Below are 71,902 nucleotides of genomic sequence, written 5' to 3' on the forward strand. Positions count from 1 at the left end.
AAATATATGGTTTTAAAACTATAATAATTTATACATGTTCAATTGTATATCTACATTATAAGGATTCTGGTATTAATTACCAGGTTTTATCAAGATAATATTATAAATTACTAGTAATATACATATATACTTTCTTGATGTATGGTATCAAGTTGACTACAATACCTGTATGTTTGATACGGGAGGAGAAATCGATGTTATTAATAATATGGACTTTTTGAAAGTTTTTGACAAAATTCCCCATAGTTGTCTAATACACCAGCTTTATAAATACGGAATCGGCACGAAAACTTTTAAAGATGCTCCCCACCGCCGACAGAGCATAAAGGACACCCGTTATTTGAACCATAACTGATGGTTAATTGTATGTATAGGTGTCAAATTAAATACAAAAATGCATATGAAATAATGTATTTTGCTCTTTGAGCATGCGCACTCAGTACTTCATTCCATATAGGACATAGTGTCATCGTATTTTTTCGGGATGCAATTAATTATTTTTAATATTTTCATCATGGAGTAAAATAAGAAGTTCAAAATTTTCTTCAATGGTGGTAATGGTGTAAAGTTAGTAACTTCGTCTGCTGCTATTTTTGATAGAGAAAACATACTATTCGTCAGCGATGGAGAATCTTAAAATCGATTGAAAACTTTTTGAGTGTTAGACATCAAAAGTGGTAAATAAAATCAATATCTACGTCAAAATCGCAGAATGTTTTAAGTGGAATTCCCCAAGTAGCGTTTTAGGACCATACTTTTTGTTATTTATATCGCCGTGTCCTCTATTCGCCAACGATACGAAATTATACCGCAAGATCAATAACGATGAGGATATGAAAATTTTGCAAACAGATTTGAATAATCTCCAAATGATTGGCGTCTGAAGTTTCATCCGAATAAATACAAGGATCTGCAGCAGGGGGCCGAAGTGTCTTGGTATGCGAAGGTGTAATTTGGTATGCGAAGCAAATATGGCGTTGAAAGCTCCGCATTGAGGTCAACAGTGACTGGAAATCACTCATGCCTCTTCTATGCTTCATGCAACACTCTTATAGATGTTGCGTTTCGGTGACAAAATGATTGCAGTTTCTAACAAGAGGCCCAAAGGGCCTTAACGGTCATCTGACTACCTTGGCAATAGTAAAATTAATTATATATGGTGTCACTTTGTCAGGACCATGTCAGGATCATTTGCAATTTCTTTCAAAAATTTTTATTTCAAACAAGAGGCCCAACGAAGAAGTTCAAAATGTATTTTCAAGATGGCGGCTGTGGCGGCCATCTTGGATTTCAGATCTACATGAAAACTTTGTCGGGACCATGTCAGGATCATTTCATGCAAGTTTCAGCCTAATCGCACCGATATAACTTGAGAAGAAGTTCAAAATGTGTTTTCAAGATGGCAGCTGTGGCGGCCATCTTGGATTTCGCATCGATCCAAAAAATAATAACACTTTTTCGGGACCATGTCAGGATCATTTCATGCAAGTTTCAGCCAAATTGCACCGGTAGAACTTGAGAAGAAGTTCAAAATGTGTTTTCAAGATGGCAGCTGTGGCGGCCATCTTGGATTTCGGACTGACCCGAAAAAATATCAACACTTGGTCAGGACCATCTCAGGATCATTTCAGATAAGTTTCAGCTCAATCCCACAGGTCAAACTTGAGAAGAAGATTGAAATGTGAAAAGTTTACGGACGGCGGCGACGGCGCACGATGACGAACGAAGCATGATGGCTATAGGTCATCCTGACCCTTCGGGTCAGATGACCTAAAAATGCAACATATGATTACTATCCTCACTTAAAAAAAAATCTATTGAAAAAAAACACGCGATTTTCACGCTAAAAACAGCACCTGGACATGTTTAGCTGCATAAGAAATTGTAGTTCGTTAGAACAGCCGTATGATAGACAGAATCCTGTAAAATAACATACATGTATCAAAAATTAATTACCCTGTTTCCACTGTGAAAAATGGCTGAATTTACAGTACCGATCATTTTATTTCGGTGTACGTAACCATTGGTATGCGTAGTCGTTGACACCACCATTTTTGGTATGATGAACTTTAACTGAATATCTTGTGGTTGTCTATGTTGTGGAAATGTAGAACTCCAACACAGATTGTGTGGATGGTACGATACGTTTATTGGAGTCTTAGGAGTCGACTCCGTATAGAGATTACAGGCGAGTTAATAGCAGTACACCGGGATAACAAATGCCAATATTTGGGTATGATACCCCATACCTGGAACATTTGATACCAATAAAATGTAGCTGCTGTATAACATAGGAACATGGTTACTCATTAGAACTTATCCTGAGAGATTGCTTTTACACCTAAGATTTTGCACAGACGTTTCGGAAGAGCTACTCTTTGAGGTAGTGTAACATAAACTTTATCCGATACTCGGAATTGATATAATCAACAATGTTTGTGTCATCCTCTTGTATGCCATTGTTTACATATTGAACTTTGAACCTATTGAACTGTTATTCGTACCTGTGTTGGACTGGGTGGCCAAAAAATCGTCACGCATCAAATGGTTTTATTCACCTGTAGAAATATCGCACGGAGGGGAACCTGTACTGTGGTAAAACAGTTGATACTGATTGCGATTGTCAGATACTTTTGTCATTGTTCATTTGTCTTACATCAAGCATGACAAGGAGTTCAAGGAAGCGTAAGAAGGGATCTACAAATGACAGCTCGGATGTTAGTACCCAGTCGACGGGCCTACTCAGTTCTATTTTATCTGCTGCCAACGGGGTGTTGTACAGCAGTCCAACGAAATCTGACAACCCGGGACCGTCCTCATCCTCAACTCCCAAGCCACCAAAATAACAGAAATAAACAGAAAGCTTGACTCCATTCTGGAAAAACTATAACAATTAGACAAGATTGAGGAGAAATTGGGCAATCTCATCGCAAAGGTGGAAGGGTTAGAAAGTAGAGTTGGAAAGTGGAAAAGAAAGCAGAAGATTTTGAAAGATATATCAATTTCGTATCATACAAACTAGAAGATGTGGAAAAGAGGAATCCTGGAAGTAATCTGTTAACGCAGAGAATAGATAAACAGTAGCAAGTAATAAACAATCTGTGTGATAAAGTGGATCAGGTTCACAAAGACAAGTCTGCATTGGAGGATACAGTGGTCGACCTTCAATGCCGATCAATGAAAAATAATCTAGTTTTCACTGGTCTAGGAGGAGAAGTTAGAAACGAGGACACGGAATCACTGTTGCGCGATTTTATCTACACGGAACACAGTTTAGATAACAGATTAGAATTTGAAAATGTCCATAGGTTCGGACGCCGTCAGCGAGGGAAAAACCGTCCAATTGTGGCTAGATTCTTATATCACCATGATTTACAGTTGGTCAAAAGCAACTCTTACAAACTAAGAGGCTCCGAGTTCGGAATACATGAACAATATCCCGCGCCAGTAGAAGACCGTAGAAGAAGGCTCTAACCTGTGATGAGGCATCATAAACAGATCGGCAGTAATGCTAGATTGGTAAGAGACAGACTATATATCAACGGTCAATTGTATGACGAAACCAAGGAAACTGATAGTCATCGGCGGTCAACGCAGGATCACGCAGGTCACAGAGAGTCAATCAACAGACGAGACGGACAGCAGCATAGCTACAGAAATGATGGCGACACGACGTCTGCTAGCCGCGATCGACGTCGGTATACAGCTTCTAATGCGTCGCAGGGAGTATTTCAGCGACCCAACTCACCTAGGAATACTGCACGCTACCATGATAACGCATAGGACATTGTGGAGAGTGAACTGTCTGTTCTTTCCTGGAACGTGTGTAGAGGTCTTCTAGACAAACTTGAAGACAACGAATTCTGTAACATTATCTCCAAATTTGATATTTCGTGTTTTTCAGAATGCTGGGTTAAGCAACATGATGTGTTAAATCTTGATGGTTTTGATTACTTTCTTGTTCATAGATCAGCATGTAAAGGTGGTGGTATCGTTAATTATTTTCTATAAATCTGAATTACGTAACAAAATAAGCATAATTGAAAATATCCATGACAGTATTGTTTGGGTTAAAGTTGAATTATTACATAGTTCCGCTAAGCCTATACTTTTTGCATTTTGCTACATCCCCCCTGAAAATAGTGTTTATTATGACCATTATGATACTGACCTTTTTCAGTGTTTAGAAGAATCAATCTCTAAATATAAGAATAAAGGAGATGTATACGTTGTTGGTGATTTAAACGCAAGGACGGGAAATAGACAGGATTATATAGAAAATGATCGATTGCATGATAGTGTACAAAATATGAATAGTATGTTTAGTTACAATAATGAAACAGAAAAAAAACAAGCGTAAAAGTAGGGATAATGAGGTTAATACATTCGGTAGAAGGTTGTTAGAAATATGCAAATCATCAGGCTTACGTATAGTTAACGGTCGACATCAAGATGACGATCACGGCTCTTATACGTTTTACAACACAAATGGAAAAAGCTTGATAGATTATTTGCTAACTGAATGTTCACATATTGAGAAGATAACCAAATTTGATTCTGGTAATTTGAAAACATACTCGGATCATAGTCCCGTCTCAATTACCATTACTTATAGTAAACTCATTTCCTCAAATGAAGAGTATATAGTTACAGAGAGTGATTTTTCAAGCAGAGGAAAAAGTACATCAGTAAAGTGGAATGATGAAAATATACCTTTAATCCTGAATAAATTGCATGAGTCTATAGGGAGAATAAATGAAGAAATGGATGTTGATTTCGATAGTCAAGATGCAGTTGATAGATGTGTTAATAATATAAGTCAAATACTCAATGAGTGTACTCTGCCATATCGTGTATGTAGAGATAACTCTGTTCGGAACCCTGTCAATGATAGACGTCAGGTTAAAACTACAAAGGACAAACCATGGATAACCCAACAATGCAAAAACCTATTTAGAGAATATAAACAATCATTAAAACAGTTTAATAGGGACAAGTCTGAACAAAATCATCCGATATTAGTTACTGCCAAACGTGATTATAAAAAATTAGAGTATAAATTGAAAAGGCAGTATAAACGACATGAAGGAAATATGTTGGATTTCTTGAAAAGATCAAACCCTCGGCAATTCTATAAGTTAATAAAAAAGAAGACACCGAACAGAGTTACATCTACCCTATGTATTGATGAGTTTTATTCACACTTTAAAGAGTTAATGAATGACAATCACGAAGGAGCCACAAATATGCCAGATGTTAATTTAAATCCAGTTTACGAGGAGCTTGATAATTATATTACTACATATGAGATAGAAAAAGCTATTAGAAATTTGAAATGTAATAAAAGTTGTAGTGAAGATTTGATTATTAATGAAATGTTTATACGTGGAAAAGGAAATTCTGCTGCCATATTTAGAAAAACTGTTTAATGCTATGTTTAGATCTGGGTTTTTCCCAGAAATCTGGTCTCAATCTTGCATAGTGCCTATTTTTTAAAAAGGTTGTGTTAATGATACAAATAATTATCGACGGATATCGCTACTCAGTTGTTTTGGTAAACTGTTCACTAGTGTTTTGAACAACAGAATTAATGAATGGGAAAAGGAAAACTCTATTTTGACCGATGCTCAATTCGGCTTTAGAAGAGGAAGGTCAACGACCGACGCCATATTTGTCTTACAGACCCTTATTAACAGAAAATCAAAAAAATAGAGGTAGACTTAATTGTTGTTTCGTAGATTTCAGGAAAGCTTTTGATTATATTGATAGAAGCAAATTGTGGACTAAATTGATAAATTGTGGAATTAATGGAACTTTTTTAAGAATTATATTCTCTTTGTATAAAAACGTAAAATCATGTGTAAAATACAACGGTCATTTGAGTAATCATTTACCAACTAAATTCGGATTCTTTCAAGGCGAAATATTGTCACCTGTTCTCTTTTCCCTATATGTAAATGATTTCGAAACCAATTCCATTAATGATAATTGTCCTAGTATAGAGTTACAAATGTTAAATCTTTTCTTATTGATGTACGCTGATGACATGGTTTTGTTTGCAAACACCCCAGAAGGATTACAAAATATACTTGATTCTTTACAGGAATACAGTAGAACGTGGAATCTAGAGGTTAATGTTGATAAAACTAAAATTGTTGTTAGAAACGGGGGCATTTTACGTAATAACGAGTCATGGACTTATAATGACCACGTGGTAGAAATTGTTGATAGTTTTAAATACTTGAGCATGTTGTTTAATTATAATGAAAAATTCTATAAAACGCAGAAACATATAGCAGAACAGGGAAGAAAAGCTTTATTTTCATTATTTTCATCTTTAAGAAATCATTTTCTGAATACAGAAACTTTTTGCTCTGTATTTGATTCGCATGTTTTACAGTATACTAAGTTATGCGTCTGAAATATGGGGGTTCCATAAAGCCCTGGATGTAGAAAGTGTCCATATAAAATTTTGTAAACAAATATTAAAGGTAAGGAAAACTACCTGTAATTATCTAATATACTGTGAGTTAGGACGGTTACTTCTAATTGTATGTAGAAAATTAAAAGTGTTTAGATATTGGCTGAAATTAAAGCAAACGGATAATGTGATACTGAAAACATGCTATGATGAATGTGTGAGTCAAGATGATGTTTGGATAAGAAATGTAAAAAACGAGTTAGCAGTCATAGGACTTAATTACATGTTTAAATATAGATGATGAGTTTCACTTTATTTTGATTTGTCCTTTTTATATTGATCTCAGGCGCCGATTAATTAAACAATATTATTACAGGAAACCATCGATATTTAAACTGATACAATTGCTTAGTATAGGAAATGTCAGGGAGTTATCAAATTTAGGGAAATACTTGTATCTAGCTTTTAAGAGACGATGATCGAAAATATATGTAAAATTGATATTACGTTTACATTTTATTGTGTAGTGAATTTGTATGTGATCTCATTCTCCACTGTCTAACTACATTGTAAATGTATCTACAAATGTAATTATACAAATGTATACATGTTTTGTACCTATAAGTCTAAGGGCTTTTGGTTAATAAAAGATTGATCATAATTAACAACATGGCTATGTAATTAGTAGTTATACAATGACCCTAACAGGAATTGGTTTCCAATAGACTTTACACGTACGTACATATGCTATTTTAACACGTGTGCTTGACCTACACAATGTAACATACAATATAATGTATACTTGAAAGCCGCACATGTAAATGTAGATAATTATATATTAGTCCAAGTTTCAAACTCTAAAATTCTTATCATTGATATTTTATACCACATTCGTCACCATGTTAAAAATTATATCAAATTAGATATAATTTGATATAATAGATTATAAAATTTCTACTTTTTTGATTACTAAACTCGTATTTTCTATTATTTTACTAACATGTTATTTACCAAGAACTTAATGCTGTTATTACAACAGATGGGTAAGATAGTTTTGGTCCAACAAACAATGAACTAGCTGTAGCAGATACTTAGTATGTTCCAGTTTTGGTCCAACAAACAATGAACCTAGCTGTACTGTGAATTCAGTCATTTCTCACAGTGGAAAAACAGGCTGCTTACAGGATTCTGTCCATCATACGGCTTGTCTAACGAACTTCAATTTCACATTCCACCAAACAAAGTCCTATACCATGCCAAGGTGCTGTTTTTAGCGTGAAAATCGCGTTGTTTTTCTTCAATAGGTTTTTGTTTAAGTGAGGACAGCAATTATATGTTGCAGTTTTAGAAAAAATTATGCAACCCTGTTCGATCTGAACATACCGGCTTCCCACCCATTGTTAAATTAACCTATCGGCATAATAATTGTTAAAATTAATAATGAATTCATTGTCTTGCTAAGAACATATAAACAAGTAAATCTTTTAAGAGACATTTTTAGAAATAGTAAAATCCCTTGATGGATATTTTTAATCTAGTTCATGTGTATTGACTTTTTATTGTTAAAGGTTTGAACATTACGTGTATCCGTATCTGTATCAGTATGTATACATTGGGTTATACATATTATTTTCGTTTTTAAAGTCTTTATAATATTAATTATTACCCGTAGTATCAAAATAAACATATACGTTTCTGGTAATAGATCTTATTTAATTCTACCGTCAATGGAAGGATTTCATCTTATATACACAGTTTTGAGAACTGTCATCACACATTTTTCAATCTATTTGTTTTCATGACAAAACATTCACCTATAATGCACGATTTGTTCATATTTGCATTCAGGTGCATACCTTAGTGTTTTTACTTACGAGACAAAGGTGAAAAAGAGACTGAAGATGTCGATGTCTACAAAATTATGTAAATCAAATTTCCATTATATACAAATGTATGCAGTGGTAAACTGCCACATCTTAGCTTAGCCAAGACACTACGGTGTGGTCGTGGTAACGAACAGGTTACATACGGTTCCGGCTGTAGATCTTTTTTGAACTTCCTATAAGTTCTCAACTTGTTACCGTTCACAAGACCTCGGTCATTCCACAACTTATGAAACCATTTTTGTTCCTCACGTATGAATACTTTGCGTTTGATTTCGCCGAGTATATTTCTTGATGCACTCGTAGCCCGATCGATCAATTCGTTGACTTCATAATCTCGGGCTATCTTATGGGTTCTTTTGTACCATGACTTTCCTATCCTAGATGACCATTTGGTGACCTTATGTAATATTCTGTCATGTGACACTGATTGAAGCCGACAGTAAAAACGGAACACTTCAATGTGTTGTTTTCCTACGCAGAAGATCCAACCCATGTCACCAGCCTTTGCTATATTAGAGGTATTTCTTGTTACATTGTACTCCCAGGAATATACGTGCTGCACGGTTTTGAATGTTATTTATTGCTCGATGCTCGGCAATCCCCCATATCGCAGAGCTATAAAACAGAATAGGTTCTACTAGATTTTCATAAAGTTTTGTAAACACAGCATAAGACAAACAAATTTAGTAGTATGAACACCTAAGGCTCCACCAGCTGATTTTGCGAGTTCCTTCACTGCAAGTCCATATATTCGTCAAGTCATAACCCGAGGTACTTGTAGGTACTTGATATTTCCAATCGCTGCGATCCACACATAAAAACAAATTCAGTACGATTGCTTTTTGAAGTTAGAAAATGAACGACTTTATTCTTAGAAATGTTAACAGAGAGCCTCCAATCGGAACACCACTTTTTTACGATATTAAGCAATTGCTGTAACGATTCCTCAGTAGATGCGATGAGAACTATATCATTCGCTTAAAACAGCGAACACAATGTTATATCATCGATATGAATTCCTAATTCAGATTCATTACACATTGTGCACATGGTGTGAACTACGAATGGACACGGAGTGCACGAGGTTCAGACTACAAGTAGACACGGAGTGCTACGTGTGAACACGGTGTCCCCTACAGGTGGACATCGTGTCCAGGTAATATGTCCACTACATTAAGACCACAGACAGACTACAGTTGGTAGTAGACTAAAGGTTACACATTGTGCATACGGTGTGAACTACGAGTGGACACGGAGTGCACGAGGTTTAGACTACAGGTAGACACGGAGTACACGAGGTTTAGACTACAGGTAGACACGGAGTGCACAAGATGTGCAATACTTTGTAGAAACTCCATTTAAACATCGTGTAGCTCACTTACTTTAACCGTCACCGCCATGTTCATTTGTTCTTCGGAACGCTTCTCGATTTTACCGACAAGCACAACACTACATAATTTGCATAATGTAGTCACGAAATGTAAAATCGAGAAGCATTCCGAGAGAAAACTGACCATGGCGGTGATAGTTAAAGTAATTGAGCTACACGATGTTTAAATGGAGTTTCTACAAACTACGGGTCATGACACCTCTAAAGGAGATTGTGGATGAGCACAGTTATGGGTACTGTTTAACACCACAAGCGTATATTTTGTGATTTTGACTTGGTTTTTGAGGTACCCATTAGAGCCGAGACGACATTTCGACCGGACAGGGAAATGTCTACCTAGCATATTTTTTGTGAATTTCCCGATTCATCAAGCTATAACTTCGTCAATACTTGGCCAATTTTGTTCATCAAGCACTCAATGGAAAGATAAATTATTTCGCTTTAAGGTAAGATATACGTCAATGTTGTATAGAACCAATTTATTAAAATAATCACAGTTAAAAAAAAATAGGTCCGTTTTTCTCGACGGCCGAGTTCATACCCTAGATACTATAATATATATATATATATATGTCTGTTAGTTAAATTTTGTTGTGCCAGGTCCCTGTGCCGTAGCCCCTGTAATAAACTATGGCGCGGCGATATGGGGCATAAGGCAATATTCCTGTATAACAGCAGTGCAGAAGCGAGCATGCTGGTATTTCCTCGGGGTAGGCCGGTGTAACGTTGAAAATGTACCCCCGTTGAAAACTGACCTCGGGTCATTTTTCAACGTTGAAAAATGACCCCGAAAACCGTTGAAAACTGAACTTTAAGCGCACTTTTTACACCGACCCGTTGAAAATAGACCCCGTTGAAAAGTGACCCCATAAGAACTCGTTTTTACACAACAACACAACACGACACTATAACACCAAGAAACCACACAACATCACACAGCACATCAACACACCAACAACACAACGCCACAAAACAACACATCACACAATCCAACAAAACACAACAAAAAATAACACAACATCAAACAAAATAACATCACACAACACAACAACGCATCACACTAAACGGCACAATATCACAACAAAACATCACACAACAAAACAACACAACCACACCACAACACACAACCACGCAGCAACAATAAAACATCCAACAACAACACAACATAACACAACAGCACATCACACAACATAACACAACAGCACATCACAACATAACACAAGAACACATCACACAAACACGCAACAACAACACAACACCACCTAACAACAACACACAACACCACAACACGCCTCACAACACAACATAAAAACAAAACATCACACAACACATAACACAACACACAACGCAACCACAACACACAACCACGCAGCAACAATACAACACCACCCAAAAACAACACAACACAATAATACACAACAACACAACACACGACAACATCACACAACATAACACAACACAAAATCACACAACAAAACATCACACAACAACACATCACACAACAACACATCACACAACACAACAACACACAACACAACCACACCACAACACAACAACACTACAACACCACCTAACAACCACAACACCCGACAACAACACAACATAACGCAACAACAAATCACAAAAACATCACACAACAACACATTACACAAACACGGAACAATAAAACAACACAACACAAACACGGCCACACAGCGTACAACAACACACAACACACCAATATCACACAACACAATAACATAACAAAGCCACACATAACAACCCAACACACAACAACACAATAACACACAACATAACAACACAACATCACACAACAACACACAACTACAACACACTACAAACAACACACAACCACAGCACGACACAACCATACGCAGAACACAACATAACTGATCCATACGCAGATATATAATACATGTATTCTTGTATTGCAGGGAATAAATATATATTTACAATTACTGAATACCTGACAAACGTAAAATCGTCGAAAATATAATCATAAAAAAAATCATAAAGAAACAAAGGAATAATATCACATAATTATAGTTTTGTAACACTATCCAGTGGTACTCGGAAGTGAACACCACATAGTACAATCTTTTCAAAAGACCATCCGCTGATAGTTTGCCAAGGTCATTTTTCAACAGTCATTTTTCAACAGACCTGCCGTTGAGAATTGACCCTAGACACTGTCAATTTTTCAACGGCATTCGGGGTCCGTTTTCAACGTTGAAAACTGACCCGAGGTCACTTTTCAACGGAGGTCCATTTTCAACGTTACAGATGTATACACCCAATACCGCGGTAGCAGCCTAGCAGGTGAGACGGGATGGACACCAGTTTTCCTTCGTCAATGGTCAGAAGTGTTTAGACATTATAGTCGTCTCTGTAATATCACGAACACCAGACTTAATAGTAAAAATTTTCTATGGTCCAAAAACAAAGGCTCAAATAGACACAAGAACTGGTATTATTTTATGGAAAAAAGATTAAAAACCCTGCATATCGACATTTATATAGATTGTGAAAACATAGACAGTAAAACTCTTATATCTGAAAGTCTCCATATTGGTCTCCAATTGTACATTGAAAGTTGGAGAGGGGATATTAATCGAGTTGGTAGTAAGACAAGCAATGGTGGTAATAAACTGCTCACATATAGTATTTTTAAATCTGTTTTTGAAAAAGAAAAATATTTTTATATAAATATGGCAAGAACTCATAGAGGTGCACTAACCAAATTCAGGTGTGGAGTGGCACCAATTAAACTGGAAACTGGTCGATATAAACGCCTACCAGAGCATGAACGAACTTGTTTTAATTGTTTGGAAAATGTAGAATCAGAAACTCATGTGCTTATTGAATGTGTTGTATACAATGATATCAGAAGTGAACTATTTCAAAAAGCTAGGGAGATCATGCAAAACTTTGATAATATGTCTACTTTGGATAAACTTACTGTGGTTCTAGCTGATAACAGACTTTTTAAATTAACAGCTAAAACCTGCTCTCAGATTTTGAAAAAACGCCGTGAATGTATATATAAAAATAGCATCGCCTTCATATTATGGGGTGCTGAACGCCAGATAAAAGGTGAAAACTATATTTAGAAAAATGAAATTCAGGTGATATACTAATCAATGATGTATAACACTTTATGATTCTATGCAGCCAACGTTTGGAAAATACGATATAAAATTTTGTTAATCTCACTTATTTAGCACATCAAAAACACCCGAACAGGAAGGTGATAAAGCCGCATAATCCGTATCTTTCAGGGTCCGTAAAACAAACAATGACAAGATATGGTTGATTGGCTAACGATTGCCTCGTACCCCTTCCTCCCCCTCCTTGGTGGATATATATACATAATAATGCGAAGCACTTCAAAGGTAACACATGCATGAAAATACAAGAAAAGACTATATATTCAAAATTCAATCCTACACACTGACAGCTTCAGTTTGCGGCCGCCATTATTTTACCCACTGTAAAAAAATCCCATCAGCGTGAATGCGATGCTTTGAAGTGAGCTCATTATATAATCAAGCGTTTCAAACGCTTTTATGATCCGACGGACGTAACTTCATCCGGCAGAAGCTCCGTGCTATTGCAATTTGCAAGAGTTCAAGTGATAGACCACCTTCCAATAAAATCAGCTGACCAAAAACGGAATATCTGTTACGTAAATAATTTTTTTCCTTCTGTTATGTGGATTTCCTTCTTAAATGGGTTTTTTGGAACAAGAATAGAGTGAATATATTGAAACGAATTTCGTCCTCGTCTCTACTTGAGGGTTTCTCACTCAAGTCTAAAATACTGGGTTGTGATCACAGATCATCTGATTAGCCAATTATTGGAAAGAATAACTCAACGCCTCAATACAAGTTCATACATATAATTCTGGTTCTGCAGATACAGAGTCACAATGTGTAATCACACTCTCTATCACTCTAATTACTGTACAATTAGAGATTGTGCCAGAATATAGAAGTTATAAATGGTAGCGAGTACAAATGTACAATTATCTAAATTGATAGTTAAACTCCCTCTTATAATATATGACTTGTCTTTTTATAAAGAAACAACAAAGTGATAACTAAGATGCAATAGCAACAATCGTGACAACAGAATTAAGATAGTATTAACTCTGTATATTTAGTTAGTAGTTTATAGAAATTGATCAAGTAATAATCAATTTCTCTATTACAAGATTTCAACCCAAATATCTTGTAATAGATATACAAGAGAACTCTAGTCTCTTGTATTAACACATGTAATTATCTACAATATAATTTATGGAAATTGAGCAATGCATCAATTTCCCTATCACAAGATTCACAATTCCAAATATCTTGTAATAGAAATACTAGAGGCATTTAAACCACTATGTTTGTAATAAACACAACTATTTATAGAAATTGATCAAGTAATAATCAATTTCACTATTACAAGATTAACTATACCTTGTAATAGAAATACAAGAGTACGCTAGACCCTTGTATTATCCTATACAAATATTATAGAATTTAAGAAAAATTAATAGAAATTGATCAAGTAATAATCAATTTCACTATTACAAGATTAACTATATCTTGTAATAGAAATACAAGAGTACACTAGACTCTTGTATTATCTTAAGTACAATTTATAGAATTTAAGAATAATTTATAGAAATTGATCAAGTAATAATCAATTTCACTATTACAAGATTAACTAGTATCTTGTAATAGAGATACAAGAGTAAACTAGACCCTTGTATTATCCTAAGTACAAATTATTTATGGAAATTGATCAAGTTATCAATTCCTCTATTACAAGATTCATCTCTAAATATCATGTAATAATCCCTATTGAACAATAGACGATCAGTATTATAAGTTATGCCAACTTTCCTATAATCGATATAAGGGAGATAACTCCTGTATGCCTATCTACTAACGTGTCATGATGAGAACCAAAATGACGCAAGAATACGTATCCGATGCCGGGACCACTGTAGTGCAACTAGTACGGCAACGATGTTTTGACCCGTTTCCGGTATCGCTTCGGCGACATGAAGACCACGGTACTGTGCTTTGTATCACTAATTTGCTGGTGTTGCGGATGATACCCTGATGCATGGTATGTAGTGATCGCTGAAGAGTATGATAAGTTTCAACCAAACCAAAAAATGTATTATTATCTGTTTTCTTATATTTCAAAAAATGCATTTGAATATCACACATGACAGAAAACACAGCAAAATTTTTCGTTCAGCTTCGATTTGCCGACTTATATTGAGGTATAGTTTTACTGTGATTCAATATTGGAAATCTTTAGACTTTCCCGTTTCCATTGGTATATAATTTGTTTACAATAATGTTGAATATACTTATGAAATTCAACAATTTGTGTTCGATATCAGACTAGTGTCGCAACGGTTTTGAATTTCAATAGTGTACGGTTGAGACACAAGTTAAAAACAAAAGTAAGTGTACGGTTTGGATTTCTTTCTTTCAGATAATGACATGAAAATAGACCAATTTGTGTACTATTATTAGAATTAAATTCATCAGACATAATATTTAACGTGTACGCGGTTAGACGACTTAGGAAAGCTTCAAGTAAAGTAAGTAATGTTTTCTTAATTTTGTAGTAGACTAGAAATGGGTATTATCCCGTAATGCGCTTGATATAAAGTAACCTTGTTCATGTCATATTTTTGCATACATTGGCTATTGTAATTAAAAAACCCCGTATCAAATAGCACGCACAATGACTCAAATATACTTATAAATACTTGGTGCGATAATAGAAATATATATATCATATGACTGTGTTTTAACTTATCCGCGCCATGATAGATATGCGAAAACAACCAGTTTATGTCACACACCAATGCATGTCAAAATATGACAACGAATGCTTAATTACACTAATGATACATGCAAAAATATTACACGGGCAAAATCACTAGTCGTTCCAGTTATAAAGAAAAAATCTGACGTAATTTCAATAACGATGAAGGGACATCAAGAAACCAAGATGTTACGCCCACAAGAGTCTGATAATTAGATAAAGTTGTATCAATGTACACCCAACACATTGCCCATGGACCATTTTATACGATTTTAAAAGGAAAAGGTATCGCTATTTCCAACGTTAGTAATCTGTTTCTTTAGACTTCCTAGAAATATGATTTTTGGCCGCTAAAGCGCAGGTGTGGTAGATTTTTTTTTTTGTGTGTGTGTGTCGGGGAGCTTTCCACCTTTCGCAATATATACGTATACTTAGTAGAATGTGATTTAACCGATTTTTTATCTAGACCCCTTAAACGTGTAAACATGGTCTATGGGTTCTTTGGTTGGTCCATATTGAAATGAACTGTAGCTTATTCAATTATCCTTGTGGTTACGCTAGGAATTGAGGACGGCGGTACAAGATGTCCGACTCTATGGCAAATTCTCCCAAAATAGTTTTTGTTGGTATGCAATAAAAAAATTCATAAATTCAAAAGTTTTCAAGAGTAAAAACTCTTTAATTCCACATCAAAGGATTGGAGAGACCTATAGGCATTGTAATTATGGGCATAAAAACAGTATACGAAATCATGTACATATCAGATGCAGGTACACACATCTCATTCGTATAATAAAAATGTACCTAATTAGTATAATAGTATATATGCATTGGTCAGTGTGACCGAGTGGACAGCTGCAAACTATTGTTTTAAAGGTGAACTGGACAAATGTAATTAATGCCACAGCTAGGGATCTGATAATTATTTACAGTTCATAGATTTATGCACATTAATTATGATGTAATCGTGGACCCACAAGAGTACCCAAAGACCATTTTAGACGTTTAAAGGGTCTATATCCTATTCTACATTGTACTCTGTGTGTTTAATGTAGAATAGGATTTTTACTGGGTTTTTTTAATTTACGTCCCTAAAACATCTAAAAATAGTCTATGGGCATTCTGATGGGGCCATAATTATAGAAACTGTAACTAATTCTCAGATCCCTGTGCTTAATACGTTACGGTTTGATTCTATTACGCATGGAGATGCCATCATATAAATACCAAACCGTTGCAATCTCAAACTCCAAACCGTACACTTTTTCGCAATATCATCGATCAAAACCGTTGCGCAAAGACTGACACAACGATGTAAACAATGGGTCAAACACTCTTTATTCTTCATCAAATTTAGCAAAGTGCATATCAGATTGATGCATATGATCCTAATAATTTGTTTCTCAGTCAAATCTTGTGAATATCTTGGATAATAAGCAAGATTCAGATGAAAACTTGAAGTTTTTGCTAGGAACTCGCATCAAGCTGTATGTAAGTGTCACAATTGTATGATAAATAGGAGTACTTTGCGTGAAATCACGATCTTAATACAAGGTAGGATATCTAATTAACACTTGAGCTAAATATCGGTCTGCAACACCATGCGCAATGTATTTAAACTCTTCAAGTTGGAACCTACCTGCTCGGTACTCGTATATCGAAGCGATACCGGAAACGGATCAAAACATCGTTGCCGTACTAGTTACACTACAGTGATGCCGGGAGGAGACGTTAAAAATCACAGCGAAGTGAAGAGTTTTACGTACCGTGACGCTATATAAAAAAATCACAGCATGAATGAAGAGTTTTACGTACCGTGACGCTAAATATAACGTTTCGGGGCACGAGAAAAGATAGGAAATGGAGTAGGAAGAGCAGAGTATATAGAGAAAGCATAGAGTGAGGAGTCGTCTGCTATACCTATATATCTATTAATTTGGAAGACGACTCCTAGATTCTAAAATGTCCTACCATGGCATCGTCTAGCAGTAACTAGCCCTACCCATCAAGAGCAGAGGGAAAGGAAGGAACCTAATCTATCAATTTGGTATATAGATTCTATAATTTTGAAGCCCTTCTAATTTATCTATGTGAAAATATCTAAGCTATGACCTGTACCTATACCTAACCTCTGGGCCGGCGTTATCACACCTACTCTTCATCGAAAGACCGCAGAGGGGTTTTTATCGTGCAAGGCTGGGCATCCTCACACGGGAAATGACAATGAAAAATCACAGTAATCGCTCCGCCTTATATACCCCTCGGGCGTCCACATTTCCTTATATGGGAAAAAGTGAAGGCAAAGTGGAGGACCTCCAGACTGTTTACAACAATAACAGTCGCACATTGCCGACGTCACAATATAGTGCCAAAAATGAAAGCACAAAGAAAAGGTTATACATAACATAAAACAACTGTTTATCAACTGAAAAATGCTCTGTACATACTCAAAATATAGTTACATATCTCTGATTCCGTTTCCAAGTCGTAATTAAAAATGTACACAAAAACCAGCCGGACCGTCAGCGTCAACAGTTTCACCGTGAAAGCAGTACAACTGCTCGGACCGAATATGTTAAACCTGTGACAGTGAGTTTTTATCCGCAAACACGACGCAATGACCAAGTGAAGTGTAATTGTCGTTGTTTGCACTTAAATATGAAGCATAACATATCCAATAGCATTTATTAATTACTAGATTAATACCAGATTGTTGTCCGCCATGTTGGATTTTGCGTACTGGACCGTGAGTGTACCATTTAACGAACCCGTTCCAAGTTGGCACATCCGGAACGTTCCGCTAAATGGAACACGCGGCAGCTGATCGTCAGTCAGCTGATCTCAAATGAACATTCGTTACATTATGAATAAAAAATTAATCAAAGAATTCAGGTCCGTTATTTCCATAAATTGAACCTTTGTAACAGTGCATAATTAATGGTTACTGAATCATCTGGCTGCGCCCTTTAAAGCCACACTATATGTCACTATCAACAAAAATTCAAGTTAAATTCTACTCCGATATTGTGAGTATTTGTAGATGTAGTTGAAATTAAGATATATTAAATAATATTTGTAATGTTTTTTAATAACTTTAGTACAGCAGTTGTTGAAAGTCGATACATGAACAGAAGTCGGAAAGTTCATGACCCCTTTTCGGAAGAGTTCGGACAGACGTGCGCGTTACGTACAATAGTTACGGTCACATGACGTTCTCGGCAACAACGTTACAATGTCTGCTAACTTCGGCTTGTTTGACTAAGCGGGGACCACCTAGCGATGTTTAATATTTATTTGATTTTTATCAAAGTATTCCGAATCATAATCGCTCATCTTGACTTCGATTTAGTCCTGTCTCTGCATGATTTACAACAGGATCTCTTTTTCAACATTCTTCAAAATCATGAAAAAAATAAGAGAGATGCGGATATTGGGCCTTTAATGCCTTGCCTTCAGTCAAATTAATATGTTTGTAATATGGCACCTGTTAATATATTGGAATAAAAATCAATTATCGGACTACAAGTCGGACTAATTCTAACTCTTCTGAGGCTTTGTCTAAATTCGTAATATTATTTTTGAGACAATCCCCAGTGGCTCATATTACGTTTTGAGATAATCACAATGGGTTGACATTTTTGTTACCGGAAGAATAAGTAGCGCCACCTGGAATCTACTTCCGTGAAAACAACACTGCAGATTGTGAGGACAAGGTGTCTACACTGTGTTTACATTTAAAAATGCTGCTTGCGAAGGATGATTGAGTTCAACAAGTACGATCTTTACATCAAGCCGCTATGATATCTCAACATATACGTATTGGGTTTTATTTTGTGTTAATGATAGATCTGTAACTACATCGATATCGGGCACTGGTCACAACGTTCTGTCAAAGATAGAAACACTCCGGTACCCTCTTATAGCATATATAAGGGATATTTCTATATGTAATAATATTCATGGACAGAACTTCAAAATGTAGGCCGAATAACCAAGTCCTGTCTCCATTTCGTTTCCGACAGTGCTAGACAGGATACATAATTAACAGGAAACAATTCTGGTCATGGTACTGTACTAAGATATTGGGAAAACCATTTCACAATTTTAAGAAGCTTGAGATACTGTTGAAATACCATATCTTATAGCTATATGATTAGGCGGTTACAATATGTACGCTATACCCGAGCCAGTGTCACATAAGTAAACCACAATGGCACTGTCAACTGAGGATTTAATAAAATAGTTTTATGAGTGATTTGAGTATTTCTAGATACGAAGTTGATTTACCCCACTGGTGCAGGCCAAAGTTCTGCATGTACATGTAAGACATTATTGTGTAATGCCAAAAGCGAGCCAGTTTGAACATTTCACATGCTAGTGACATAGTGGGAGCTTCCAGCATGATACCAACTAGTTGAACTACTCAAACTTCCATTATTACTGCTTTATTTAATTTGCTTCTGAAGAGTGATATATATGCGACTTGATTATAGTGCACTAGCTCTATAGCTCTTACACAAATTTGTCGGTTTAAACCATATTAATCAAATGATTAAGAAAATGTTTGATTGGCATTTTAAAGGTTAAAATATGTTCTGTTGATTGATAGTTTCAGGAATGTTCAATAAAGTAGGACACAGTACAAAGAACCAGTTCCTTGAACAGACTAAGGCTGCCCGGGCTGAAAGGGCCCAGGAGAAAGAACGTGACAAAAATGCCATAATATTACAGGTAGGTTATAGAAAGGTATGAGCAAAAATGCAACAATTTATTTAAGTCCAGAACACTAGATTTTCAAATTTTGATAAGTCCCAATACAAAGAAATATATATAGAGTTCTCAAAATTTTGGTGAGTCCCACAGGAAAATCATGAGTCCAGGACTTGTCTTAATTAGCGAGTCCCGTAAATCAATGAAAATGCATAATAATTATAATAATATACATGTCTTATTAATACACTTGATAACATATTGATTCAAAGACTTGTCTCTTATCTCAACAAGTTAAAATGTGCAATATTTGCAATAATAACTAGGTAAGTAAAATAGCATAATGTAGAAATTAGGTCATGAAATATATATTATTAGAGGATGACAATTAACCACAAATCATATTTCAATTTTAAAGAAAGAGAATATTTATAGTAATAATTCCATTTGACATGCATGAACATCAATATCATAAAGATGACACTGGTGTCTGCAAATGTTCATGTTCAATTTCACTATGAACCAGTGTGAACTATATATGCTGGCACATATATAGAGTAATAAACTAATATTCATTTTGAAAAATTTGATATGCGCAATTTTAAACCTGTTGTGTATATATATACATAATATTTGTATATTATTACCATTAGGAGATGGGTTTATATAGGCTTCAGCTTCATCCCCCCCATTAGACATTAAAGGCCCAAAGTAACTTTTTTGTATAGAGTAAATAAAGTAGAGGTTGTTATTAAAGATACTCCACCGCTGACAAATGGTATTTTTCTCTATCGAAAACAGGAGCAGACGATTTAGTATTTTTATTCAGTTACAAAAGTTACTTACTTTACACCATTACCATCATTGAAAAGTTTGAGCTTCTAATTTTACTTCAAGATAAAAATATTAAGAGTAATTAATTGTATTCCGAAAAAAAAATCCCTGGCATTATGTCCTATATGGAATCAAGTACTGATTGTGCATACACTAAAAGCAAAATAAATTATCTTATATTATTTTTTGTGTTAATTAGACATATACACACACGATTAAACACCAATTATTGTTAAAATGATGAGTATCATTTATGCTCTGCCGGCGGTGGAGCATCTTTAATTAACTTTTAATTTTTGGATCGGAAACAAAGAGGGCATTAAAAGACATTTCTTATCAAGAACTTAGCCCCTGACCATGTATATGTTATTGTATTTATATTGCTTGCGGTTAAGTTATCTTGATTATGAAATATTTTTCAGGCACATATAAGGGGATTCCTGACCAGGCGGAGGTTTCAGAAAGGATTAAAGTATGTACTGACTTAATTCTGGGTTTTCTACCTCAATAACATTTTCATCGCGATTTAATTTCATGATTAAAGATAAAATGGTCTATCATACTTGCATTAAAATCTTTTTGTGGTAATTTATTTTTGCTAATTCTAATCACTCACAAAATATGCGAAAATTAATCGTACTAAAAAATTTGTTAGTTCTCAGTGGTGAAATTTGGAGTTTAATGAGCATGCATTATTTCCGTTATTTCTCAAATAAAAAAATTTGTATATGAATATAGTTCTTTCGCCATATTTATTAATTTCAAGTCAATATATCTAATCTTCATAAATTTTCTTGAATATCAATTTTTTGTCGTCAATTTTGCTTCAACAATGTAGTAATATAATACATTTTGTAAATCCTGGATATATATTTATTTTTAAAGCACTAGTGTCAATGACCTCCTGCAGATTCCAGAAAATCCAGAAGATGAATACAAACCAAAACTACTACCAGGTAAAACTTTGTCATCTTAGAAAGTTTGTTTTTCGGAGAAGAATGTAGTACATTTGTGTTGTGTCTCCTTTAGATTGTGAGGTTCGCACCACAGTATATTTGTGTTGTGTCTCCTTTAGATTGTGAGGTTTGCACCACATTATATTTGTGTTGTGTCTCCTTTAGATTGTGAGGTTCGCACCACAGTATATTTGTGTTGTGTCTCCTTTATATTGTGGGGTTTGCACTGCAGTATATTTGTGTTGTGTCTCCTTTAGAAAATGCGGTTTGCACCACAGTATATTTGTGTTGTGTCTCCTTTCGATTGTGAGGTTCGCATCACAGTATATTTGTGTTGTTTCTCCTTTAGATTGTGAGGTTCGCACCACAGTATATTTGTGATGTGTCTCCTTTAGATTGTGAGGTTTGCACCACAGTATTTTTGTGTTGTGTCTCCTTTAGATTGTGAGGTTTGCACCACAGTATTTTTGTGTTGTGTCTCCTTTAGATTGTGAGGTTCGCACCACAGTATATAATATGTTGTGTCTCCTTTAGATTGTGAAGTTTGCACCAAAGTATATTTGTGTTGTGTCTCCTTTACATTGTGATGTTCGCACCACAGTATATTTGTGTTGTGTCTCCTTTAGATTGTGAGGTTCGCACCACAGTATATTTGTGTTGTGTCTCCTTTAGATTGTGAGGTTTGCACCACAGTATATTTGTGTTGTGTCTCCTTTAGATTGTGAGGTTTGCACCACATTATATTTGTGTTGTGTCTCCTTTAGATTGTGAGGTTTGCACCACAGTATATTTGTGTTGTGTCTCCTTTAGATTGTGAAGTTCGCACCAAAGTATATTTGTGTTGTGTCTCCTTTACATTGTGATGTTCGCACCACAGTATATTTGTGTTGTGTCTCCTTTAGATTGTGAGGTTCACACCACAGTATATTTGTGTAGTGTCTCTTTTAATGTGTGCAGTTTGCGCCACAGTATATTTGTGTTGTGTCTCCTTTAGATTGTGAGGTTCGCATCACAGTATATTTGTGTTGTGTCTCCTTTAGATTGTGAGGTTCGCACCACAATATATTTGTGTTGTGTCCCCTTTAGATTGTGAAGTTCGCACCAAAGTACATTTGTGTTGTGTCTCCTTTACATTGTGATGTTCGCACCACAGTATATTTGTGTTATGTCTCCTTTAGATTGTGAGATTCGCACCACAGTACATATATTTGTGTTGTGTCTCCTTTAGATTGTGAGGTTCGCACCACAGTATATAATATGTTGTGTCTCCTTTAGATTGTGAAGTTCGACCAAAGTATATTTGTGTTGTGTCTCCTTTACATTGTGATGTTCGCACCACAGTATATTTGTGTTGTGTCTCCTTTAGATTGTGAGGTTTGCACCACAGTATATTTGTGTTGTGTCTCCTTTAGATTGTGAGGTTTGCACCACAGTATATTTATGTTGTGTCTCCTTTAGATTGTGAGGTTTGCACCACAGTATATTTGTGTTGTGTCTCCTTTAGATTGTGAGGTTCGCACCACAGTATATTTGTGTTGTGTCTCCTTTAGATTGTGAGGTTTGCACCACAGTATATTTGTGTTGTGTCTCCTTTAGATTGTGAGGTTTGCACCACAGTATATTTGTGTTGTGTCTCCTTTAGATTGTGAGGTTTGCACCACAGTATATTTGTGTTGTGTCTCCTTTAGAGTGTGAGGTTTGCACCACAGTATATTTGTGTTGTGTCTCCTTTAGATTGTGAGGTTCGCATCACATTATATTTGTGTTGTGTCTCCTTTAGATTGTGAGGTTCGCACCACAGTATATTTGTGTTGTGTCTCCTTTATATTGTGGGGTTTGCACTGCAGTATATTTGTGTTGTGTCTCCTTTAGAAAATGCGGTTTGCACCACAGTATATTTGTGTTGTTTCTCCTTTCGATTGTGAGGTTCGCATCACAGTATATTTGTGTTGTTTCTCCTTTAGATTGTGAGGTTCGCACCACAGTATATTTGTGATGTGTCTCCTTTAGATTGTGAGGTTTGCACCACAGTATTTTTGTGTTGTGTCTCCTTTAGATTGTGAGGTTTGCACCACAGTATTTTTGTGTTGTGTCTCCTTTAGATTGTGAGGTTCGCACCACAGTATATAATATGTTGTGTCTCCTTTAGATTGTGAAGTTTGCACCAAAGTATATTTGTGTTGTGTCTCCTTTACATTGTGATGTTCGCACCACAGTATATTTGTGTTGTGTCTCCTTTAGATTGTGAGGTTCGCACCACAGTATATTTGTGTTGTGTCTCTTTTAATGTGTGCAGTTTGCGCCACAGTATATTTGTGTTGTGTCTCCTTTAGATTGTGAGGTTTGCACCACAGTATATTTGTGTTGTGTCTCCTTTAGATTGTGAGGTTCGCACCACAGTATATTTGTGTTGTGTCTCCTTTAGATTGTGAGGTTCGCACCACAGTATATTTGTGTTGTGTCTCCTTTAGATTGTGAGGTTCGCACCACAGTATATTTGTGTTGTGTCTCCTTTAGATTGTGAGATTCGCACCACAGTACAGTCAAACCTCGATGATTCGAACTTCGATGAATCGAATTTCTCGCTGTATCGAACTTTTTGTCCGGTCCCGAATTTCTTCCCTATATAACATTACTAACTAACCCATGTATGAATCGAAGTTTTATGAATCGAAGTTCTCGATGTATCGAACTTTTTTCATGGACCATTTGTTATAGAATCATAGGTAACTGACACTCGATGATTCGAACAAAAATTTACCTGTACAGATCAGGTGTTCGCCGATACCCCGCGGCATGCTGTCACACCTAGCTGTCTCGCGACGGCCATTCGCCGGACAATAGGGATTATGACAGCTTGTCTTGCTAGCTTGATATCATAATTAATATCATTAATATCACTAATCAGACCGATACCCGGTGCTTTTTTTTTTACAAGCTGCGTTATTATATCATTAGTACGGCAAAGATACAGTTAGTCGTTATTGATGTTCGCCGCCGCCATTGGTAGCGGTTTGTAGAATTTACGGAACGGTAAATAGCGAGCCACATTATTATTAACTCATACTCAAAACTGTTACATTGCACAACTTTGGCATAAATACTGGAGCAAATCGATCATTCTAAATCGAAGTATTTTGTAGGTGTTGTAGCGCTTTCGGTTCCTCTTTTTTAGTTTCGTTTTTACAACGTGTTTTCGTTTAAATATTCATTCCGTAATATTAACCATCGTTTAAATATATAGTCGCCAAACGAACACTTGTACATGGGTTAGGCCTAGTACACGCAAGTCTTGTTTATAATATACATATGTATTGCTAACGATAGCAATACATGTGATTAATTGCATACTTCGTTTTTATTTTGTTTTGCTTGTGGTAAATACAATGATTATAAAGTTTACGGAACGGAGACGACATGTACACAACTACCACAGTTGGTCATGGTAAAAAAAAACATCGGTCTAATTTCAACCACGAATAATTCGAATTCTCGATGTTTCGAAGTTTTTCTGGCGGTCCCTTGAACTTCGATACATCGAGGTTTGACTGTATATTTGTGTTGTGTCTCCTTTAGATTGTGAGGTTCGCACCACAGTATATTGAGGTTTTGTCAGCTATACAGTTCTAGTGTTATCTCAATGAATTAGACAATATATTATTATAAGACATATACATTTTATTTTAATAGTTTTGAGCAACTGGAATTTACAAACTGATAGATCTGGTAATGTACAAATGTTTTTATTACATATTAACTTATCAAATATTTTTAACTTTGAAATTAAATTTTCTTTTTTTTTCTTTTCTTTATACAGCCCTGGAGGCTTACAGGAAAATAAAACAATTTTTCTTTATATATTCAAGAGAAAATGACAAAAAGGTAAGACTCCTGATAATATTTAAATGTATAAAAAATCTGTAAAAATTTTGCAATTATTTATTTTATGCCAGGCATTCATTTCATTTGTTACGAAAACACCACGTTATTACCATAACCCATGATGTTATAGCTGTCAACCGCTGGTCATTTCATACTAGTGACATTATATATATAACAACAAGAATCGGCTACTCAAAAGAGAGCAAGGTGATTAAATGTAAATAAATTAACTCAGTGCTTTCACCATCAGCTTATATTAAAGCTAGATATTATGTATTTTGTGCAAATAAATTATATTTCATGAATTTGTAAAAGATTTGTATTTATATCACAATCCATGCATAATATTATCCCACCTTTGTTTGTTTTAGAAATTTGAGTATCTCTGTCGGTACTTGTTGTCATCTATGGATACAGAACAAATTAAGGTAGGCTTGTATACAATACATCTGAAAATCAATACAGAGTTATCTCCCCATGTCTGTATAGTCTAACAATTATTTATAGTTGTCTCCCCTTGTTTGTGTATAGAATGAGGTTCTTATTCTTGTATAATGTATTGTGTGCAGCAATTATATGCATTTCCAGTTTTGTTCTTAAAAATATACATACCCGGTATATATTTTGTTGCTGTTGCACTTTTATTTCCATTTACCCATTAAAATTTGTTTTAATATATATTATAGCTGTGTTACATGTCCCTGACCATGATGTTCTTTAATATATGTTATAGCTGTGTTACATGTCCGTGACCATGATGTTCTTTAATATATGTTATAGCTGTGTTACATGTCCCTGACCATGATGTTCTTTAATATATGTTATAGCTGTGTTACATGTCCGTGACCATGATGTTCTTTAATATATGTAACTGCTGTGCTACATGTCCGTGACCATGATGTTCTATAATATATGTAATAGCTGTGCTACATGTCCGTGACCATGACGTTCTTTAATTTATGTTATAGCTGTGCTACGTATCTGTGGCCCTGATGAAGCCTTACGTTGTGGAATGGATCCAACAGACCAAGAATATCATGTGGCACAGTTGCTCCTGTCTAAGAACCCTCAGGGTCTGTATCTAGTGTAGGTTTGATCTGGCTACAGAGTCATCAACATTGCTTTAAAACTTAAGGACATTTCTTAATTTAAAATTCTCCTGAGGTAAGCATTACAGAAGTTATGATAATTAAGTTAGGGAATGTTGATGACAATGTTGATGACACTGGGCTCAGATATTTCCATAATTATCTAAATTATTCACCCCACAAAATTGATGATGAACCTTTGAATCAGAAAAGTTCAAATGTCTTCAGGGATGAATGAGGTGTAATGTTGACCTCTGTAATGTCATTTGTTTATCATAGGTCAATAATTTGGTAAGAAAATGACATAATTTGAATTGCAATGTAATAAATTCAATTGATATGTGCTGTATGAATTTAAAAAAATTATCTATTATTTATAATTAAATCATACTGTTATATGAGCCATACATAACTTTCATACTCTCGAATCAAGAAGAGCTTTTGATATTTTATTTCACACCAAATATTACTTCCATTTTGAAAATGACAATACTGTACAATGCAATGTAACAAGCATGAATAAGAGCTAAAAATGATTTTTGGCAGTACTGCCAAAAACCATTACATTTCAGTGAATGAGTACATACAGTCAGACCATTGTGGTTTACAATTTCATTTAACATTTTTGCAATGTTATAAGTAAGTGTAAAAGTGATTTCTGCAGGTATGTTTCCATCTAAACATACATAAGGCATAAAAAATAAGCATGTTACAGTGCTTAAATCCTGCTTATAGATAATGTTTACAGGGCTTCATACATGTTCGTCTGTCCATTGGAATGATTTTCACAGCTTAATTCATCAAACATGATGGTTTTCAATAGATAATTGAAGAAAAAAAAACATGTCAAAATTTTTGCCCATTTACAGCACATATAACTTACAGGATTTCTTTTTTATTCTTCTTACAAAAGAACCAGAAACTATGAGAGCAAGCATTCGCTTCTTAATTTTATAACCACCTCCCAAACCACTATCTTTTCCGTGTATGCTCCTTTTCTTGCAAAATTTATATGGGAGGGAGTATAAGATGACCTTTTTGATGGCAGTTGTACTTACTTGTGCCTCTACCTCTAATCAAGGTCAAATACAGGTCAAAGTAAGATCTCCAAAAGTAATTGGATGGTGACTACTTTGTATGACAGTAAATTATTCCGTCTTTAGAGTTATCAAGATGAAAAATAAAGAGTCTGTTATGTTACAGCCTGAAAACCACACAGAGATGCAGTCCATCATGTTACACTTGCGGATGTTGATAACATTCACGAGTACCAGTACATGGAAAATACTCCGAGGAAAGTCAGGTACAATAAAAAAAATACTACCTTAGTTCCAGTATCTGCAGCAGGCTATCAATCGTTTAGGAGTTTCATTATCTTTCAGGAGAGGCAATACAATTGTTATTTCAGGGGGTACTTTCTATACTATCTAATGTAATTGAGGCAAAATCATGTGGTACCACAATCAGGTTTAACCAGCAAAAAGAACTGGGTACCACGTGATATTGAAAGCCCTGATTGTTAATGTTCATCTTTCCTGTCCTTTCTATATTATGTTGATAGGTTTATCGGTAGTTATCTGTGAAACAGTGTAATCAAGTACAATTTTTAGCTCGCCTATTCGAAGAATAGGGGGAGCTAATGTTGTCACCACGGCGTCGGCGTCAGCGTTGGCGTCCCATTTCACGTTAAAGTTTTTGAGCAAGTTTCTGTTTCGTCAATTGTTTTAGTTAAAGTCATCATAAATGTTTATGATTTTATTTTCCTAATGTGTATGGATGCTGAACGGGATAATACAACCAATTTGGGGCCCTTTAGGGGTTCTTTGAGTCTGTTAATTTGTCATATTTCCATGTTACAGTTTTTGAGCAAGTTTCTATTTTGTCTATTGTTTAAGCTTAAGTCATCATAAATGTTTATGATTTTATTTTCCTAATGTGTATGGATGCTGAACGTGATAATACAATTAATTTGGGGCCCTTTAGGTTTTTTTTGAGTCTGTTAATTTGTCATATTTCCATGTTTAAATAGTAAATACTTGAACATCAACTTCTTCTGAATAGGCGAGCTTTGTTGTTCTCCAACAGCTCTTGTTAGTCAAGATAGTTGAATAACAAATGTCCTTTGTGTAAAGGTTCTCATGAACAGAAGATGTGTTATTTTTATGTTAATGTTTTACATACTCAAGATTGTTTGTTTTCTTCTCCTTATCCGTAATCAGTGTACATGTTTGACTGTTATTTTTGTAATGATCCTCATTGTCAATATCAGTTAATTGTTATCTACAGGTGAGCCACTGGCCTCTATGATGAATCAACTCTGTAACAATCTGATGGGAAATCTCAACACTAAAGGAATGTATCCGATTCTTCAGGTTAGTTACCTCCCTTATTTAATTATCTCCCTTGTGTACTTAATTTCATTTCTCAGATATCTCCCTTATTCTTACATTCCTTATAATTAATGACAATCTCTCCCAGGGTTCATTGCGGTCCCCACATTCACCTCTGTCAACGGCTTACAAACTAGCCGTCTGTTGACCTCAGGTCACAGAATATTACGTCACGACGATTGTTAAATACATTGCGCCCCATTTATATATGACATCAAATTGATTGTTTTTGAAACGGCGGGCTTCGTATGCAAATCATGACTATTTACTTACAAGTAAATATAGTGTATCTGTAAAAGAATCCATTATTGTTTGGTTTGATATTGAATGATCAAATTGTATCATGTCAGAACTGACAGTCGTTTACAAGAAAATGATACAAAATGAAATATGTATTAAAGAATTTAGTATGCAACCAATATACTTTTACAAGAATCTTGAAATTTCACAAGGTCGTTTACAGAGGTTAAATTTTGGAAACCGCAATGCACCCTAGGAGAGATTGAATGAATGGTTCTTTATATCATGTGACTCGCTTACATTATAATATCCCTTCCCTTACATGGTTATCTCCCTTACCCTTACATTCCATATATCCAGTGAATGGTTCTTTATATCATGTGACTCGCTTACATTATAGTATCTCTTCCCTTACATGGTTATCTCCCTTACCCTTACATTCCATATATCCAGTGAATGGTTCTTTATATCATGTGACTCGCTTACATTATAGTATCTCTTCTCTTACATGGTTATCTCCCTTACCCTTACATTCCATATATCCAGTGAATGGTTCTTTATATCATGTGACTCGCTTACATTATATATCTTCTTACATGGTTTCTCCTTCTTACATCATGTATGTTCTTACTTATAGTATCAGGTTATCCCTACCTTATTCCATATATCAGTGAATGGTTCTTTATATCATGTGACTCGCTTACATTATAGTATCTCTTCTCTTACATGTTATTCCCTTACCTTACATTCCATATATCTAGTGAATGGTTCTTTATATCATGTGACTCTCTTACATTATAGTATCTCTTCTCTTACATGGTTATCTCCCTTACATGTTTACTTGAAGGTTTAAACTTTAATGAAAAGATCCATGTCTATTTGTGATATAGAAACTCAGATTTATTTTGAATGAAATGGAAAACAAATTACCCAAATTAAATTTTAAAAAAATCTGGCTTAGCTTTTCACAATTTTATTGTATTCTATTGACTGGTTACTTCATTAATATATTTATAGGGATTACTAACTCGTGGCCTGGCTGCCTCCAAACCTGCCTTCAAACACGCCTCTTTGTCAGCAGTCATCACCTTAGCTTTACGGTAAGGCTCTATTTGTCAGTGTCATTCCGCATAGATAGTTTAGGTTCCATAATGACATTTCCTGTAATTAACTCAATATTCATATTTTGGATCATGTGTCAAAATTCCATGAAACTTTGATAAATGTTTCTCCATGTTTTCAGACCTTTGATAGCTTCCAACTTCTCCGAAAACCTGATGAATGTGTTTATACTACACATCCTCTCAGTGCCTGCTATTGTGTGTCACATGTCCACAATGTCTCCTGCTGTAAGTATGTGGGGACCATCTCAAAAGTGAATTTATTTACTGTCACATCTATGTATAGCAGTGGTTGTCTGAAATTTCATCTTGGGCAAAAATGTTTATTTACACTGCTTACAAATACAGTCAAATATGGTGGACAGGAGTCATGTCAGAAAATATTCAGATCGTCACTTGTTGTCTGCAATACATTGTGTCTGTAGAATTGCAAGGGCAATAAATGTGTTTGCACATATCCAGCTATTCAAAGCAATACTTATTTTTGTTCTTGGGGGATATATTAGTACAAATATAAAATACACTCTGGTATTAATGTAATGAGAACATCTGTAAATTTAATGTAACTTTTATGCAAATTTTATGTAATCTTAAAGTGAATAGTTGGGCAAAGAAATCCAGTCTAAATGCGTTTATTGGCCTTCCAAAAGTTCTCACATATTAATACGATGGTCAAGTTCTGCTTACGTTTACCAGCTCTGACCATTGAAATAAAGAAAAGTTGAAAGCATTGAAAGCGAGGCTGCGTGGAAATGTAACCACGGACATAGTCAGCCGGGAGGACGTTTTACGTAGTCAGCCGGGAGGACGTTTTAGGATTCCTATACATTAAATTAATTTCTACGTACGCAGACAGATTTTGACGAGAAAGTTTATTTTTCTATTCCATAAGAAATTATACTGGATACATTCACACCATTTTTACCGACTTTAGCCATCCTTGCCCTACTGTTCACTTTAAGTATATGAAGTTTGCATGATTGTTTGTAACTACAGTTAAGGTGGAAATTTAAGTGAGGGAGAAATTTACACTAATTTTGCGAAGGTCCCATGATTGTGTAAATTTCTCTCATGCGTAATATTGTAATATAGTGTATATGTATGAATTTTTTTCTTAAGTCTAAAAGGATGTATATAGCGAAACTAAAAAACACAGTGAAAGGTTTATGCATGCTAAATTTGAAATAAATCACTCGCAAAAATATCCAAGTTTACATGAACTTATCAAGTTTTATATGTGCACACTCTCTTCTGAAATACATGTATTTACTGTTGATAATGTTACTGTTTTGCTATACAGTGCCTTACACAAATGGTCACGCACAGAATATTTAAACGGTCACTGGATCTACTGACCAATGAACAGAGTACGAGAATCATCTTCAACTCCCTCGAAGGCAACTATGCTCTCTGTCTCCTAGGTAACTATAGTAGGGATACAGAATAAGATACAACTTCCTAATGGTCAAACATTTTAACTGAGAATAGACATTTATGTTATACTGTATGGAGAGGAATACTTTGATATAAGGAATCTGACACCCTGTTTTAAAACTTTCATATTTTCAAAATTTCACAAAACTTGTTAAAATTATGTACCAATATGATTTTTATATTTTAGCAAATTTGGTGCAGCTTGGTTACATGGAACTTGAGGTAATCATTACACAATTTTTTTTAAGGTTTTCAAAAGTTTCAAATTTATTTTTAATGAAAAACTGACATGAAACGAATTTTTTATTTTGTTTCATTCTCCATTTGAATAAGAAAATTGAGAATTTTCATTTTTCATTTTAAGATCTAACAATAAACCGTTGGTACATGTAATGTAGTGATAATCTAATGAACTAGATTTACACACTTAGTGGATCAGCCCCTGATTACATACTTGTTATAAACCATCATCAGACTGTACAAGTTACCTCCCTTATCATCAGACTGTACAAGTTACCTCCCTTATTATCAGACTGTACAAGATACCTCCCTTACTCAGACTGTACAAGTTACCTCCCTTATAATCAGACTGTACAAGTAACCTCCCTTATCATCAGAATGTACAAGTTACCTCCCTTATTATCAGTCTGTACAAGTTACCTCCCTTATCATCAGACTGTGCAAGATACCTCCCTTACTTCAGACTGTACAAGTTACCTCCCTTATCATCAGACTGTGCAAGATACCTCCCTTACTTCAGACTGTACAAGTTACCTCCCTTATTATAAGACTGTACAAGTTACCTCCCTTATCATCAGACTGTACAAGTTACCTCCCTTATTATCAGACTGTACAAGTTACCTCCCTTATCATCAGAGTGTACAAGTTACCTCCCTTATTATCAGTCTGTACAAGTTACCTCCCTTATCATCAGACTGTACAAGAAACCTCCCTTATTTCAGACTGTACAAGTTACCTCCCTTATCATCAGACTGTGCAAGATACCTCCCTTACTTCAGACTGTACAAGTTACCTCCCTTATTATAAGACTGTACAAGTTACCTCCCTTATCATCAGACTGTACAAGTTACCTCCCTTATTATCAGACTGTACAAGTTACCTCCCTTATCAACAGAGTGTACAAGTTACCTCCCTTATTATCAGACTGTACAAGTTACCTCCCTTATCATCAGACTGTGCAAGATACCTCACTTACTTCAGACTGTACAAGTTACCTCCCTTATTATCAGACTGTATAAGTTACCTCCCTTATCATCAGACTGTGCAAGATACCTCCCTTACTTCAGACTGTACAAGTTACCTCCCTTATCATCAGACTGTGCAAGATACCTCCCTTACTTCAGACTGTACAAGTTTCCTCCCTTATTATCAGACTGTACAAGATATACAAAACCCTGTTGTAACTGATTGTAAAAATTATTACCCAAACCTATACAGTATGTTATACCAAGTATACATCAAAAGAAATTTTTCAAAAATATGAAATATTAAAGAAATGGGGCCACTTTTACTCCAAGTGCACCATGCCCCCTTGGGCCGCGGTGGCTGAGTGGTTAAGATGTACCGAAATATATTACCACATGCCCTCCACCTCTGGGTCGCCCGTTCGAATCCCATGTGGGGCAGTTGCCAGGTACTGGCCGCTGGTCGGTGGTTTTTCTCCGGGTACTCCGGCTTTCCTCCACCAACAAACCTGGCTAGTCCTTAAATGACCCTGGCTGTTAATAGGACGTTAAACTAATCAAACCAAAAACCAAACCTTGCCCCCTTAAGGATGTATTCTTCTGAGGTTTCAGTCCCTTTGAAGTCTCGTTTCAACATAGACCAAAGAAGTTATGAGATTTTCAAATATAATTTATCAGTATATGTAGCAAGTTGCCAGATGCAAATTTTGTCAAAAAATTACATTTCTATTTTTAGTAGATTATTTTATACGGGGATTTTAAGAAATGGCCCATTTGGCGGCCATTTTGAAATTGTGTCTTTTTTCGCTTCAAGTAGAGCCACAGTTTTACCATTTTTTCCTGAAATTGTTTTTACTTAAATCATCACTGCGCCATCATTTTTAGCTGTATTTAACTAATTTTTGCTGCAAATCGTTACTAGCTTAGTAGTAATTAAAATATTTAGCATTAATATGTGAAATGATACACTTTTGTGACTTTCTTTTTACATTTAATGATAATTTTGGCACTTTTATTTTTTTTCTCTAAAATACTGAAAAATAACAAAAATTCAAATAGGGCAAAAAAGTAAGCACACGGACCCCCAATTTTTCTTCCTGATTTAGAAAGAACAACCGTTTCCCTATTGATATGCAAAATAATAACAAAAGTTTAATACCAGAACTTTTTCTGTAAAGGGTTAAATTTGGCAAAAATGGCTGCAAATGGTGCATTTTTTAGCTCAAAATTAAGGGGTAGGGGTAGCATATGTTGTTATTCTGAGAAAAAATATTAGTCTATTTGATCAAAACTGATATATTTTTAAAGAAGACTACTAGAAAATGAATTCTACAAACATTCATACATATCAAACACCCCATTAGGAAATTATGGCTTTAATCTCTATCTTATATGGTCAAAACGGCAAAATTCCCATAAAATCCAATATTTTGTCAACTAGGTATCTTTGAGTGACAATAGCTCAAAAACGAGCACACGGACATATGTTTTTTCTTCCATTTTCTTTTATGGTATGAACTCCTTTTTCCAAAAATCTATATGAGAAAAAAAGTTTAATACAAGAAAATTTTGACTTCTCAGAGGTGTACATCCTTAACCCGGGAGAAGTGTCAAATTTCAATACACAAAAATGCAAATGCATTCAATTCATAATATGTGCATGTTATGCTATTTTATATAATGATGAGTATGTAAAATAAATATTTTTTTTTTAAAACAGTAAAAAATTAAACTCCATAGCCCAAGGCATTAACCCCTCCCTGCCACAGTAAACAACTATGTATGTTGTCATGTAAAATACTTTTTCTTGTAAAATAATGTTGTTTTTTCCCCAAAATACCTCCATTATATTAAATTAACTAAATAGTGAATAAACTATGATTCTAAAATGAAATAACATGCATTAAAATCCGCTTGTGATGAGCTAATTGTCAAAAAAAGTAAAATCCTGCAATGTCGCTCTATAGGTAAGACTAGCGTATAGATTTCCCATAGGCGATAATGCTAGTAATAAGTGTATCTAAAATTCTGTTCATACAAATATAACTTACTTATACTTGTTGGAAAGGTAATTCAGTCACGAATACAGTTACGAAGTGAAAAAAGCGTGTTCACCAATAAAACTTCTTCCAAAATCCATGCTCGTCTAAAATAAAGCAGTCCCGCACAGAATACTAAGTGAAAACACAGGAAATTGTCAAATTTTCAAAATTACCCTAAATATCCCCCAAATGCAAAAATTAATGCTCAAATATTATTTTCAAAGAGTAGAAAACATGCATTTAATATTCATGGCATTAGTTGACAAAAATGGTTTATTTTAAGCCAATAGTCCACCCTCTAACATGAAGTTCAGTCTCGAGCCATCAACATTAATTTTTGGCCAATCAGAGGCGAGATTCTATTTATAGGTGTCTTACCAAGATACCTCCCTTACTTCAGACTGTACAAGTTACCTCCCTTATAATCAGACTGTACAAGTAACGTCCCTTATCATCAGACTGTACAAGTTACCTCCCTTATTATCAGTCTGTACAAGTTACCTCCCTTACTTCAGACTGTACAAGTTACCTCCCTTATCATCAGACTGTACAAGTTACCTCCCTTATTATCAGACTGTGCAAGATACCTCCCATACTTCAGACTGTACAAGTTACCTCCCTTATTATCAGACTGTACAAGTTACCTCCCTTATCATCAGACTGTACAAGTTACCTCCCTTATTATCAGACTGTACAAGTTACCTCCCTTATCATCAAAGTGTACAAGTTACCTCCCTTATTATCAGACTGTACAAGTTACCTCCCTTATCATCAGACTGTGCAAGATACCTCCCTTACTTCAGACTGTACAAGTTACCTCCCTTATTATCAGACTGTACAAGTTACCTCCCTTATCATCAGACTGTACAAGTTACCTCCCTTATTATCAGACTGTACAAGTTACCTCCCTTATCAACAGAGTGTACAAGTTACCTCCCTTATTATCAGACTGTACAAGTTACCTCCCTTATCATCAGACTGTGCAAGATACCTCCCTTACTTCAGACTGTACAAGTTACCTCCCTTATTATCAGACTGTATAAGTTACCTCCCTTATCATCAGACTGTACAAGATACCTCCCTTACTTCAGACTGTACAAGTTACCTCCCTTATCATCAAACTGTGCAAGATACCTCCCTTACTTCAGACTGTACAAGTTACCTCCCTTATTATCAGACTATACAAGTTACCTCCCTTATCATCAGACTATACAAGTTACCTCCCTTATCATCAGACCCATACAAATTACCTTCCTTATCATCAGACTGTTCAAAGTTACCTCCCTTATCATCAAACTGTACAAGTTACGTCCCTTATTATCAGACTGTACAAGTTACCTCCCTTATCATCAGACTGTACAAGATACCTCCCTTACTTCAGACTGTACAAGTTACCTCCCTTATTATCAGACTGTACAAGTTACCTCCCTTATCATCAGACTGTACAAGTTACCTCCCTTATCATCAGTCTGTAAAAGTTACCTCCCTTATCATCAGTCTGTACAAGTTACCTCCCTTATCATCAGACTGTGCAAGATACCTCCCTTACTTCAGACTGTACAAGTTACCTCCCTTATTATCAGACTGTACAAATTACCTCTCTTATCATCAGACTGTGCAAGATACCTCCCATACTTCAGACTGTACAAGTTACCTCCCTTATCATCAGACTGTGCAAGATACCTCCCTTACTTCAGACTGTACAAGTTACCTCCCTTATTATAAGACTGTACAAGTTACCTCCCTTATCATCAGACTGTACAAGTTACCTCCCTTATTATCAGACTGTACAAGTTACCTCCCTTATCATCAGAGTGTACAAGTTACCTCCCTTATTATCAGTCTGTACAAGTTACCTCCATTATCATCAGACCCATACAAATTATCTCCCTTATCATCAGACTGTTCAAAGTTACCTCCCTTATCATCAAACTGTACAAGTTACGTCCCTTATCAGCAGTCTGTAAAAGTTACCTCCCTTATCATCAGACTGTACAAGTACCCTTATGAATTAAACATCAGATACAGCATACTATTATCTCTGTTTCACAGGGTCTAGTGGAAAATACACTGAGCTTCATGGTAAGTACATGTACATTGTTGATCTGGACCTCAGATTAATTAATATAATTCTTAGCCATACATTTATAAACTTTTCAAATTATTTTATTGAAATATCCCATGTCATATTGATAATACATCATTCAAATCTTCAGTTGTGGCAGGACTGTAAAAGCAATGGAAAACATTAGAGATGGCAGCATCAATATTTTGCATTTAGCATTTTTTGTGAACAATACACTTTCTTGTAATTCTTCTGCACTGCGATGATCAAAGATACGCTCCATTACGAGATCTAACAACTCCCATTCGGGGTCATCTCAATATGACCCCTTGCCTAGAATCGGAACATCTCCAGATGTACTACAGTTAAACCTCGATGTATCGAAGTTCAAAGGACTGTCAGAATATCTTCGAAACATGGAGACTATCTGACTTTGAATTATTCGTGGTTGAAAATAGACCCATGTGTGTACACGTCGTCTCCGTTCCGTAAACTTTATAATCATTGTATTTACCAAAAGAAAAACAAAATAAAAACAAAGTATGCAATTAATCACATGTATTGCTATTGTTAGCAATACATATGTATATTATAAACAAGACGTGTATTAGGTCTAACCCATGTACATGTGTCCGTTTTGGTGACTATTTAAGCTATGGTTAATATTACAAAATGAATATAAAAACGAAAACACTTACCTCTCAAAAAAACGAAACTAAAAAGGAGGAACCGAAAGCGCTACACAACACCTACAAAATACTTCTATTTAGAATGATCGATTTGCTCCAGTATGTATGCCAAAGTTTTGCAATGTAATATTTTTGAGTAGGAGTTACTAATAATGGGGCTCGCTATTTACCGTTCCGTAAATTCTACAAACCGCTACCGATGGCGGCGATGAACATCAAAAACGACTAACCGTATCTTTGCCGTAGGCCTTTTAATGATTTAATAACGCAGCTTGTAAAAACAAAGCACCGGGTATAGGCCTGATCAGTGATATTAATTATCTTGATGATACCAAGCAAGCAACACAAGCTGTCATAAACCCTATTGTCCGGCGAAGGGCCGTTGCGAGACAGCTAGGTGTGACAGCATGCCGCGGGGTATCGGCGAACACCTGATCTGTACAGGTAAATTTTTATGTCAGTTACCTATGATTCTATAACAAATGGTCCATGAAAAATATTCGATACATCGAGAACTTCGATTCATAAAACTTCGATTCATACATGGGTTAGTTAGTAATGTTATATAGTGAAGAAATTTGGGACCAGACAAAAAGTTCGATACAGCGAGAAATTTGATTCATCGAAGTTCGAATCATCGAGGTTTGACTGTAGTAGCCTTTTATTCTTTGGTGCCGATTCTAGGCCTGGGGTCATGCTGATATGACCTGAAAGGGGAGTTGTTAGATCTGGTATTGGAGCGTGATAGTGTAGTGGAATTACAAGTCTAATCTGATTGAATTTGACCAGTGTATAAAGTGGAATGACCGTCTTCTCTTTGTTTCTTTGGTGGCCTTTATAGACAGATTTTACTGTATATTTCACAGACAGTTGTAATCCGCCTGTTAGAGAGTTGTAAGGTGTACGTTCAGAACAAGAAGTCTAACCTGACACATTGGCATCCTGTCCTTGGCTGGTTTTCTCAAAACACTGACCAGTGGTAAGTCTGACCCCTGATCTGTAATGAGTTATTTGATTGGCTGTTTAAGGATATTCATGACCATGGGACATGAAATGACCTTTCACCCTTGACAAGCGGAGTTTCATTTGCAGGAATGTTTAATTAATCATTTTGTTTTCCCCTGGACTGTGCATTTTTTCTTTACTTTTGCTGTAAGATCATTTCAAATCCCATGTGGGGCAGTTGCCAAGAACTGACTTCAGGTCGTTGGTTTTCTCTGGCATTCCTCCATGACGGTGGCTAGATTACTGAAGATGCTTCACTATAAAATTCTCAATAACTGACATTCCTTTTCTAGCCTCCATGCAGCTATGCCGTATGTTGTGAAGCAGCTCCAACTGCTGTGGTGTGAGAAGATGATCCGTCTACTGTTTCAAGAACTGATCACCTACAAGGAGGCCGACACAGAGAAACAGAGCAGCAAGTCCTCCACGCCATCCAAAAGTGAGTCCTCAATTTATTGTGTCCCTGTCGTGAATTGGTAGAAGGGGGCATATCATGTCACGTTCTGTCTAATATCTGCTATTTATAAAATCGGCTATTTATTTATCATAAATGATTGTAAATTGCCCTGCATATTGAAATTAAAGTTTCTGCTTTCCCGTCTTTAAACAATTTCAGATATGGTGTTGCAACTTCGAATTAAGACCTCATCTTAATTTTTTAAAGAAGATGTACAGAGTTTTGTAACAGTTATTTCCTCTCAATTAATATGTCAACAAGTCAGTTGATTAGTGTTTGAACTTAAAGTATTGAAATTATAACTGTTGTCTCTCCTCTCTAAATTAGATATAGTGTCGGTAATCAGCTTGTCACTGTTTCTGGGCCCAGTCTCACAAACATTCCTTAAATAAAAGGAATTCCTAACCTTGTATTTTCAATGTACAGTTTCATATATAAGAGAGGTTTAGTTAGTTATTTCCACTCACTCTTTTGTTAGAGTAATCTCCACTGACTGTTTCAGATAAAGTGCTGAGAGTATTAGAGAGGTATAGTTAGTTATCTCCACTCACTCTTTCGTTAAATATCTCCCCTCACTGTTTCAGATATAGTATCGAGGGTATGACAGATGTATAGTTAGAGTTATCTCCCCTCTCTGTTTCAGATATAGTGCTGAGAGTCCTTGACAAAGCGTCGTCCAAACCTTCAGTGAAGATAAAGCTGGAAAGTTCCATAGCAACGTCAACGTGTCTACCGTGTGCTCTTTATCAAACGACCATTAACACACTGTCACAACTCCGACTAGACATTCTAGGTGGTCTGAGTTATAACGACGTGCTACTCCCCATTCTGTGGAAATTTTTATGTGATATGGGCCCAAATTGTGGACTCAAGACATTTGTAGAACTTCTTAGTCAGGCTCCAAATTCTACGATACACCCGGTGTTTAGTTTACTTACTGTGTTCTGTGAGTCAGCCAGTCACTATATCACGTAAGTTCTTATAGGTATTGGTACCAAATAAATGGTATCACTTAAAGATGCTCCACCGCCGACAGAGCATAAATCATATTTATCATTTGGACAATAGCTGATGTTTAATCATGTATATATGTCTAATTAACTCAAAAATACATATAAAATAATTGTTTTATCTTTTGTTGTCTGCACAATCAGTATTTCATTCCATATAGGGCATAATGTCATGGATTTTTTCCGGGATGCACTTGATTAAGTAGATATTTTTATATTCAAGTAAAATTAGAACCTCAAACTTTAATAATGGTAATAGTGTTACACTTAATTAAGTAATTTTTGTTACTGAAGACATATACTAATTCATCTGCTCTTGTTTAATAATAAAAAAAATTACCATGCATCGGCGGTGTAGCATCTTTATTGAACTAAGTAATTGACAGATTTGTGAAACATAAATCTTTTATTTGACTTCACATTTTAAATTTATCATAAACACAAGAATTATTGTTCATTTGTTGATTTGTTGTATATATATTATTACAATAAAATAACGATGGGAAAATTAAAGAAATTGCCAACAAAATACCTGTTTGCGACCCAAAACACCATATGATTACACTTTTTATTAGAAGGCTGCTGAAAGATATTGGAATTTGAGATTTTATTAAAGATTAAGTCTTTTGTTTTGCTTTATTTATAATTACACAAATGTTGTTGTAATAAATATTTGATTTGATTTCAGGACTCTTGATGACATAGAAATGTATGAACAACAGAAAATATTCCATCCCTCCGACTACATGAAGATGAGCGAATTCCTCAACCTTTTTGTGTTTCGTCTTATCTGGCACAACCTCATAGGTAACAAACATTTATGTGACTCAGAAACATGGGATGTATCAAGCATTTGTTAGACTCTGATAACATTGTCAACTCTTGGCCAAGACTTTTTATGCTTAAAAATTCTGTCATGATATATATCTGTCTTACAGGCATTTCTAGTAAGGATATAGTCTAATAAGGGGGTTATAAGATACCAAAACAACATAGGTAAAGTGATTTGTCTCACCCTGTGGTAATTATGATTTCACAAAAATTCACTTCAAAATAAGATACATTGTATCACAATCACCGTAATGTGGAACTAGTCAGCAGTAAATCATACCGCTACTTCACTTACCTTTGTTTTGGTATCTTGAAACTGACATATTCTTATATTGGGATTTTTTTTCCCTTGAAAATAATTTTAAATTAAAGTGTCAGTATACAGTATGTTTACATATACTGTTGGATAATTTACAGAATTAAGACATTTTTGGTCAAAGATATATTTAAAAGGTTCTGAAGATATTTCAAAAATAAAAAAAAATACCTGAATGTATTATCGGAACCATTACCATTAAATATGTCTACCTTCATTTAAAAGAGAGACAAACTTGCAGCATTGGGAAATATTTAAAGATCACCATATAGTGACATTATTGAGAACATATATATATAATACATGACAATTTTCATATATATACTAAGGAGTGTCTTGAAATACATTTTAGGATTTTCAGATTGAATATGCTAAATGTATCCTTAAAATACTTATAACACAAAGATGTGTTATGATAACTATGAGTCACCTGTACATTTTTTGTATTTAAGATTTATAGATGATATACACAGATGACCATTTTTCTGGTGTTTTGTAGATGTACAGACCGCCAATGTTAATGACATGTTTGGTGCCGCGCGGGGTCTACTGATGATTCTGTACGAGAGGGACTGTCGGAAATCCTACACGGAAAAGGACCACTGGCTGATAAGGTCAGGCAAAGATACATGATAAACAAACAGAAAAAAACTGTGAGAAATATATAAAAAGTGTAACAAAAGTGAAAGATAAAAAAAAACTGGTGAAAGAGATAATGATGTCTTTTGAAAGATGTAGTTAACAGCTGTTCTATTAATGAATGATGCAAAAAGAAATGAAAATAATGAAACTTAAAAAAACGTTACAGGCCCATTACCTTCCTGGAGCAAATCATAAAGGTTTCTTAAAAACATTTAATAACATCATGAAATATATACCGATGGCCTAAGATGAGGTTACGACACCAAACATATGATTTCCTCTGTAATACATGATAACAGTGGAGATTCATTTTGCTGTTTTGCCTTCTGGCGCAGTGATAGTCAACTACCGCACAGTATTTAGGACGACGCCAGGAAACATAAGACGACCCGTTTTATGAAAATTAATTAACATTTTATTTATTTTAATCAAATTGTTCAGAAGGTGATGATACGTGTAATATTAACGGTAAGTTAATTAAATTCTCTATCTCGTTTTACATTTCCATTTTGAAAATTGAAAGCTGTTTCACAACGGTAGTGGGCCTTTAACATTATAAGAAAAACGTTTTGACATTAGAAAACATAATTTTTCTCTAAAAGAGAATATTTGTGATGATAAAGATAAAGAGAATGTAAATTTTGTTTTTGTCTCCTGAATTTTTGTGTTTTATATTTATTTCTCTTCTCTTTGAATTTCAAAGTTGAATAAATTTCAAAAAAAAAAAAACAAAAAAAAAACTCTTACATATCCTTAAATATATTTGACATCCTCTGATTCTTTGTATGGTATAGTTCAATTCGAAATACTTGTTGAATGAACAGATAATGTTATCATTTACAGGGACATCAAGCCTAGTCTGTTTATCACCGAGTTAGAGAAGGGAAGAAAGACAGCAGTGTATTTAATGCAGAAAGTACCACCATTATACCGTTCTCAGAGGTAGGTTGTAAATTACAGAAAGTACCACACAACTGATTTTCAGAAAGTACCACATATACCGTTCTCAGAGGTAGGTTGTAAATTACAGAAAGTACCACACATTATACCGTTCTCAGAGGTAGGTTGTAAATTACAGAAAGTACCACACATTATACCGTTCTCAGAGGTAGGTTGTAAATTACAGAAAGTACCACACATTATACCGTTCTCAGAGGTAGGTTGTAAATTACAGAAAGTACCACACATTATACCGTTCTCAGAGGTAGGTTGTAAATTACAGAAAGTACCACACATTATACCGTTCTCAGAGGTAGGTTGTAAATTACAGAAAGTACCACACATTATACCGTTCTCAGAGGTAGGTTGTAAATTACAGAAAGTACCACACATTATACCGTTCTCAGAGGTAGGTTGTAAATTACAGAAAGTACCACACATTATACCGTTCTCAGAGGTAGGTTGTAAATTACAGAAAGTACCACACATTATACCGTTCTCAGAGGTAGGTTGTAAATTACAGAAAGTACCACACATTATACCGTTCTCAGAGGTAGGTTGTATATTACAGAAAGTACCACACATTATACCGTTCTCAGAGGTAGGTTGTAAATTACAGAAAGTACCACACATTATACCGTTCTCAGAGGTAGGTTGTAAATTACAGAAAGTACCACACATTATACCGTTCTCAGAGGTAGGTTGTAAATTACAGAAAGTACCACACATTATACCGTTCTCAGAGGTAGGTTGTAAATTACAGAAAGTACCACACATTATACCGTTCTCAGAGGTAGGTTGTAAATTACAGAAAGTACCACACATTATACCGTTCTCAGAGGTAGGTTGTAAATTACAGAAAGTACCACACATTATACCGTTCTCAGAGGTAGGTTGTAAATTACAGAAAGTACCACACATTATACCGTTCTCAGAGGTAGGTTGTAAATTACAGAAAGTACCACACATTATACCGTTCTCAGAGGTAGGTTGTAAATTACAGAAAGTACCACACATTATACCGTTCTCAGAGGTAGGTTGTAAATTACAGAAAGTACCACACATTATACCGTTCTCAGAGGTAGGTTGTAAATTACAGAAAGTACCACACATTATATTCCAAGTAGGTTGTAAATTACAGAAAGTACCACACATTATACCGTTCTCAGAGGTAGGTTGTAAATTACAGAAAGTACCACACATTATACCGTTCTCAGAGGTAGGTTGTAAATTACAGAAAGTACCACACATTTATACCGTTCTCAGAGGTAGGTTGTAAATTACAGAAAGTACCACACATTATACCGTTCTCAGAGGTAGGTTGTAAATTACAGAAAGTACCACACATTATACCGTTCTCAGAGGTAGGTTGAAAACAACTTTTACAAAAAATTCTTTCAAACCTTTAAAAAGTGTATCCAGAAAGCTACCAGAATAGAATTGTAATTACATGTAGGACAGTCCAACAATTGTAAGTGTAACTACGTGTAGTCTGGATCATAAATAATTAAAATTATGATAAAGACAAACAGTCGCAATATTGTATGTAAATGTAGAGTGACTAGGTCTGGTGCCAGGAATAGGCGAAACTCATACTAAAAAGTAGATGAGGAAAAAAAATCAATCTTAATAAAATTAGACTTGTAATTCTGCTCCACTTCGACGCTCTATGATATGCTCCAATACAAACTCTAACAACAGCTCGTTTGAGGGCACCTCAACATGACCGCTATTGTTAGTGTAAAATGGCTACTAGTGCATCCAGATAGGTTCTGATTCTAGGCCATGGGTGATGCTTAGGTGACCCTAGATCTTGTATTGGAGCGTATCGTAATTGAGCAAAATTTCAAGTCTAATTTTAATAAGATGTCAAAAAAAAAAAAATTTAAAAGCCTTAAAAACAAGTTTTCATTTTGAAACATATGTTTTACAGCGAGTGAAGATATTTCGTCGCAATGTTACAAAGGAGAAAGAGGTAATGGGTTTGACAGAGTCAGCGTGTGCATCGCCCCAGTCTACTCTCATCACCATCAACCGAGGGCGTGTTGTCGAGGTAACAGCTAAAAACATTCTCTCATCAAAACCTCCTTATATGGTAGTACAGAAAATACAGAGGTTTTGAGATCCCAAAATGATGTGGGTAAAGTACCATTTACTGTCGATTAGTCCCACCTTCAGGTAAATATGACGTCATCTATTGACATGAATTTTGTGACGTCAAAATCACCGGAAGGTGGGACTTATCGACATTAAATTTAACTCTGGAAACCCCCGTATTGATAAAGCAATAACAACATGTGTAAATATATTCTATTTGAGATATAAGCATTGTTTACTCATTCAGATTATTGAAAATAACAAAGGAAAAAAAGTGCTCTGCTTTATGCGCAAATTTATATCTTATGAACTTTAAGTGGATTACTGAATGTACCGTAAATGTTTCACACAATAGCATTAAGTGGATGTTTACCTTATTGTTCATAGGATGGCTACAGACAACTAGCCCAGCTACCTGCCAGGTCCATGAAAGGGGTCATCAGGGTCAAGTTCATTAATGAACAGGTAAGATCATGAGAGTCAATTTAATTGGGCACCTGACATTCTACCACTAGCCTTCTCTCTCTGGGTCAATGGCGGAATTGCTAAGGTGTCTGATATTCTACCACTAGCCTTTGGGTCAATGGCGGAATTGCTAAGGTGTCTGATATTCTACCACTAGCCTTTCCTTCTCTAGGTAATAGTGATCGAATGGCTATATTATAAGGTGTCTGACACTCTACCGCTAGCCTCTCTTGATCACGTTTGAGTTTACGTCTGAGTGTATTGTATCTGTGATATTATCTTATTATCAAACATAGTACAATATATACATGTACCCTATGTCTTGTTGATAAAAAGGTTTGATTTGAATTTCTTGTCAAAATTGTACTCTGTTTGTGTTCATTAGATTTACATATACATTGCGATCCAATTAAAGTATTAATATAATTGACGATTTGTCAATGTATAATTATGTCAGGATATGTATGAGGCAGATTATCACTACACCATTGTCTCCCTTTTTTAATAATAATAGTGTTTATGATGTATTACCTAATTACTAATCACAATGCACCATATACACTATCAGAATGCGGTATTGATCCAAAGGTTGGATTTTAAATTTGCCGGTATTTGAAAAATGTATTACGGTAACTCATCATGTTCAGTTTCTAGTTAATGAAAATAGGTAAGGATTCTTATTTCTGACATCCCCCAAATTCTGGAAATTAATAAAATTTATTTAAATGAAGAAAGGTAGGAGGTCTTATTTGCAATGTGTGCGTGTCTTATATGAGGATGAATATGGGTGCTACTTTCTGTTGATCATTATCACACAATTTTTACTTTGTTTGTTGTCAGGGTCTAGACGAAGCTGGTATAGACCAGGATGGAGTTTTTAAGGAATTCCTGGAGGAAACCATTACTAAAGTCTTTGATCCTTCTCTCAATCTCTTCAAGGTAGTGTCGTAGTAAAATCACTTCATGTCCTGATACAAAAGATAGGAAGAATTAACCTCTTACAGAACTTTTATGGGCTCATAGACAATTTTTGATTCAGAGCTTAAAACGTTCCTTTCCTCAATCTAAATTAAATTAGCATTGTAATTACACTCCACTAAATGCTCTACGTTATGCTCCAATACAAGATCTAACAACTCCCTGTTTTGGGTCACCTCAGCATGACCCCATTTAGTTAGCCAATCAGCGTTTTACTCACAGTTTATATATTCAGTGTGGTTGATTCTCTCTGAAGAATAAATGGCTACTTGCTATATATAGTATGTCCAGAGATGATCCAATTTAAGGCCAGGGGTCATGCTGAAGTAACCCCGAACATCTGTACGCAGAAATATTTTCTGAAATAAAACATTGTGATTTCCGTCTGACAGGTGACAAGTGAGCAGAAACTGTATCCCTCATCTACATCACACATACAGGAGAACCATCTCACCTTGTTTGAGTTTGTAGGCAAGATGCTGGCTAAGGCTGTGTATGAAGTAAGCATCTCTCTCCTCAGTTGGAGGAAGTAAAACAAATCTACAAATCTGATGTTAAACAAGAGAAAGATAAGGTTCAGGACTGTGAAGGAATAAGATAGACTATAAGTGTTATTGACACATTCCGTGGTGTATCCATGATAGAGTAATCTGTCAAAGCTAATCTGTAGTTCTTTAACATATCCGTATGTACCGTATTTCACCGGAAATAAGACCTTCTATCCAAGGAAGAAATAAAGATTAGAAGTTGTAATGTAATTGTTCTAATAACTTTATAATTGATTTATAAATATGGAATATAGCCTCTTTGATTTGTCTGATAAATTGATCATGACGTCATGCTTCAGGGAATTGTGGTGGAGGTCCCCTTTGCTCCGTTTTTCCTGACGCAGATACTCGGACACCAGCAGAGCGCCACCTACAGTTCATTGGATGAACTACCTTCGCTAGACCCGGAACTTGCCAAAAGTCTCTGCTATACGAAGGTACAAAATTTAATAAAAGTACACTTTTCATATGTTGAAATTGACGGATTACTGAATAACATGAAATAAACATGGGGTAGAAGCTTTGGTTGTTTTTGTAGTTACTGTGGAACTTGTTATAATAAATAAAACAATATCATCAATATACATGTGTATGTTTACAAACGGTCAGTTAGGTTTATAAATACTTGTTTCCTCGACCTCTTGTGTTTTGGTTGTAGCATTACGATGGAGACATCAGTGACCTTGAGTTGACCTTCTCCTGCGATGAAGACTGTATGGGTCGGATAGAAACACATGAACTTGTGCCTGGAGGGAAAGCCATCTCTGTCACTAATGAAAACAAGTAGGTACAAGATTAAACAGGACTTATAAATTTAGATTAAGATAACAAATGATTGAGTTGGAATAAATAACAGCCATGTAGCACAGTACCTCTGATGTTTATGTCCCAGACTAGTTTTTATAAAGATTTCATAACTGAAATTCTCAAAAGAAAAGCATTACAGAAGTTAAGGAAGCTCTGTAATTTCTTTACATCTGTAATGTTTTCAATAGAGAATTTTAAGTTAAAGAATTCTTTCAAGTTAAGGAATGTTCATGAAACTGGGCCCTGGGACATATAGTTTGAGCTATTAACATCCCATCTCCATCCCATCCCTTACTATCCCATAAAGTCACTTCCTGTCTCGTCCTGTTCTGATATCAAATGGAGGCCTTTTATATCTTATACCATCCTAGTCTTTAAAACGTATAATTAGAAAATGATGCTATACATATCAGTCATGTCATACACAGTAAATACAGATAAATACACAGATGGAATGTTCCCTTTACAGCACTAGTGACAAAACCTCTTTAGATTATATAGGTCTATATGTGACAATAATTTACTACATCCATTACTGAAGAAATCTTGATTCCGTTTGATAGGATTCGCTACGTCCATTTGATGGCGCACTTTCGCATGTATCGTCAAATAAAGGAACAATCAATGGCATTTATACGTGGCTTCAAGACTGTCATCAATTCTGATTGGCTGAAGATGTTTTCTGCCCCGGAACTTCAAAAACTCATCTCTGGTGATAATGCAGACCTTGACATTGGAGATCTAAGGTAAGGCTGACCTTGACATCGGAGAACTAAGGTAAGGCTGACCTTGACATTGAAGATCTTAGGCAAGGCTGACCTTGACATCGGAGAACTAAGGTAAGGCTGACCTTGACATTGGAGATCTAAGGTAAGGCTGACCTTGACATTGAAGATCTTAGGCAAGGCTGACCTTGACATCGGAGAACTAAGGTAAGGCTGACCTTGACATTGGAGATCTAAGGTAAGGCTGACCTTGACATTGGACATCTTAGGCAAGACTGTCCTTCACATTGGACATCGATTGTAAGGACAGAATTTGTGATAATGCTGACCTTTACATTGGAGATCTTAGGCAAGTGTGTAATTTGTGATTATGCTGACCTTGACATTGGGAGAGATCTAAAATCAGGGAGGAATTTGTGATAGCACTGAACTTGACATTTTAGATGAAGGGAGGTAAGGGATGAATTTGTGATAATCCTGATCTTGACATTGGACATTTAAGGTCAGGGAGATTTAACAGGCTATTATTTTTTTTAAATCAATGAATTTATGGGTTATATCCTATCTTTCATGTCTTAAATGAGATTCTTTAGGAATTTTTCGCTGTCTGAACTTAAAACCTAAGCATGTCTGTGAAAGATCATCTAACATTTGTATCAATAGCCATATTTGTGTATTTTGTTCTGTATAATTTGTCATCTTCAAACAAAAATATTTATCGTTCTTGAGAATTTCACAATTGATATATATATATATATATATATGTTGTTATGAAAATATTAGAAATCTTTTAAAAGTTAATTCTGTATTAAAATATTCTTTTCAATGTTGATTTTTCTGTTTTAGGCGACACACACAGTACTATGGTGGTTACCATAACAACCACAAAGTGATCAACTGGCTATGGGAAGTACTGGACAAGGACTTCTCTTCCTCAGAGAAGGGGCTGTTTCTAAAGGTAGATAACTCCTGTCAACAGTTTGTCTGATTAGTTTAACATCCTATCAACATCCAGGGTTGTTAAAGGATTTAGATGGTAATGGAAAGCTAGAAAAAAAACAACAACCAGCGATGAGCATCTGACATCTTAACCATTTTCCCCAGTGTCATTGTATTTTACATTTTATCCACAACTTAAAGGGCCACTACCTTTCCGAAACGGATATTAATTTTTGAAATAGGAATGTAAAACGAGATCAATAATTTTGTAGATTCGCAGAAGTTATTAGCTATACGTTTACTAGCACACTTATCATCACCTTCAGAACTGTTTAATTAGAATAAATATAATGTTAATTTTCATAACGCGGGTCGTTTTATGTTTCCCGCCGTCGTCCTAAATGCCGCGCGGTAGTTGACTATCACTGCGCCAGACGACAAAACAGCGAAAAGAATCTCCACTGTTATCGTACATTAGACAGGAAATCTTGCATATGTTTGGTGTTGTAACCTCATCTTAAGCCATCGATATATATTTTCTTTTGCTATTAATGTTTTTAAGAAACCTTTTAATTTTGCTCCGGAAAGGTAGTGGGCCTTTAAGTAATTTCATGACATACCTAGTTTTGGTGTTGAAGAAAACCCAGAATTCTCTGAGAACAATCTCCTTTCTACAGTTTGTATTGGGCCTAAGGTTCCTTTCTCAAAGGTGATAAAGTTAGAGCCCTCAACATAGGTTAACATAGGCGCAATCAGAAAAAGATGACACATCTCAGGGGATTATATGTAAAGGGAGTTAACTCTTCAGTCCTCATCCCAAACATAAGACCAATTCTACATTACTGAGACCATCATTTGATTAACAGACTTGGTTTTTTAGCATGATGGCTCCATCGTAGCTTATAGCATACCCCCTAGTTTTGAAAATCACGTTGTGAACAGGATATCTCAAGTTATACACCATTGACAGCAATGAAATTTGGCAGAGGCATGTAGTTATAGATAAGGACCGAACTGATAAAACTTGGCGACAAACAGACATAAACTCTATTTTTGAGGAATTAAAATATATTTCATTCCTTCTTTGTCTATAGTAATATTTAAATGAGAAACACAATGCATTATGGGAAATTATATGGCCGACGGTACCACTTCATACAAAAGAAATAAAGTTTAAGAAAAGATTAAGGCAATTAAGAAATATTCATTTTTTTTCTATTCTTAAATATGTTACTCAAAGTGTCATGACATCATAATTACCTGTGTTGGATAATCTATATTCCCTGGACAGTGTCACAAGTCAGGTGACCTAGTTTCATCTAGATGCTGTTTATAGGCCTATATGTGTGTGTAAATGTGTTACATATACCATTTACTGTTAAAGGGAAAAACAATGGTTGAGAGTTAATTAATGTATTTTGTTATCAAGGCCCTGGGAAAGGCTCGACTGTAGCTGCCAATGTCAATTTGTTGACCCGTAGTACACATTCCGTTGTGCCGAGACCCAGCCAATACAACTTGTGCATTGTTATCTTAATTGTGAAATTTATATTGTGTTGAAGAAAATGAGATAAAAGATAAGTAATTAATTTCAAGGTATTGAAGCAACTTCAGTTTACCTCTTATAACCGGGAAAGCCAAACATCATTGATTTTTTTGACACCTATAATGAATTAAGCCCTCCTCCAGCAGGTATCTTTTAAAAGTCTAGTCAACTTAACACTTTGATTATACATAGTTGTACATGTGTGATACCGATAAGCAATCATACAGGAAACAGTTTCCCCAATTATTTTTTATCATATAACAATATTCTGATAAATTTGAATAAACAGCATTGTTAAATTTTGAATTTTATTAAATTTTCTAATATTGAAGTTAAGTTGATGCTATTTGAGTTGGTCCCAACAATATTCTTACTAAGAAGATGCTGCTTCTGCATACGCTCACACTAAAATCCTGCTCAAAAAAAACTGTTCTGCACAAATCAATCTTTTTATAAAATGTTGATCTATATAACTTAACATGTGATGAATGACATCTGTCTTGAAAGAATTTTATGATTGTTTTAATACCAACATTGATAACAATTAAATACCAGTGGTCATTTGAATTGTCCTAATTAATTATTAGTTTAAACAGTGCATATGAGTGATAATCAAGAATATTAGTCAAAACCAATTGTTAAACATTAATTAACTGGACCATCGTGCTACGAGGCCATTGGCCTCTTGTTATTTTGTATGTTTCAAGTTATATCCATTACATTTGTATGCCCATAGTATTAAACATGGTGCTTATTATTTTATTTGACCTGTAGTTTGTGACGAGTTGTTCCAAGCCTCCATTACTAGGATTTGCTCACCTGGAGCCGCCATTTTCAGTGAGATGTGTGGAAGTCAGTGATGACCAGGTAAGCATGTAAAAATGATGATGTCATGTTTAGCTAGAGTATAAACAGGATTCATCAATACCAAAATCTTGAAATGACTTCTTGTCTAGAGACCATATATTGACAAAAGGGATTGTAGCATGCTTAGATGAAGGTCAATCAAGTTTATTCAAATTGATGCACTTGACCTCAAAGTCACAGGGGTCAAACAGGCTGAAAAAATCTTGTCATTAACTGAGAGGCCTAGGGACCAGAACAAATTCACCAATGTTTCTTAATTATAAAGAATTGCATATTAAACTTAAAAGAATCCATGTAAATAAGTAACTCTAAAAGCAGAAACAGAGCTCTATAGAAAATATTTTGGACTATTGGTTGGTAGGTTATTGAAATTTATTTATAATCATCAAGAATTTATTAATTGCAATTTTCAGCCTTCTTAGGTCATCTTACCCGAAGGGTCATGATGACCTATTGTCATCATGCACCGTCCAAATGGCCAGGGTACTGATATTTGACCCGTAGCATACTGGCATGAAGGGCTACCAAGTTTGTTAAAATGAATGACCTTGACCATCACTCAAGGTCACAGGGGTCAAATAGGCTAAAATCCTTTAAACAACTTCTTGTGAATACCTAAGAGCCTATGAGACCTGATATTGGGCCTGTGACATGCTGGGATGAAGGGCTACCAAGTTTGTTCAAATGAATGACCTTGATCATCATTCAAGGTCACAGGCGTCAATTAGGCTAAAATCTTTAAATAACTTCTTGTGAATAACTAAGAGGCCTAGAGATCTGATATTGGGCCTGTAGCATGCTGGGATGAATGGCTATCAAGTTTGTTTAAATGAAAGACCTTGACTTTCATTCAAGATCAAAAAGGCTAAAATCTTAAAACACCTTTGTGAAGAACCAGAAGACCCAGGGTACTGATAATGGGCTCGTGGCATGCTGGGATAAAGGGCTAGCAAGTTTGTTCAAATGAATTAATGAATGACCTTGACCTTAATTCAAGGTCACAGGGGTAAAATAGGCTAAAATCCTTTAAACAACTTCTTGTGAATAACTAAGAAGCCTAGAGACCTGTTAGTGGGCCTGTGACATGCTGGGATGAAGGGCTACCAAGTTTGTTCAAATGAATGACCTTGACCTTCATTCAAGGTCACAGGGGTCAAATAGGCTAAAATCTTTAAATGACTATGTTGTATTGTGCAAATAGTCAGATGACCGTTAAGGCCCATGGGCTCTTGTTTCAGTTTTATTATAGGTTATTAAGTTTAAAGAAAGAAGTTCTGAAGTCAACTATATGATATAAAACTAATTTGTCCATTTTAAAGATAATCCAAAATTTGTAAATAAAGGGAGACAATCCATTACTGATTGAATACTTGTTTGTTACCAGGATACGGGGGACACCGTGGGGAGTGTCCTGAAGGGCTTCTTCAACATCAAAAGACGAGATCCCGTAGGACGCCTCCCAACCTCTTCCACTTGCTTCAATCTCCTAAAGCTTCCAAATTACCAGAAGCGCAGCACGCTGAAGGAGAAGCTACGATATGCCATCAATTCTAACACTGGCTTTGAGTTGTCTTGATACTCCCAATACTATAATGATATACAAATGTACAATCTGATTTTGTCTAGGTATGCAAGGGACTACAATCTACTATTGATTCTAACACTGGCTTCGAGTTGTCTTGATACTCCCAATACTATATGATATACAAATGTACAATCTGATTTTGTCTAGGTATGCAAGGAACTACAATCTACTTTTGATTCTAACACTCTTTTCAAGTTGTTTGATACTTACAATGCTATATGACATACAAATGTACAATTTGATTTTGTCTAGGTATGCAAGGAACTACAATCTACTTTTGATTCTAACACTCTTTTCAAGTTGTTTGATACTTACAATGCTTAGAAAATACAATACATTTTTTGAATTGGCAAATTGAAATTGCCCTGAAAATAGTTGTTATAAAAGTATTAAAACTTAAATTATGTCAACGCGAAAATAAGTTGGTGTACATAGTACACATTAACCAGATGATGTGTAGATGTACTATGTTTGCATATATATTTATATGTAGATATACCTGTATATGTGTATATATATATGTGTGTAACTCCTCCTATGTTTGGTGTATGTGTATATAAATGTGTGTAGCTATACCTGTATGGTGTATGTGTGTGTCTGTATATTAAATTACTGTCAGTATATGATAGGTGTCAAAAGTTACAATCTTTATTCAGATTGTCATATAATGTGAATGTGTCAAATCTCTTGTAATCGTTTAAGGTTACATGTATTTGGATACAAAAATCTAGGAAGCTTTTGTTTTTGGTAAACATTGTTAGGTTCAGGGCTTAACATAACCATTGCCCGACTGCCGGGGTCAGGTCAGATGTCCAGTCGGGCAAATAGGTTTTTGTGGTCAGCTGACAAACCTTAAGAAAGTTACTGTAGAGCCCTGAAGTATACTGTTTAGCATGAATTATTCATGGTTATTTTCTTTTTGTGGTTTGGAACTGAACTAGTCTTTCCGTAGATGTAAAATTTCCGGATTCATTTTCAGAATTAGTTATTAGTCTCGACTTGCCCGGAAGTTTTCAGGAAAATATTGAACAAAAATGTACAGTTGTTGAATTTTGATTAACTAAATCTGAACATGCCTACCAGGTAGTTAAAATTATTTTGTTGTCAGAAATATCCATGGTTCAACGATTGAACAATTATAACAATGATATGTAAGACGTGATTTGTTGTTTTTGTATTTGAGATTCCATAGTTGTTGAATTTTGATTAACTAAATCTGAACATGCCTACCAGGTAGTTAAAATTATTTTGTTGTCAGAAATATCCATGGTTCAACGATTGAACAATTATAACAATGATATGTAAGACGTGATTTGTTGTTTTTGTATTTGAGATTCCATAGCAGTTCCATGGCAACCAGGAGAAAAGCGATACAAATTGATTTATATTAAACAGTATGAAAGTCTGAACTGGGCCTTTGTTCAACTCTATAGAACTAAGTACTAGTAACCATGACCTTCAGGAATTCCTATAGCATTCTTTTAAAGCATACATGTACACCCTGAAATTTCATAATGGACTCTCCATTTCTTTATGCAGAATAGTCCAAATGTGTTTTCAGGGGTTAATGAGTGAAGTGAATCTCTGTTATCAGACTAATTGCCTCTATAGAACAGACAATCGTCAAATCCCTGTGTGTGTATAATTCTGTTGTGGGAAATCTCATTTGTGTTCTGATCAAATCCAATATGGTATCCCACTTTATCTTTTATTAGCCAATTAAAGTATTAACAGGGACCAGATAACCTACTGTGTTAGCAGAATTCTTGTGAACGGTTTTTTTTCTTATTTTCCCCTTTGCTCAACCTCTGTATTCTGTAGTCTGAATATTACAGAGTTATCTTCCCTTGTAAATACAAGTACATTTTTGTATTGATGGTGAAACAAGGGAGGTAAATCTGTAATATGCAAAGACAGAATATTGTAGTAATACATCTAATTCTGTGTTTTATTATTTATTGTTCATTTATATAATGTTTTATTTGTTATTGTCAAGATATGTTTTAGCTATCATTTTCATTTTCAGTGTGCACAAAAAAGTATCCTAGCTATATTGTGCAATTGAATCATTTGTAGATATTACCTTCATGATGTTTTATCCGCTTCTCTAATGTGAGAAATGTATAAATCCAGATATTTAACTCACTTTATTTAACTCACTTTCCTGAGTTAATTGTATCTTATACTCTCTTTGTATGCTGGGCATCAACAATACCTTTTAAAACAATTTTCTCACAAAAACTATGAAGCCTGCAACATACATGTACTGTAATGTAAGAATCAAGTTTGTTTTATTGTATGACCTTGACCTTCTGTCAAGGGTTTTATTATATTGGTTTTCTTTTATCAGTGAGCATGAGAGCTAAGATGTGAGCTTTTTTCTTAATTATTAATTATGACTAACTTTTTCTAAATTATTTAGAAAAATAAAATGAAGAAAGGGGTGTAAGTTATTAAGGTATAATATTAAAGATGCTCCACTGCCGACAGAGCATAAATGATATTAATCACTTGAACAATAATTGGTGTTTAATCCTGTATATAATAGTCTAATTAACAGAAAATATAATATAAAATAATTTATTTTGCCTTTGGTGCATGCGCAATCGGTACTTAATTCCATATAAGATATAGTGCCACAGAATTTTTTCGGGATGCAATTAATTATTTTTTTGTAACTTTAATTTGATGGGAAATTAGAAGCTCAAACTTTTCAATGGTGGTAATGGTGTAAATTAAGTAACTTTTGTAACTGAAGAAAAATACTAAATCGTCTGCTCGCGTTTTTGATAGTGAAAAAATGTCATTTGTCAGCGGTGGAGCACCTTTAAGTAATGTCAGGTTGTAATATTTTGTTTCTAAATTCTGTTTCAAATTATAAGTACATATACAATAAAATTCAACTTTGATTTGATAAACACTTAGTCTATCAACCTTTAAAGAAAAGATTTGGTAGGTACTTTAATAGTGTAAACTTTGAATCAACCTTATCAAAGATAATATGTTGTGTTTTCATAACTTTGTACATTTCAGGTACATTAATTATTACAATTCCATGATAGTAAATGTCTAGTCACATTAATTCTGTAAATTGATTATAAGTAATGAGGGTCATGACACATGTGTGTGCGTGCGGGTCACTGCAGTTTTAAATCAACCACCCCTGGAAACTCAATATGAATTGTTCCAGTCTTTGAATAAGAAGATTTTAAATGTGTTGGGGTTTTTTTTGTCAAATATGTATGCTCCAACTTGACTTGTTTAGACAGGCTTAATAATTGATATGGACATTTCAGCCACATTGTCCTTTATTCCAGGTCTAAACTTTCTAAACTTAAGATAACATGGCGTAAATTTACAGCACATTTGTTTACTCAAACGGAAGTGCAGTATACTGTTTTTAGAATAACTGTGACCTAGACATCAAAGTTAAAGGTCATGTAAAGGTCAAATTTGAAAATGCAGTGATACCTCTTGTAGTTTACTATAAATATTTATATTGGTTAGTACCCTGTGATTAACATTGAACTTTGACATTGAACTTTGATCTTATGTCAGAGGTCAGTAAAAGTGTGATTGTTGCGAATATTCAAAGGCAACCCAATTGTAATGTTATCAATTAAGTTTTAAAATTATTAAAGAGTGACATAGTTAAAAACTTTCTTTATGTGTGTATTTAAAGTAAAACCTCTGTATTATGACCACTCAAGGTACATAGAATAAAATATTGTTATAGCGAAGCGGTCTTTATACACAGGTTAAATTTTGTTGAAAATGACCATTCAAGATTTCATGTTACTACATAAACCAATTTCAAAATGGTTTACTTATACTTTGAGAACGTCTCCATGGTAATTGATTCATTTTTTAACCACCTGTCATCAAATGATTGGCTATTCAAATCATCTTTCGTCCGTCTGCCCTTCTTTTATCTATCTATTTTAAAACAATTCTTCAGAAAATACTGAAGGGCCCTTTCTCAATTTCTTACAAAGTACTGGTAGGTATTTTTCATTACTATGTCTTAGAATAAGATCTGTCTTTTAAAATAAGCGTCAAATGTGGGTTTTAATTATCTGAAGTAATACATATCAAATTCTGGGACTGATTAAAAAACAACATTGCTGGTATTTTATCATCTTGGATTCTGATAATCGTTTTTGCCACTTTGTTAACATCAACTAGTTTCTCTGAATATATCAAATACTTCAAAGGAAGATGAAAAAACATAAAAGCATAGAAAAGATCTCTGTTTCCTATGACATAGATCATTCAATGGTGGGCACCAGGACCCCTCTGGGATGTCTTGTTTCATTATATCTTGCATTGTGATTTGTTACATATATATATTGCCTTTTTCAAAACATTTGTAGAAATAAATATTTATCGATTGTTACCATAGATTCTACTAGGGTAGGTTCACGATTTGCATAATATTCAGCATTTTTGTGATGCATAGTTATCTGCCCTTGAGAGAAAGTACACTTTAATAAATTATTTGCATTCTGACCAACTAGAGTTACTTCCCTTTAATTCAGAATGAATTATTTGTGGAGATCACTAGAGTAAAATTAACATAAAAACAACAATAGTCACACAATGTAATGGTCAAACATTCAAACTGTGATCACAGGAAAGACCACTCTTGTTTAGATTCACAAGGGAAGATAACTCTAGCTGCTTTAGATTCAAAAGGGAAGACACTTGTCCACAACTGACTAAGGTTGGTGATATCAATAAAATTCATATTGTTTGAAATCTTTGTTTATCTGTTGTTCAATTGTAAAGAAAAAATACGTGTCAGTTCATGTGACACAGTTACATGTATTTTAATTACAGTATGCATTTTAGGCCCACTACATGTACCTTTCCAAAAAATTAAAAGCATCTTTTAAACGATGATAACATGAAAACTTGTATGAATAGCCTAACATGAGGTTATAATACCAAACAAATGCAATATTCCCAGTGGTATTTCTAGTTCAATAGTGAATATGAATGAATGAATGAATGAATGAATGAATGAATGAATGAATGAATTGAATGAATGAATGAATGAATGAATGAATCGATGAACGGTAAATAGTATGACGGCGGGAATCATAATACGAGTTATGAAAATGAACATGTGAGTTATCTTAAAGGCCCATAACCTTTCCGGAGCAAAATATAAAGGTTTCTTAAAGAACATTAATAACATCAGAAAATGCATACCGATGACCTAAAATAAGGTTACGACACCAACTTGCAAGATTTCCTGCGTAATATATGAAAACAGTGGAGAGTTCATTCGCTGTTTTGCCGTCTGGCGCAGTGATAGTCAACTACCGTGCGGTATTTAGGACGACGGTGGGAAACATAATACGACCCGCGTTATGAAAATAAACATTTTATTTATTTTAATCAAATCGTTCAGAAGGTGATGATAAATGTAGAATTAACGGTAAGTTAATAATTTTTAAGACTCTACAAAATTATCGATCTTGTTTTACATTCCCATTTTAAAAATTAAAAGCCGTTTCGGAAAGGTAGTGGGCCTTTAATGAAATGGTTTAGAAGGTGATGATAAGCGTAGCATTATCTACCAAATTATTCATGCGTTTTACATTTACACTTTGAAAATAAAAAGTCGTTTCGAAAAGGTAATGAGCGTTTGTAAGTTCATATCAAATCCTCACTATAAAGTTATGTTAACATTTACCTAGTCCTTATAAAGATGAAAATGAATGTGTTATTTCACCACTTGAAAGAAATCTGACATTTCCGCAAAGGTTGTGGGAGAGTAAAATGATGATATTGGAATCGGTCACAGCGGATTGACTTAACTCTCAATCAATTCAATTTCCTTCAAATATAGACTTTAAAGTGTAACAAAAATGAATCAGAAAAATATTCCCATTCTTGACTTTCCCAACAATGAATTGACGTCCCTTTCCGAGTATGACGCTGATCCTGTAAGAGTTATTGCCCTTCAACATAAAAAAATCTCTTTAAAAGGAAAATATCATCTGTGGGGGAGACTTTCGCTTCAGATGCATTCAGAAAAAAAAAAACTTCAATTGTTAGAATCTGTATAAGCTGGCTGCCAGTCAATCATTTTGTTCCCGAAAAGTAATATACATCACTAGAAACCTACATATGAATTTACACTCACTGTATGCAAGTCACCGGGAATACTGAATAACTGATCATTGTCATATGATTGTATACAAGTCGCCGACGGCATAAAAGCACACTATTACGGAAAGCCTTCAGTGTTTTCTGAAAATCAAACTCCGAAATCGGCCATCTTGGTATTAGATCGATCTCCAATTGGATTGGGCAGTGAAAACATACATATAAGATTTCAGAATTGTCTGTAACATGAAAAATTATATGAATAGCCTAATATGAGGTTATGATACCAAACAAATGCAAGATTCCCAGCAGTATTTCTGGTTCAATAGTGAATATGAATGAATGAATGAATGAATCGATCAATAGTGAATATGAATGAATGAATGAATGAATCGATGAACGGTAAATAGTGTGACGGTGGGAATCATAATACGAGCTATGAAAATTAACATTTGAGTTATCTTAATGAAATGGTTTAGAAGGTGATAATAAGCGTAGTATTATCTACAAATTATTCATCGCGTTTTACATTTATACTTTGAAAATAAAAAGTCGTTTCGAAAAGGTAATGAGCGTTTGTAAGTTCATATCAAATCTGCACGAAATCCTGTCAGAGGCCCCCTTTTCACTAACAGTTATGTTAACATTTACCAAGTCCTTATAAAGATGGAAATGAATGTGTTATTTCACAACTTGAAAGAAATCTGACATTTCCGCAAAGGTTGTGGGAGAGTAAAATGATAATATTGGAATCGGTCACAGCGGATTGACTTAACTCTCAATCAATTCAATTTCCTTCAAATATAGACTTTAAAGTGTAACAAAAATCAATCAGAAAAATATTCCCATTCTTGACTTTCCCAACAATGAATTGACGTCCCTTTAAGGATTAACTTGAATAGATTTTTTTATGTTATGAGGAGGCGGTATTTAATGATTAGAGTACACTCAGATTTTTGTGTTATATCTCCATAACATAAAAAATCTATTCAAATTAATCCTTATAATTCAATTTACTAAAGATAATCTCTTCAACATTTACGCCGTCATCTCAGCTAATCAGAAGCGACGTTACAAACGGCGACGCCATTTTTTCCTTTATGGGCTGATAAAGTAAATTTTTAAGCCAATGAAAATGCTCGTAACAAGCAAAAATGAATTATTTCCGAGTATGACGCTGATCCTGTAAGAGTTATTACCCTTCATACATAAAAAATCTCTTTTAAAGGAAAATATCATCTGTGGGGGAGACTTTCGCTTCAGATGCATTCAGAAAAAAAAAACTTAAATTGTTAGAATCTGTATAAGCTGGCTGCCAGTCAGCATTTTGTTCCCGAAAAGTAATATGCATCACTAGAAACCTTCATATGAATTTACACTCACTGTATGCAAGTCACCGGGAATACTGAATAACTGATCATTGTCATATGATTGTATACAAGTCGCCGACGGCATAAAAGCACACTATTACGGAAAGCCTTCAGTGTTTTCTGAAAATCAAACTCCGAAATCGGCCATCTTGATATTAGATCGATCTCCAATTGGATTGGGCAGTGAAATATACGATTTCAGAATAATCCGTTCAGGATTGTCTGAAAAAGTTATTATAAACTTTATTTGTAACAATCGGGAGACGGTCGTCCGTCAGCCAAACCTATATATACGAAATTTCAGAACGATACCTTCATTACTTTCTGAGAAATAGGATTGAGCGACGGATGCTGGACCACAAGCGTACGGTTTGGTTTTCTTATGTACTTTAACGTCCTATCAACAGCCGACTGTCGATTGAATAAACCATCATTCAATAATGGGGATCTAGAAAAATGGTTCAACATATTTTGTAACGTTTCCCTACCTTATCCACTGGATTCAGAAGAGCGAGAAATGGTCGATACCACATGGATCACGGGTAACACACATATTGTAGAATATTGTCAGACCCTTAGAGTGTTAATTAGGTTACAGAGATCTGAGAATGAGTTAAAGCTTATATCAATATTACCGTCTATCATCGGTACACCGGAAATAGCTATACTCGAAGCGACAGCACAAAACACCGATAATTAAATCTATGTATTCAGCTATATAAATTAATATTGCTTGTTATTTCCTGGTTAAGGTGTTTCACAAACTATTCTAGATTCGTTAAAGGTATAAACTTTGTAAATTGAAGGAGTAACTATAAAATTATTTCACAATATGTATGATGTACATGGCGTGTACTTTCGACGAGGTGTTGAAATCTGAAAATAGTTTAATTTTATTGCAAATATTCGGCCTGAATGAACTTAATTGTATACTAGCAATATGTATAATTGCTATAATATTATAATTAGACCGATATAACAACATGATTTGTACTATAAATGCTGTTTTCAATACGTAATTTAGTCGTCTTGTGTACGGAGTATAGCCATTTCAAAATAACGTGTACGGAGTGTAGTAGGGAAGGTGTACGGAGTATAGCTAGTTTTTAAGTATTTCAAATTGTGTTCGTTATTGGGAATATGCTATCTTTAAAAAATAATCATAGTTGGATTTACAATCACAAATAAAGCATTGATTTGTTGATTTAATAAGGTTCTTTGTAATTTACCAGTATTACAAAATATAGCAATATCATTACACAACCTAACTTTTCGGCCCGTTGAGCCTCTTAAAATTCTCAAAATCCAGCATTTTGCTCATTTAAATGATTTTTCATACCCATCACAACAATTGTAAAATGATTATTGAAATTAATACCATTTGTGACGGATATCAGTATGACAACGCTTTCACCAAAACCTTAACCTGGGATTTCGAACGCCGACGCCATTAGTGATTAAAAAAATCCCCTCTCTTCTAGAGCTCAAAAGGAAACTATTAATGACATGATAATGGTAATAGTGATGTTATACAAACACTTTGGACAGTCTTTCGAAACAATATAAGACATTTACAAAGTTTTTAACTTTTAATTATACCCGCTTTCACCGAAACAGGGGATATTGCATGCAATTTTAATTTATCCGTCCATTTGTCTGTTACATTTCCTTTAATCCGCTCTCCAAGATTACCTGTTTTGCTCCTACGGTTTATTCAACATTTATCTGACTTATAATAAAGCACAACAGTGTCATGTATTCCAATAACCACATGGGAAATTTTAAGTTCCCTTCCGTATAAGGATACATACAAAATATATATAAATATAAATACACTAACATACCGAAGTCTCCCAAAACACGCACCTCGCACTTCACACACGATACGCACTGCACGGAAGGCCGTCCTTACATGACCATTGCTATTTATAGGACGTTAAAATACACTGTATAACTTTCATAGTCGTTTATAGCAATATAACCAAATCGCTCCTGTCATGGCACCCCTCAGGCACACGAGGATTAGCCCACCTTTTGTATACATAGCCCGATACCAGAAACATATATATATATATATATCAGAGAGCTTAGCAACTTCGCCATTTTTACGATCGCCAGATGTACCTCTGTATGCCTCTTGGGGTTTTTTAATACAGTACTAAATAGTTAGATGCAGTAGGATAATAAAATTATGCTAACTTATACACCAATAAAAGAAAATGCACTGTCGGTTATGAATGTCAGGTTTTGGACAAACCAGGTAAAATTACTTATTTTCATGCTTCCAAAAATCATATCTAGTAATAGAACTAGCCATATCAGACCATGGTATAATGTTTAAAGTTTATATTTATGCACAAATACACTAAAAATTAGTTAGCTAAGGGAAACTAAGTCTATAACTCGATGGTCCCTCTGCCGACAGCAAAGAGGATGAAGGAGATTTGCTTGTTCGTCCTGTGTTGAAACGACAAATGTTCATGATAACGTTACTAGTAAAACAGGGGGAACGCAATACTATCGTCAGAACAAAAAGTACAGCATCATATGACTGGTTCCTTCATACCTCTTTTTATAAGAAAATTACAATTTCACTGTACTATCATTATCAGAAAATGTGTCCACTGTAACACATATATGTACTGGGGATTTACAAGATCGCGTAAGTAAATACGTTATACCAAATTCAATCGTTTCACTTCTGCATACCATAGTTCAAAAACTATTGGAATTTAATTTTGAAAAATATGTTTTATATTTAAATGAAATATGCTTTATATTTAAATGATAACCTAGAACCCAAACTCTGTTTTAAATTCATTTTCTATTACGGGTGCCGTATTAACAGTTTTGACTGCTTTTCTATAGTTACTGACTGATTTTGCCGTTTTACCGGACACATCAACTTCGCTAGCCAAGGGTATTTGCCGATTCTCATTTGTAGGAAGAGAATTAGACTAAATACCCTTGGGTAGCGAAGTTGAGGACACATGTGTAAACAGGATCGTCAATATGAAACAATCAAACCGAAATAATCAATTGAATGACGTAAATATACATTAAATCGTTGATACTATTACGCTATACCCCGTACACCACAATAAGAATTTTAGCTATACTCCGTACACCGCGCGAGCTATACTCCGTACACTGATGTCTCCTTATAAAACGAATATCTACAAATCATGGAAGAAACACAGGTTACCAACATTTAGTATTAATGAAGATATATGTATATCCTTTTATGTAAGAAAGTTGATTTGGGTTAAAACCATATAATCATTTCAAAATAAACGAAAATATGTGAGTAACCTAAATTTTCAGCAGGTACACACCATATATCTTCACAGATTATTCAATAAAGACGCATTAAAATTCCACAAGTTTTACATTTAATTTAATTCGAATGTTTTCTGACCAACGAGACCAGGATACAGTCAGCATAATTGTGCTACAAAATAAAAAAAAAACAATGACTGAATCATCCCCTGTCATGCTGTATTTTTGAGCTGTCGCTTCGAGTGTAGCTATTTCCGGTGTACCGATGATAGACGGTGAATATGGACCCACCAGAGAATCCTTAGACCAGTTTTAGACGTTTAGGTCTAGATCAAAAATCATATTCTATACATATTGATATAAACTGTAACTAATTCTTAGATTCCCATGGTTGAGGCTACAAGTACTGAAGACAAGCCCAAATGTTGGGCTAAAACCAAATCCAATCTGCTTCATTCAAAGGGATGATTTATACGGATACCTGTATTGATGGAAACTGTTCGATATCTTAGTGTATCGATATTCCTCGTGACATTGTGAAGTGAGATCTGGCATTTAATTTATTCGTTTTGACGGCTTACCTGGTAGGTATTCTCCAGTCTTAATGCAAATGTGATGGTTTGCGTTTAACTTAAAAGGGAAAGTATGCTAATTATCAATTCTAAATATAGGGAAAACAACAACAAGAATTGTAAAGATTTTACGACAAGACGTAGAGAAATACTGAGTCATGAAGTCAATGCAGGATACACTATAGTCGATTACTTCTAATCCTGCAGCTGCAACAGACATATCGAACGCGCCCAATGCGGAATGGTAAATCCGTGTTTGCATTTTACTGCTTTGTTCCAGGATTGAAATCCGCTGGAAACGAACGCGGACTTTGATTGAGCTAAGTAGAAATCGCATCCTTAGGGAGAATAGAATGAACACATCTAACACTGTCGTCTTACGGGATTCGGCTTTCGTATTGAGTATCAATGGGTACATAAAGTGCAGACATTGTGCTTATCAATTGTTGAAACGATTTGGAATCTGTAAAATACCTCCCCAAAGTCTGAAATCCACCGCTGGGCCTTGGTTTTTCTATACAATATTGTAACGGCTGGTGTGCGAGCAATCAACTCCCGGGATATGTCCTTTTATAAACTGTCTTTTTCAATTGCAACAACAAATTCAGACTAATGGATCCATTATGAAATAGCCTAATTAAAATTCTAATTAAACTATTTGGTGTTGGAGTACTGCAATCGAACGAACAGCCGATACGGATTTTCCCGAAAGTAGATGAGAGCAAATATATGAGCATGTTGCTTCGTTTATTTATGTCATTTCTTGCAAATGCCATGTAACTTTTTTTTTCAAACAAATGCGTTACATATTACGATGACACCAGATGCGTTTGAACTTTCTATCCTCCATTGGAGACAATGAAGGTCCATTTCATTTGCTATTTAGTTTATTTTCTAAACGTGCGTATCATGCATGGGTGGATCTGTGTATGTTGGACATATATATATAGTGAATGTACCTTATGCATACGGCATTGAGTCACAAGGATCTGAGAATTAGTTACGGATTAAGAGGTCTAGACCTCTTAAACGTCTAAAAATGGTCTTAGGGCACTCTGGTGGGTCCATGATTTTATAATCTGTAACTAATTCTCAGATCCCTGTGCATTGAGCGTGCAGGAAGTTTTCGCCAAGGTGCGTATAGACCTATAAAACGAATCATCATACCCTGTCCTCACTCCGTTTCTGGCGATGACCATCTGCATTATATCAGAAAGAGTTATTGTCTAGAGTTACTTTTATCAAAGATTTACACGTAGATAGTTGATTAATAACACTATCTAAATATCTGCTTTTATACGCCATCGCATCTAGGATAAAGGTATCGCTATTAGAAGAAGAGCTATCATAGACGTTGGACATTGACCTGGTTTTTAATGTGTTAAATAGAAGGTTATAGTAACTCTGATAGATAAGAATGGGTTTTGCGTCGTCCGGATTTGGGGTTTGATGTTTGTTGGATTTGCATAGAAGATAATATTGACAGGTTTCTCGTGCATCTTTAGGAGGAAAAACACAGTTATAATATTAATTCATAAATACTTTACAAGCTACGGTTTACACTTTCCGAAATGACGATTTAAATTGCGTTTTATTTTCATGTTTGACTTTTAGATTGTACAAATTTGTTTTGAAGTGATATCTTCCATTTGAAGTCTTCTAATAGCATGATTTATTCGAGTGAATGACTGATTTCCCAAAGTTTGAAAACTAATATGTATCAATGCTTTGCAGATATATTTACTTAATCGACTGCACTTGCTTTTGAATCGTGCGTGCCGACTTCATATAAAATGGTATCCATGCACACAGCTGCCTAAGTAACAGGAGAATGGCGCCCGCTGTATGACTAGCTCAGTGTAAAGATACACTACACAGGTCACAAACAAGTTAAATTTTTAATTTGAAATAATTCACCACCTCTGTTTTAAGTCTGTGTGTGCTCTATTACGGTGGATAGGCAAACTTTTTGCCTGATTTTAATTAGCCAATGTTAGAAAAGCCAGAACCTTTTTTGTTACGATATGTGAACACGCGAAGTTCACTGACCGAATTTAATGTATTCCATGTACTGTCAAAGCTTTCTTTAAAACCAATAACATGAATTAGCTACACGATTTTGTTTGATCTATATAAAACAAATTCATGCAAGGGTTGTTTGAATTGTAAATGTCATAGAAATCCTTTTTTTCATATGGATTTTTTTCTTTTCATTCCAAAAAGAAAACATCGATACGAAAAATAGTCAAGATGAAGAGATGGAGAAATATAAAAGATTTTTTAAACAGCTACATGATAAGAGCGAATGCGAGTGTATTTTTTACACACCTCGAAAATTTCCGAAGATTGCCGGAAAATTGTCGTTATGGTTGAGATCCATTATATGAACTATTCCATAAAATGAACTTCAGGTTGTTCAATTTGTACATGGATAAGCTTCAAAAATATCGAATCACATGTAAAACGTTCCACTAGGTTTCAGGTTTTTAATATGCGTTAGTACAATTACAACAAGCCTATCAATCGCGACATCTCGGAGTAATTTCCGTGAATCTTCGGCGAAGATTATCGGAAATTTCTCCGAGGGGATCCGATTGCAAGCCTATAGCCACTTTCTCAAAAAGGATTTTCGTTCCGGGTTTTTTTCTGAGAATCATATATGCTTTATGAATTGTTTAAATGAAATAGCTGCTCAATTTATTTCAGTCGTTGGGACTGACAATCGTTATATGAATGTGGAACAAAGGTGTGACCTTGTATGGAGCGACTAAGAAAGACACTCCTCTTTCGTTGCGATGACAACCACTGATGTTTCCACCATTAGGCCATAGTTGTGGTTTTTTTTTCTGTTTTGCGTCCTTTCGATTTTCTTAAACCTACCAGCCAACAAGGCGAAAAAACACAAAAAAATAAACACAATGTTTTGCTAAGGAATTACTAGAAAGTAAATTTTTTGGAGGTTCAAATTGATACTGATTTTGTACATTTTTCTACAAAAATAAGTTATTTCCTTTTAACTGATCAAAATTAGAAAATAGTTTTCTTTTTATAGATTTTATATCAATGGAAATTGTAGGAAACATTAGTTATTCTGTTACACACCTCTTTCATTGCCCTGAGCGGAATTAAATATTTGTGGCCTTAAAGATGCTCCACCGCCGACAGAGCATAAATGATATTCATCATTTGAACAATAATTGGTGTTTAATCGTGTATATATATGCCTAATTGGCACAAAAAATAGCATAAAATAATTTATTTCGCCTTTGGCTCATGCGCAATCATCACTTCATTATATATAGGATATAGTGCCACGGATTATTTTCGGGATGCAATTAATTATTTTCATGTTTTTAACTTGAAGTAAAGTTAGAAACTTAAACTTTTCAATGGTGGTAATGGTGTAAAGTAAGTAAGTTTTGTAACTGAAGAAAAATACTAAATCGTCTGCTTCTGTTTTTGATAGTGAAAAGGTACCATTTGTCAGCGGTGCAGCATCTTTAAGTACTGAGTGAGAATCTAACGTACTTATTTTTCTGGACCAATACGCATGATTTTGGTGAAACAGAAAGTTCACAAAAAATTTTTGTAAACAATAGCATAACTATTTATTTTTAAATCAATAAACGCGAAGTGCTATATTATGATTGGTTGAAAATATAAAATGTGTGAGCGGCCGCGCAATTATCAGCGAGAACTTTATATGACGAATTTACGGCGATAAAATAAAGTTTAATTGCCTTGTTCCTATTGAATGAATTCATTGTTTCACATGAGAGAAAATAGAAAAAGTTATGTCATTGCTAAGTGTAACGTGAAATGACGTGTATTTGGAGGCGATTTTATCAATGCTCCCGTGTGACAGTAATCGGAGGTCATGTTTCGGGTTAGAGGTCACTTGGAAGGTCAGATCAGAATCTGGGAAATGTCACTGTAACCCAAAGCGGAAATCGGCATCAATGAAACCCACAGGAAATCAAACTGATCTTGGACTTGCGATGAATATTTATATAGATTAAGCGATAGTTATTTTGTGAGAGCGGCCTTTTTATTATGTATTTTTATTTGGCAGGTTAGGTCGGGGTGGCCATCAGCCGAGGCATTAATGTACGATTACCGACAATGGCGTCATGTGGTGTCAAATCGGGACGATTTTCTCGTTACGTCTGAGTTGTATTGATGATGGTGATTCTAAATAGTTTCATTAATTTGGCATCTAAAATAATCCTTAAGTATTCCGATATTGATGTCTGTATAGTCGACTCTCGGATATTACGTGTAAATCTGTGAGAGAAAGGAATGGCTCTTATAGAATTGGCTATCGTATTATTTCTCCATATAGTAATAAGAGAAAGTTAATGCTGAGTGAGGTTCCATGCTGAACAAGTATTGAATGTTTTCCTCAGATCCTAAACATTGGGGTATAATTACCGTATTCGACCCAATAAGCGCACAGAGCGCTTAAAAATGAAATAAGCAAGGGATATCTTAATAAAACCAAGTTTTGACAAGCCTGGATGAAATAATTGCTGCACAAAGAAAGCCAAAATTAATATTAAAGCCTGAAATAGAAGGCCATATAGGGATGGGGGCACTTATAGGGTCCAATACGGTAGTTACACATTAAGTGAAAATATGTCGGTATAATTGTGATGGAAAGCTGCTCCCCGAGACGACATGTGTAATTGAATCATTTAATATAATATCAATATTTAAAGGGACAATTCAGTCTAGGAGTATATTATGGATGTCAGATTAGTTGGTTTTACTGCGATATGCTAAAAATAGAGCCCTTTGTGGTGAAATGTGTGTGAAATTACACATTGTGGTCAGACGTCTTGTATTGCAAACCTTAGCCCTTGGCAGTGGAGTATAGCAACTTTTGTCTAGTACTACTGAAATTGTTTGTACAGTAGTGTGTTTACCTTATTAGGTGCACGCTTCTGTAAAAAAACAACTTCATCAACTCTTTGGTGGTGATGTAATGCATTTGTTAAACTGGTACAGCGTACATAGTGTACCTGCATAATCGTATTGCTATAACATTCGAAAATTTTTATCTAGACCTGAACCGTTTAAAATGGTCTACGGACACTCAAATATATAAACTGAATTTTGGTTTGATTAGTTTAACGTCCTATTAACAGCCAGGGTCATTTAAGGACGTGCCAAGTTTGTTGGTGGAGGAAAACCGGAGTACCCGGAGAAAAACAACCGACCAGCGGTCAGTACCTGGCAACTGCCCCACATGGGATTCGAACTCGCGACCCAGAGGTGGAGTGCTTGTGGTAACATGTCGGTACATCTTAATCGCTCGGCCACCGCGGCCCCTTATAAAATGAAACTAACTTTGAGATCCCTGTGCTCGCGTTAGGAACACTGTACATGCCATTTAAAGACAGATAAGATAAGACTGTAGTTTTCTTATCAATTTATTTTATTCTTAAAAGAGGTAATCCAAGTCCGTTTGGATGCACTATAATTATATACCAGGAGTGTACAAGTTTACCTGTGTAGTACATACCTACGTAGTGTGGTTAATGTAATAAAACATCAGTTTAAAGATATTAAATAGACAGATTTTCTCAGGTGATACTAAAATATCTAGTTACAGTGATCGGATATCTCCACATGTAATAACGAATGACACAAGTTTAAAACATTCTGAGATCTATCAGAGTTACTTCCCTTCGTTTCATCCCATCTGTAATAGAGTTACTTCCCTTTATTTGACTTCGCTTCGTTTCATTTAGTACAATTGTACCTCCTCTTCTTTTTCACAATTACGTTTGCGGAAGTGAGCGAAATGTTCCGGTTGCCCATTAGTGCTGACCTAGACTGGATTACCTGCCTTAGTACCAATTCTCTCCGCTAGGCTACGCTCATAAATACTGTATTTTCGGAGCGAAGCCTAGCGGAGAGTAGAAAAACTACGGCAGGCAATCCAGTCTAGTTGAGTGAAACGAAGGGAAGTAACTCTGATAGACCTGAATGAGATTTGTACTTTCTAATAATGTATCAAAATCACTAATATCATTCATCGAACCTCACTAGTCCGCTAAACCTGCCTATATTATTATTTACTTTTTTTCATATTAGGCAAAAAAAAAAAAAAAAAAAAAAAAAGCCTAATAATATTAATAATATAGGCAGGTTTAGCGGACTACGAAACTCACATGATCACACATACTGTTTCTACTGTTCCACTATTGCACTCCATGAAAGAACTTTCGTAAGATATTCTGATTCTCTACACAGAATAACAAATATGTCACTCTAAACACATTATTGTGACTGTCACTCTCTAGGTTACAAAATCTATAAATCTAATAGACGCTACAGATAGCAAAAATGTCTATCTTAAAACACAGGGACCTGGCACGAAAATTTTAACCAATAGTATACATATATATATATTATAGTATCAAGGGTATGAACTCGGCGGTCGAGAAAAACGGACCTATTTTTTTTAAAACCGTGATTATTTTAATAAATGGGTTCTATACGACATTGACGGATATCTTACCTTAAAGAGAAATAATTTATCTTTCCATTGAGTGCTTGATGAACAAAATTGGCCAAGTATTGACAAAGTTATGGCTTGATGAATCGG

At 35.0% G+C, this 71,902-nt stretch overlaps 1 protein-coding gene across 1 annotated transcript; it reads left to right on the forward strand.

Annotated features, from left to right (window-relative positions):
- The first annotated feature begins 19,210 nt into the window (after positions 1-19,210).
- On the forward strand, positions 19,211-58,709 carry LOC138331935 (ubiquitin-protein ligase E3B-like). Its single transcript, XM_069279803.1, has 31 exons — positions 19,211-19,311; positions 20,148-20,269; positions 21,505-21,554; positions 21,968-22,038; positions 25,856-25,920; positions 26,292-26,348; positions 26,889-26,993; positions 28,212-28,311; positions 29,295-29,380; positions 30,656-30,738; positions 30,882-30,987; positions 32,060-32,180; positions 32,381-32,415; positions 37,493-37,522; positions 39,061-39,173; positions 39,493-39,638; positions 40,300-40,627; positions 41,355-41,473; positions 42,313-42,427; positions 43,299-43,353; positions 43,948-43,995; positions 45,328-45,447; positions 45,879-45,956; positions 46,797-46,895; positions 47,327-47,434; positions 47,782-47,919; positions 48,141-48,265; positions 48,853-49,035; positions 49,861-49,972; positions 52,274-52,366; positions 53,751-58,709. The coding sequence occupies exons 2-31, from the start codon at positions 20,156-20,158 to the stop codon at positions 53,940-53,942; spliced, it is 3,195 nt and encodes a 1,064-aa protein (XP_069135904.1). The 5' UTR covers positions 19,211-19,311; positions 20,148-20,155; the 3' UTR covers positions 53,943-58,709.
- Positions 58,710-71,902: the final 13,193 nt, after the last annotated feature.

The sequence above is a fragment of the Argopecten irradians genome, chromosome 9 (genome assembly GCF_041381155.1).
Source record: "Argopecten irradians isolate NY chromosome 9, Ai_NY, whole genome shotgun sequence".
Taxonomy (NCBI): domain Eukaryota; kingdom Metazoa; phylum Mollusca; class Bivalvia; order Pectinida; family Pectinidae; genus Argopecten; species Argopecten irradians.

Bases quoted from the DNA above. Each gene is read 5' to 3' on its own strand.
- LOC138331935 (XM_069279803.1), top strand. From the start codon at position 20,156: ATGTTCAATAAAGTAGGACACAGTACAAAGAACCAGTTCCTTGAACAG. The intron at 39,174-39,492 runs GTAAGTCTGACC...TTCCTTTTCTAG, and splicing joins TCTCAAAACACTGACCAGTG to CCTCCATGCAGCTATGCCGT. The intron at 43,354-43,947 runs GTGTATTTAATG...CCGTTCTCAGAG, and splicing joins AGAAGGGAAGAAAGACAGCA to GTAGGTTGTATATTACAGAA.